The following is a 72,089-nucleotide window of genomic DNA, read 5'->3' on the forward strand; positions in this document are numbered from 1 at the left end:
AAAATACAAATAGGAAATTTGATACCGTCATTCAAAACTCGGACCCTAACCATCTTGAAATCATATATAGCCTATTAAATGGAGTTATAAGTATGGAGTATTAACAATATTATCATCCAAACTAGTCACAAATCTTGGACGTTAATATTGAAAGAATCAAAGTTTAAAACTTTAAACTTGTAACCTCTATTTCAAAAGTCAAAATTAATCACAGTTCGACAACATCTTCCGAGTATGGACTAAAAAGAATAAAATTATTATGGAGTAAGTTTTTAGTTTTTACTAATAACATTAATAAAATCACTTGGGTCAGGCCCATTTTACCGTCGAACATGGTATATCTTTAATTTAAACTTAACTCGAATTAATAATCTTAATCCAAACAACCCGATTATCAACTCGATCGTAACTATACAAACCTTGGGAAAAGAATAGAAAAGAACGGTCTAAGGTTAGATTTGTCCAATTCATAGAAAGATACAACCGTATAGCAGTAGTGCCCGTAGTGGGCACCGAAGCAGTCATTAGGAGAGATTAGAACGGTACACAGACAGACAGACACACAGGAAACTGAAAAGGAAACTCCAAACCAAAAAATTAAAGAGAGTTCTTCTTTTTTATCAACTTATTATAAACACATCTCAACTCTTTTTTTTTTTCTTTTCTTTTCTTTCTTATATTTAAGTTACTAATCACATTCTTATATTTTCTGGAATTATAATGTCAGAAATTTAGCACCCATTACTATTTTTCTTTGTTGCAAGATTAATTTTTTGGTAACTTCAAAAAACTGCTTTTAATTTGACTTGCAGAGCACCATGTCTTCAAAGTCCAAGTAAGTAAACTTGTTTTCTATATTTTTCCTGTCATTTAGATCTGATTTGGTTTATTTTGTTTGATCTTTGAGTTGTTTTTTTTTTTTTTTTTTTTTTTTTTTTTTTTTTTTTTTTTTGGTATTTGGATGAAATGGGTTATCTTTAATTTCTGCTAATTTTATTTAATTACCATGAAAAAAACTCAATATCATGATTTAATTAAAAAAATGAGAAAATTTAAAATGGGTAATTACTGTTACTATAAAATATTGTGATTAGTTGGGTTTTTTTCCAATGAAATTTGATGAGATTGTGACATACCAATTCTGATTTTACTGTAAAAAAATGGGAATTTTTGTGTTGGATCTAACTAAAATTTGGACCTTTTCTAAGTTTTCTGTAACATGGAAACTAGTAATGTTATATTTATGCTTACTGTTTTTGGTAAATTGATCTGCAATTGCAATGTGTAATGATCACATTATGAACTATGGGCAGATCTGATACTCCCAGCAGCAAGTCTGCAACAACTACACCTAGAGTTGCCAAATTAGGTAAGGCAGGATCACTAAAATCAGATGCTGATTCACCTTCTCCTGCTCCGAATTCGCGGCTTTCGATTGATCGGTCTTCACCACGGTCTGTTACTTCAAAGCCATCCATTACTCGATCCACCACTCGAGTTTCGACACCAGAAGTATGTTTAACTGATTCCCTGATGTCTCATTTTGAATTATGGTTTTTGTTGTTGTTTTATCAGTGTTGGGTGTACTTAGATGCTGCTGGTATATTCTGATAAACCCATCTGTATAGTGAAAATAGTAGTAAAGTGGATAAAATTGTGACTGGATATCGAAATTAATTGGTGGAATTGTAAGCTTTTAGGTGATACTGCTTTTTCTTTTGTATATATAGGTGTATTTGCAAGTTTATGTGATGATTTTTAGGTTGGTATATGTTGTGAGAATAGTAGTTTCAGCTACTTAAAACCGAATGTGATTGGTAGGAATGCGATATTCTTTTATGGGAATTGAATAGGATTGCCAGGAATGCAATATTCTTTTGTGGGAATTGAATGGGATTGGTTGGACTGTAATATTCTTTGATGGGAATCAGTATAATTTTGTAATATTCTGATGTAAATTTCTGTTTTTGTTCATTCAGAAGCCACTGCCGCGTATTTTTAAGCCATCAGAGTTGCAGGCCCAGTTATCAGCTGCGCAAGATGATCTGAAAAAGGCAAAAGATAAGCTACATTTGGCTGAGAAAGAGAAGAATCATGCGCTCAATGAGTTGAAAGAGGCAAAGAAACAAGCAGATGAAGCTAATAAGAAGCTTGAGGAGTCTTTGGTGGCTCAAAAGCAAGCCGAGGAGAGTTCAGAGATTGAAAAATTCCGAGCTGTTGAATTGGAGCAAGCAGGAATTGATACTGCACAGAAGAAAGAAGAGGAATGGAAAAAAGAGTTAGAAGCAGTGAGGAGTCAACATGCTTTAGATATGACTGCTCTTCTCACAGCTACTGAGGAGCTTCAAAGGATTAAGCAGGAGTTGGCAATGGTTACTGATACTAAAAATCAGGCTCTTAGCCATGCTGATGATGCCACCAAGATTGCTGAGATTCATGCTGAAAAGGCCGAACACCTCTCAGCTGAGCTTGCAAAGCTGAAGGGTTTGCTTGAGTCAAAGGATGACAGTGGAGATTCTGAGAATGGGTTAGTTGCAGAATTGAGATCAGAATTGGATTCCTTGAGAAAAGAACTTGAAAGGGCTAAGAACTTTGAACAAGAACTCCATGAGAAAGATAAATCTTATGAGAAGGTTGTGGAAGATTTGAATTCAGAGCTGAAAATCCTTCGGGAAGAGCTTGACAAGGCAAAGGCATGTGAGCAGGGCTTGATTGATAAGGAAAAGTCCTACGAAGTAACGGTGGCAGAATTGAAATCAGAAATGGCTTCTTTGGAAGAAGAGCTCAAGAAGGCAAAGTGTAGTGAGCTTGACTTTATAGAGAAGGAGAACTCTTATGAAAATGTTGTAGATGAACTTAAATCAGAGTTAAATTCTCTACAACAAGAGTTTGAGATAGCAAAGGCCTTCAAGGTAGAGTTGATTGAAAAAGAAGAGTCCCATAAGACGGTTGTTACTCAGCTACAGTTGGAAATTGATTCCTTAAAGAAAGAGCTTGAAAAGGCCAAGTATTTCGAGGAAGAGTTGGCTGAGAAGAAGGTATCCTTTGACGTGACTGTTATGGAGCTCAAGTCAGAGATAGATTTCCTGAAACAACAGCTTGAAAAGGCCAAGGATCTTGAAGAGGATTTGGTCGAGAGAGAGAAATCAAATGAAAAAATTGTAAGGGACTTGGAATCAGATATGCAGTCTCTACAGCAAGAGCTACAAGTGGCAAAGGGCTTCCAGGAGAAGTTGGTTCAGAAGGAAGAGGCTTATGAGCAGCTAAATGTAGAGTTGGAAGCTGCAAGGATGGCTGAATCGTATGCCTTGAATTTACTAGATGAATGGAAAAGCAGAGCTGAGGAACTGGAATTGAAGGTGACAGAATCAAATAAATTGGAGAAATCAGCGTCAGAATCAGTTGAGTCAATTTTGAAGCAGCTTGAAGGAAATAGTGACTTGCTACATGATGCAGAATGTGAAATTGCAGCCCTTAAGGAGAAGGTTTCACTGTTGGAAATCTCGCTTGAAAACAAGAAAGTAGATTTGGAAGAATCAGAGTGCCATCTTGAGAAAGCAAATGAAGAATCTAGGGATGCAGCTAAGAAGATTGAATCTCTTAGGTCTGAGCTTGAAACCGTGATGGAAGAGAAAGCCCAGGCTCTGGAGAATGAGAGGCTTGCAGCTTCTAGTGTTCAGGACCTTTTAGAAGAGAAAAATAAACTGATTAATGAAATGGAAACATTGAAAGAAGAAGAGGAGAAGAGCAAGAAAGCCATGGAAAGCTTAGCTTCAGCTTTGCATGAAGTTTCTGCTGAAGCAAGGGAAGCCAAAGAGAGTTTGTTATCAAGTCAAGTAGAGCATGAAAACTTTGAAACACAAATTGAGCATCTGCAGCTGGTTCTTAAAGCAACAAGTGAGAAGTATGAGGCCATTATTGAAGATTCAAAGCGAGAGATCGATCACCTTACAAACACAGTGGAACAATCGAAGATAGATTTTGATATTGAAATGGAAGATCTGAAGGAGGTTTTGAAGGCATCGAATGAGAGGTATGAAAGCATGCTTGATGAGTCCAAGCAGGAGATTAACCATCTTACAGAAATGATGGAGCAATCAAGATTAGAGCACCAAAACCAAAAGACCGAGTGGGAGGTGAAAGAGCTGGAGCTGAATAACTGCATAAAGAGGCTAGAAGAAGAGAAATCACTAGTTGAACAGTCGGGGCTGTGTTATGAGGACACTAAGGCTGAGTGGGAGCAAAAGGAGCTGCAGCTTGTGAATAATGTAAAAAAATCTGAAGAAGAAAAGTCCTCAATGGAGAAAGAAATAATGAGGCTGGTGCACTTGCTTAGGGAAGCAGAAGATAAAGCTGATGCAGCACAGGAGGAAGGATCTCAGTTAAGGAGTTCGCTCAGGGAAGCAATGTCTGAGACAGCTTCCTTAAACGAAGCCCGTGATGGAGCTGAGGCTGAGAGTTTGAAGTTGAAGGACAGCCTGCGTGCTAAAGAAAATGAAATGCAAAATATGATTAGAGAGATTGAACAGCTTCGGGCTGCAGAAGATGCAAATGTCTGGAAGATAGACGAATTGACCAAATTGCTTGAAGAAGCCAAGGCCTACCAAAGAACCCGAGAAAATGGTGAGCTCTCAGACAGTGACAAAGAGTATGATATGCTCCCAAAAGTGGTAGAGTTTTCCGAAGAAAATGGACATTGTGGCGAGAATATGCCATCAGTAGAGCTTCTACCTCAGCAAACAGAAGCAAGTGAGAAGCATTTGCCTGTTGAACTGAGCAATGGTGTGAGCAAGGGAGTCGAAACTGTTGATCTTTCAGTTGACCTTGAGAATAAAGATAATGGTAAACCCACTGTAGTAGCAGAGAATAAAGAGATGCCAAGAAATGAAACCCCAGAATTTGAAACAAAGATGTGGGAAAGCTACAAGGTCGACAGAGATGTCTCGACTGAGATGGAAACAGAACAAGGTTCATTGGACGACGAAGTTGATTCCAAGACCGAACCTGCTGAGACCATTGATCAGATGAACGAGCTTCCGTCAGATAATGGTGCAAACTCTGACTCCAAGAAGAAGAAAAAACCTTTATACCGGAAGTTCGGAAATCTACTGAAGAAGGGGATTAGCCCCCAAAAGTAGGCCGTTTTTTAGGAGCTGCAAGATAGCAAGCAGGTAAGAATATGTTTGTTCTTTTCGCTCCCTTTCAAATGAGGAAGTATGAAGGACTGAAGAAGCTTGTATTATGTCTAGATTCTTTATTTCTTTTTTCTTAAGCATGTAGTATGTGATTTCTTTTTTTTTATCCCTTCGTTTTACCCTTTGGCTTTGTATTTGAAGAAAGGGATTATAAATTTGTTTTACATCTATACGTTTATTGCTGGTAAAACGTAAAAGTGATGATGAGTTTTTGTCATTACACTTGTAGGCTGATTCTTTATATATATGATCATTTGCTACGACGAGGAGTTGGCTGTTTTTTTTTTTTTTTTTTTTTGAAACACGAGGAGTTGGCTGTTTGTGCTGTTGTATTGTAATGATATTGTGTACATATGATTACATGTGGTAGTACACTAGTACCTTAATTAGTTAACTGTACGAGTATATCGTTCTGATGGATACTGGCGATTATGCAATATATAAGTATTACAGATTATGATTTTGTATATAGCATATGTTTTTGACAGTCTGATTGTAGCAGTACTGTGTCTTAGCTGACTTTATAACCAGACGAAGATGGACCAGGATGTTGGCTGACTGAGGGTTTGCCCAGAAATGAGTAGCACAACAGTTCAAACAAGATGTGTGGCCGTGTGCGGACTGATGCTGGTGGTTCTGTTGTGTACTTCAGAATGCTTTTCGCCTATTTGTTATATCGATTTCATCCTGTTGTAGTGTTAACGGAATTGCCACGAGTGATAAGGAGTTTAGGGGGATTGTGTTCCTGGTTGGTTTTAAGTAATATGACCAATTCATCCAACTTATCCAAATGAAATATAGGAATTGGTTGCAAAGGTTTGTTGTTGCCATGATGTTTCTCATACAAGTGGTTTTGACTTGAAGGGCCAACTCACGGGCAATTTAGTTATGTTTTTTTTGCTCAAAGACCTGGTAAATTACCTTAAAAAAGAGTCAAATAGGGGGATAGTACATTGAATGGGAAACTTGTTTACTTTCTAATTTTTTGAGATGTCTAAGTTAATTTATTTGTCACATTAATCTCTTACACAAAGTATATGGTTAGCCTAATAAGTGTATAAAGAGTCCTAAGCACTTGTCAAAAATTTCAATAATATAATTGTCGGTGAACCTGTGATCAAAATTAATAGGTGCATCCGGGTATACAATGCTCATTGTGAACCTGACATCTCCATAAACTAATGATGATTACTACGAAGTATATTTCTAATAGTCCTAATGGGTGTGACACAAGCCCAAGTGTAATGATCAAAACCGGCCCTATATCCATAGAGTAGGTCCAAGCCGTGCAACATGGTGCCAAAAATGAAACATGGATCTTTAGATTCAAAACAATTTAATTTGAGTTATATCAAGATTGGAGAAACACTTGAAGCCCCTTATGGTCATATCAAGATTGACACTGGCAAAGAGTTAGCTACCTTAAATCCAACAAAACTATGCATAACTATACTCAAATCAAAAGTGACTAACAAGTTTTAGGGCCTGTTCTCTTACGTTGAAATTCAGTTCAGTTCAGCTCAGCTTAGCTTAGCTCAGCTCAGTTCAGTTCAGTTCAGTTCAGTTCAACTCAGCTCAGTTCAGTTCTGCTCAGCTCCTAATTTCCTTCTGTTATAAAATATTCATTTCAGTTCTGTTCAGCTAAGTTCAGTTCAGTTAATTCAGTTCAGTTCAGTTCAGTTCAGCTCAGCTGAGTTCAGTCAATGAGAACATGCCCTTAGTCATTACTTGAATGGTGTTTAGGTTCAAAACAATTTAATTTGAGTTATATCTATGTGATGAGTCACATAATTTGAATTCAAATTAGTTTACAACATATACAAGTTAATTTTTTTAGGGAAATAATTAAGTTAATCTTAGCTTGATAAGTTGATAATTAATTAATTCAATAAAATGTAGAGTAACAACAATATTTTAATTCAATGAGTTGGTGCTGTGAGCAAAATTCAATTCTAATTTGGGTTTTAGTTGGTCTAAGGGGTTTTTTTTTTATTATTTTATTTTTATCTTTTCTTTTTAAAAAAATATATATATTGCGAGTTTTAGTGGTCATTGGGTTGAACATGAGGTATATAATAACAAAGAAAGAAGCTTTTCCCAAGTATATCTAAAGAGGTGGGAAATGTGTTTTGGTTGAACGAACTACTCCCATGGTATACCATGGGAGTAGTTCGTATATTTTAAGGATAGATAGATAGTGAAACTTCTTTAGTAGTGTAACTTTTAATGTTTTTGTCTATCAAACAATATCACAATCTTCAATCAATACTCCCTCCATCCCTAAGTTACATTTATATTTCTAGCATTTATTCCTCACATAATAAAGAGAAGTATGAATGTAATTTAGGAAAGGATGGAGTAACTTTCTAAAAGTCTACTTTCTGTGACAACAAACAAGCACATATTTCATTATTCAATTTAGTACTCTTACATCTTTGTGGATTTAGTTTGCTCATTTATCTTTTTTATATACTTCTCAAATTCGAGATTTGTGCCTCTTATTCATCAATAAATATACACTCCCTTCTTTTAGAATCTCAATATGACTTCTGCACTATTAACACACATTACTTTAATCAATGTTTGTACTTATACATATACTTGTAACAATTGTCTTAATGTATATTCTGTACTTTTTTATTATCAAATTTTCAAATAGTATATTTATTCATAATTACTCCTTATTAGTTAAACTAACTTTTTGGCTTGTTCAATGCACGAGTTGTTACTTGGGTTAATTATACGAAAAAAAGAGCGAGGGTAAAAATGTGAAAGAAGATGAAGGAATTTAGTCAGATATATACATACATGAAGATTGTGGGATATGAAATGACATATTAGTTTAAATTATATTTAAAGTTTAGGAGATGAAAAGACAATTTTTGTTATAATTCATATGTTTATGTAATGTGTATTAATTAATTGAACTTTATTTTATTATGGCGGAAATGAAATATTTCAATTTCTTACTTGAATTTGCAAGTTGTAAAATGCATAAAGAATTAAATATAAATATTAGGGGAGGTGACATGTGGCATATAGGGGTAATGAGTGACTTGTGATGCTATGTGTCATATAAAAAATTTGTGATTTGTGTTTTTAAATACTTATATAGATATAGATATAGATAGATTTTTAATTTGTTATGTGTGCATGAATGTGCCAGTCAAACAGGAACACTTATAAATGACATAGGGAGAGAGTGATAAAAAGCCCGAGTGGTTAAAGCTTTTTCCCAATTTCAGAGACTCCGAAATTGATTCTCATCATTCGTACTTATGGCTCTCTAAACACAAAAAAAAATAGTCCGTATAACAAAGGGATAAATATGGAACCCAACCCGCTCGATTTGAGATGCAATTGTTGTGGACCAAGTGTCAACGAGGTCGGTTCACAGGACAAAGTTTACAACGTGATTTTGCTTTATATTTGTGAGGCACACAAAGTAAATTATCAAGATAAGAGAAACTTTGTAGTCCACAACCCAAAAATCCAAGATAAAACAAATTTTTGTTATAGATATAACAATTTGGTACGTACACTTCATAATTGGGCAAATTCCAAACAATATCACAACTTCAATTCCTCTATTTCCTCTTATCTCAATCAATCAAAGATGACTACCCCTAGCTCAGGAGAAAAGAAGGATGTTCCAGTCAAACAAGCTGCTATTGTTGTTGGTGTGCTTGCACTTGGTGGTTTAGCCGTTCAGTTGGTCATCAAGACCTTCTTTAACAAGGATTCGGACAAGCCCGATGATGCCGCCCCGGCTGCTCCTGCTGAGCCCACTGCCTAACCGGGTGGAACGTTAGAAGAAAGTTTTATATGCACCCGGGAGCACCTGTTTTTAGGTTTATTTGTTCGCGGTTTATTTCTTTGTTTATGGTTTTTATTTGTTGGGTCTTTTGTTGCTTATTATGTTAATGTGAACAATTTTTTTCTATGAATAAATAAAAATAATAGAGTGATGTTTGATTGTGTTGTTGTCAAATATTTTTTTTGCTCGAGTTAGGAGTCGTTGCATTTTACGAGTAACAAATTATTGGAGATATTACTTCTCTTCCTATGATTTTTTTTATATGGGTAATGCTATCATTGGAAATTGTATAAAATTAGGGATTCATGACAAAAATACGCGTAGATCAATGTAATTAGCGTGAATTTGTCATGATTTTCTAAATTTAAACAGTTTTCAAGAGTATTTTTAATACTTATATGTAGCCCTAAGGAATATGTTGCCTATATATAGCATTTTCCTCTTTATATTGCTTAACTTCGTTCTCTAATTACAGCATTGTAGAAATAAATGTAGTGGCTAACCATGTACGGATGTACCTCCATTTTGTAGGTAAGTTAATAAAATTGAAGTAGTAGTTAAAATTAAGGTTTTTAGAGTATGTATTATCAATTAAATATTGTACTTTATTTTAGCATTAAGTTAATCTATTTTTTTGAGCATTAAGTTCCAAAAGATTAACCATTTTTAATGTTTTTTTGCAAGGTCAAGGATTATTTATTTATTTATTTATTTGACAAAGGATACAAACAATTACATTAGGATTTGGTTATTGTATTACCTCTTTGTCCTATAATAATGCAATGTTATTTTTCTTTAATTTCAGAAAATTTCAAAATGATTAAATATATCCATTTTTGGAAAATATACCAGATATACAATCAACAAAAGTACCATGTCGCCGGTTACAACCTTTAAGTTTATTTTGGTAAATACAACATAAAAACACATCTAACATTCAAAACTATTAAATTTTAACCCACTTTATTTGTTCTAGAGTAATTGAGACGTTCAAACTTGCACATGCCAATGCACTAGTTTGACATTTTTTTTTATATAATTAAATATTAAAGAAAATTTAAAAAAAAAAAGTTATATTATGAAACTTTATATCAATACTTATCTAACAACATATTTTATGATAAAAAAATGTTTTTATTTTTATTTTTATTAGGAAAAATTGTCTGGAATATTCCGACCTTTGCCTCATCAGCCTAAAATTATCCCACTTTTCGATTATTTTTTAATAATCCGACCTTTAATACTAATTCGCTTTAAATGGTCCCAACCGGTCAATTAACTTGTTATAGCAAGTTATATGACACGTGTCGACATTTGATTGGTTTACAAAAATTAAAAGAAAAAAATTAAAAATTCTTTATAATTAATAATTAATTAAAAAAACCACTTGTTTCATAAAACTAAAAATTAAAATAATAATAATAATAATAATAATAATAATAATAATAATAATAATAATAATAATAATAATAATAATAATCACCCCCACCACGGCCACCAGCCCACCCACCCTCCACGGTTGTCCACTCTCCCTGTTGAACCGCCGACTCCTATCCCCCCTCCCCCTAAACAACCAACCACCATCGAAAAAACCCTTCCTCCCAATTCCGACCTTCATTCCCTCTTTCCCCTATCCCTTTTCCAGCCCTTTCCCCTTCCCCTCACCCTGATTTCGGCCCCCTCCCTTTTCCCACGCCTCAGTTTCGATTTCGACCACCCTCTCCTTCTTACGCACGCCTTGGTTTCGACGTTTGGTGGTTTAGAACTGACGAAAGGAGCCGGGTAGGGGCGTCGACCGGCGCTGGGCTGACGACTGATCTGGGCGCCGGAGCTAGGGTCTGGAACGATGATGGGGCAGGGAGGTTTCTGGCTCGGGCTGGTGGCGGTGTTAGATTTTAATTTTTAAATTTGTTAATTAAAATTAATTAGTAATAATCTTTTCTTAAACAAAATTAAAATTAAAAGTTATTATTTTAACCAATCACGTTGTGACAAGTGTAAATTAAACTTAATAACAAAAAAAATTACCTAGTCAACCGGTTGCAGGTCATTTGGGACCATTTGAAGCGGATTAGTATTAAAGGTCGGATTATTAAAAAATAATCGAAAGGTGGGATTATTTTGGGCGCATGAGGCAAAGGTCGGATTATTCTAGGCAACTTTTCCTTTTTATTATGTTAAAAAAAAAAAAAAAAAAAAAAAAAAAAAAAAAAAAAAAAACCCATAGTCAAATTAATATATGAATAATGTAAAAAGTCATCGTGCCAATCATTCTGGGATGGAGGGAGTAGTTTTTTGCTAAAATTAAATTATTAATGTGAACTGAAATTAATGTTATGGATTAAACTTATTTTTAAGGGTTCATTTTTGTTTTTGTTCTTTAAAAGACTAATTTTTACTAATTAAACCTTATTTTTGCTAAACTGAACTTAGGCCATGTTTTCATCAGATTATTTACAGTTCAGTTCAGTTAAGCTCTAATAAGTTTAGTTCAGTTCAGTTCAGTTCAACTCCTAATTTTCTTCTCTCATAAAATATTTAGTTCAGTTCATTTCAATTCAGCTCTAATAAGTTCAGTTCAGTCAATGAGAACAGACCCTTAATTTAACTGAAGTGAAATTATATTTAACTAAATTGAAGTTATCTTCATTGAACATTATTTGAATAAGTACACTTGAAAAGAATATGGCCATACTATACTATACTATACTTGGTATACCATTTAAATTAAAGATGGCTATGGATCACACTAGGTTGTGTCACATGTTAAACCCAAGTCCATGTGCCTTTCTAGAACTGACCCACTACTAAGCACACTTGCTAAATGTCGTGCTAAAATTTTAAAAATGACGACAAATATGTTATATAACACGTGACACTTTTGGCCGATTTAGCCGATCATAATAAGTTGGGGACTTTTCTAAAAAAGACCCCCGGGGTTAGGACCACCATGAGTTAATCGATAGTTAGGATCGTGTAAAAAAGAAGATCCATAATTAGGGTTGGTAGCATCAATTTTCTTAAATTTAAATCTTGAGAGATATTATTTGATTCATCTCTATGTGACAATTATGATCCTTCATCAAAATGATTTCTAAGTGTAGGAGGGTGGTTATGGAAGTGGTTGAGTGGTTTATAAAGAGTTAGGGTTGTGGAATTTTGGTGAGGCGTGATGAATTTCGGAAGTTTTTAAGTGGTTTTGACGGAATTGAGTGGATTTTGGAGATGTTTGGGGGGTCGGTGGTGGTGTTTGATCGTGTAGTTGAAATGTATGTGTGTTTAGTGGTCATGTGCATGAAAAATGGTTGGTTAACTTTCGATGATTATACTTGTTCTTAATGATAATTAAACATAAGATAGTTCTAGGACATTTTTTTCAAAATAGAGAGAGTATCTAATATTATTGCCTCCGTCCCATAATACAATTCTAGATTTCCTTTTGGGTTGTTCCAAAATCTTGTTTTTTTAGACACCATGAAATATCGAAAAAAATCCTTATTATTATTGTCTTTATTCATTGCACTACCCTTACATTTCTTCTTATTATTTGTGCCCTCACCTACTTTCATGTACTTTTCTCTCTTTTTTTTTTATGTCCTGTTATGTGCACGTGATAGGTCACATAGGTGCACTACTAGAAAACAGCTAAATCCGTCGGAAACACCTCGATTTCCGTCGGAAAAGCAGTTTCCGACGGAATTCCATCGGAATAGGTTGTCGGAATAGGTTTTGTAGGAAAATTGATGTTTTCCGACGGAAATTCCGTCAGAACCAGTTTTCCGACGGAATTTTTCTGTCGGACGACAAATTCTGGCCCAGGAAAGTCCGTCGAAAAATATGCCGCTGGAAAATTCCGACGGAAAATCCGTCGGGAATTTCAATCAAAAAAACAAAAAAAAAATGCCCCAGCCATCACCTTATAACCACCAGCCCCAGCCACCGGCCCACACCTTATAACCACCAGCCCACACCCAGAACCACCAGCCCCGACCTTATAACCAGCAGCCCCAGCCAGAACCACCAGCCCCCACCGCAGAACCTCCAGCCCCCACCGCAGAACCACCAGCCCCAACCACAACCGACACTATCACACCAAAAATGAACCCCAAAAACCGAAAATCAATCCCGAAAACAACAAAAAAACGAAAATTAAACACCAAAACACGAAATCAACCCCAACGAAACGAAATCCCAACACCAAAAAACGAAAATTAAACACCAAAACACGAAATCAACCCCAACGAAACGAAACGAAATCCCCCCAAAAAAACGAAAATTAAACACCAAAACACGAAATCAACCCCAACAAAACGAAATCCCCCCCAAAAAATCGAAAATTAACACCAAAAAACGAAAATTAGCCCAAGCATCTTAAAATCGACAACGAAATCGAAAAAATCCACACAAAATAAAATCAAAACCTGTAGATCTACAAATTTAAACAGAATTTCGTTTTAAAAAATGATAATTTTATTACATGAAATATATAAATATACAATTATCCAATAAAATTCAAAAATTAATATAACAATTACAAAAAAATTAACTAGATCTACAATTACAATTATTGTTGCGTCGTTGTTGTTGCTGTTGCGTGGTTGTTGTTGTGTTGTTGCGTGGTTGCAAGATAAAGATGAGAGGAAAGGGAAGAGGAGAAGATGGAGAAAACTAAAGGGAGGAAAGGAAAGGAGAAGAGAAGGAGAGGAGAGGAGAGGAGAGGAGAAAGGAAATGAGACAGGGGAAAGTGAAAAGAGGTGGAGAGGAGAGGGGATAGTTTGATATTTAGGGTTTTTTTTTTAAAACAAGTGATTTAAAAAAAAAAAATTTAATTACGACGGAAATTCCGTCGGAAATTTACAAATTTTGTCGGAAAATTAAATTTCCGACGAAATAACCCATCGGAAAGTACATATTTTTCGACGGAATAATTTTCCGTCGGAAATTTCCGACGAAATTGTTTATTTCGTCGGAAATATACGACGAAATATAATTCCGTCGGAAATATTGGTATTTCCGATGGAATTTCATGTCCGTCGGAACTGTTCCGTCGGAATTCCACATGATTCTTGTAGTGGTGTGTGGTTGATGTATTGAAGAATATTTTTATAAATTTTGACCTATGACCTTAAAAAACATTTTATTAAGTGTATCTAGTGTAAAAAGCAAAGTAAAAAAAAATGTAAGGGAAACATCATTGAAAATAAAATGGAAAATAAAAAAATGATTTGGAGTTAAATGTTAACGGCGAGAGATTGATGTACGCAATTTCTTGAACCCCTGGAATGCCATGCACAAGGTATTTCTGTAGGTTAATAAAATTCATGTTATTTTGATATGAATTCTTATATATATATATATATATGTTATTTTTGAATAAGTACATGTTATTTTATACATGCATGCTTTTTTTTTTTTATATATATTTTTTTTTATATTCAACATCGTGTATAAAGCTCTTGTGTTATTTTAAAAAATTCCATACTCTTAACAATAATTTTCATGTGATATTTAATTCTCTCAAAGGAGTGAGAATACACATAAGTTCGTTTTTAAAAAATAATATTCAATAAAAATAATTTCAGTTTAGTAAAAATAAGTTCAGTTTAGTAAAAATATTTTCAGTTTAGTAAAATTAATTTCAGTTCATTAAAGATAATTTTAATTTAATAAAAATCAGTAACTTTAAAGAAGAAATATAATAGAAATTCATTAAAATAAAAACTATCCAGCAAAATAATTTCACTTCAGTAAAATTAATTTTAGTTTAGTTAAAATGTTTTAAGTTTAGCAAACAATAATTTCAGTTCAGTAAAAATAAGGAAATTTTGCAAAATAACACCACAAAAAAAGCTGAAAAATTGATTTTAACACCAAAAAAAAAAAAAAAAAAAAATCAAAATTTGCTTTCACCACCACTTAACGGATTCTTGGATGGAATCCGTTAGTGGGACCCCTAACAGACACGTGTCTCATGTCAATTGGTTTAAAAAAGATAAATAAATAAATAAAAAAGAAAAAGATAAAAAAACCTAAAACCCAAACTAGCTACCACCCACCAGGCTTCCTACGCGCCACCGCCGGCCAGCCTCAGTGCCGTAAGCCCAACCACAACAACATCATCACCGTCATCGCCCTCCCTTTCCGTACCCAAAATGTCGCCGAACTCCTTTCCCCTACCAAAACTGTCGTCGAAACCTCTTTCTCTCTCCTTGGAAACCACCCTAACGTACAAACCACCACGAATTATACCACTTTGGGGTTTGAAGGTCAATTTCAACCTTACCCTCCGCCCTCAAAACGGCCGAAAAGCCGAATTCGACCTTCGAAGTCCCAGAAACTTCGATTTCTTCGGTGAAGGGTAAGGGTTGTTTTCGAGGAGGGGTAGAATGGGATAAGTGGTTTGAATGTGTTGGGATGGTTTTTAGGGAGGAGGGGGAAAGGGGGAGTCGCCGGTTTAAGAGGTGGTGATTGGACTGATTTCGGCGGTCAAGGTGGGGGTACGATATCGGTGATGGGGTTGGCTGGGGTTAGTCGATTAGGGTTTTTTTATGTTTTAGTTTTAAAATTAGTTAAATTTTAAAACGAATAGCCTATTGACACGTGTCTGTTACGAGTCACATTAACGGATTCCATCCAAGAATCCGTTAAGTGGTGGTTTCGGTGTTATTTTATGGTGTTATAATCAAAGGTTATTTATTTATTTATTTATTTATTATTATTATTATTTATTTTTTGTGTTATAATCAATTTTTCAGCTTTATTATGGTGTTATTTTTGAATTTGCTTGACTCAATAAAGTCATCCAAATTTGATAATCACCCTCTAGTCTAGTCCTCGACTCCTCGACCCTCTTGCCCAGGTGACTAGCTAGGCGAGACAGTCGCAACAACCAAAGTGATGGAGGCTTCACGGACTCCGAGACGACTGAAGGGTCACACTGCCACCGCCACTTCCTGCATCTCCTCTCGTCAACGCCCTTCTGTCGTTTTCACTGCCGCCGAGGTTCTTTTCCCTCTTTTCTTCCTCCAATTGCTTTAACATACTTACCCTTTACTTGTTTTTTTTGATGTTTTATTTTGATTAATTACTTTAATCATCATTGTTTTGGATTCAGTAATAATCCCATTTCCCAAAATTTGATTTTTCATTGCCCCTTTTCTTCATTTTTCTTGAGTATATGTTACTTGTTGTAACGTTTACATCTTTCTTGATTTTGGGAAGTTAGGAGTATGATCATTGATTATTATGTTTGATTGTTGCTGGGTTATGAATTTAGATTTCTAGGAGTAGGGTTAATTTATTGGAATGAAGGATGTTTATTTTTGGGGGATTGATGCTTCTTATGTAGGATTGTGGATTGAATGTTTGGATTTGGAAAGTTGTATTTTTATAAAAAAGATTATAAACAAGAAAACACGGATGATGCTTCTGGCACCCATTTGAACAATTGATTGTTATTTTACAGGATAAATTGAATAATAGGATAAACAACCTGGGTGAATTTTGTAACTTGTGGGCTTTGGAGCACTGTGGAGTACCTTGGGAAGTTCTTGCCCTTGGGAAATAAGATTACCAACTCGAATTTATCGACAAAATCTTTGTGAAATTCAGTCTCAGAGATATCCTTGGAACTAGGTTGGCAGTTGTGAAATTAAGTTTCTTTGTAGGTTTGGCAAGGTATTAAGTCTGTAACAGCACCTATAAGCTTTGGAGTTTTTTTCGGGAAAATGTTGGAGTATGGCCTTGCACAATGTGATTTTTCACTTTCTTTCCATCCGCTACGAATTAAGTAAACCTCATCAATGGCTTTCCAACATTAAACAGCTGGAAGTCATTTTTGGATTCTCTAGGGATTGAGTATACCTTATCAATGACTGCATTCTAAGTTGTAGTTCATCAATTTAGATAGACCAAATTGAATAAAAAAAGTTGTGATTGAAATATATTAATGATGTTCACCTATCATGCCTTGTCTCATATTACACCTTACAAGTTAGTCCGTTGTTGCTAAAATTATTACTTTCTAGGGTGAATTATGACATTGGTATTGAGAGACTTAGTTTGGCCACCTCAGTCTATGGGGTCAGGTGAGCAGCCTTTTCCATATACTTTCCTTTGCCTAATTAAATTATTTTTACAATACCTTTATTCTCTTAGCCCACCTCTTTGTTTCACATAATGCCTAATAGTATTAGATTTCCTACTAGAGAGAATAATCTACAGCCTTTAAGTCTTCTAAAAAAAAATGTAATGTTCTATAGTTCCATCTTTTAGAATAAAAATAAAGACTGTCTTTAATTTCATAAAGGATATTTTATAATTTGCCCATGAAAAGATAATTGATCAAATTATTTTATGTTGATCTTGGATGGAGGCTCAATACTATATTTACCTTAGACCTTGTTATGTCGGTAAGCAAATAAATTCATCAGCTTAAATTGATATATAATCATTACTCTTTCCGTCCAAATTTGATTGTCATCTTACCGAGTTTTGTGCAGAGTTTTATGCATTAAGTTGTTAGTTTTATCTCTTATTCTCTCCATCATTACTGGATAAATTGTTGAGATGATATCAATTACTCCTTTTGTTCTTCTTTTTAAGAATCAAGGGAGAATATGAAAGCACTATAGAAGGGCAAAATTCTCCATGCCGTAATAAAAAAGAAAAAAAAAAAAAAAAGAGAGATTCCCGCTTCAAATATTGATAAAGTAAAAATTGCATTAAAACATAAATAGTTATGCATTTTAGAATAGTGGAAAACATAACTAATTGTGCATTTAATACAATTTTGGATAGTGAAAAACATAAATACTCGATAAGAGGTTATTACCCAGTTTTTGCTGACTTGTGTGTGTTTGTATCATTGTGCTATTTGTTTTAGCGATCATGTCTTTTTGTTATAGACCTTATGGTGGCCTTGTAAAGTTGTAATGATCCATTTGACTTAAGCAAACTGACTGTGTTTTTTTTACTTGTCCTCATTACTTGTTTCTTCATGATGCATTCACGAATCTTTTTATAGATCAATGCTAGCTTCGGTATTGTTGTTTCAGTGTTGTCCTTATCAATGGCTTGATTGCTTGAATATCTACATGAACTGTGATTTGTGTGTTATGGTGGTGCTTTACGCTCTATTTTTAACGTCTCGATTGCATGTTGTCATGCTTTCATGTCATCAGGATGGTTGCTTGTGTTTGTTTGACTTGAGATGCAAAGATGTTCAACAAGTTATGAAGTTAGGCAATGATGCTATTTCGTCTTTGTGTTTCAAAGAAGGTGAGTTATCCTTACCTTAGTCTGTTATAATAGAATTGTTCTACATAAGCCTCCCTTCTTGACCTACAACTACATACTCTCGTGTACTCAACAAAGGAAATCAATAATTATTGTGACATGTATAGGTCTTTTGTTTCACAAACTCTCTCCTCCTCTTAACTAGCTAGCTCATACTAATTGTAGACATAATTCTTTTACTTCATTATTTATTTATATATTCTTCTTTTAATTAAAACCAAACCAAAACATTCATTTTTCAATGTAAAATGTATGTTCATAAGTGTTTAATTTTTTAAAAAAATTATTTTCACTATAAAAATTATTAATAATTCTATGTTACAATGGTTCATCTCTATCACCAGTCTTAAACTTAATTTTAATGATGGAGATGCTATGTTACTTAGACTTTGGTATTAATGAAAATCTCTAGTATTGTACTTGCTTACATTCTCCCATTAATCATCAGTGTTGTTCACTTGAGAAGAAGCAAATAAGTTTTGTTTACTTGAGAAGAAGCAAATAATTGCTAATGATCCCTTATGTTTTCTCTCAATGATGCAGGGAATGAAAATATGATATACATTTCTTCTGGGACAGACATCAGTTGCTTTGATGTTCAAATGGTATAAGATATACGGTGTGTTTCAGTGTTTTTGGCTGGAACTTATTTGTATTCTTTTGTCTTTGTATTCCATATAACGTGGTTGGCTTTGATCTTTTAGGCTACTTTTGAGAAGCCCATGGAGAGCTACAAATACAACAAAGAGGAAATTAACCAGGTATTCTAGTGTCTTGTGAAAAATTTCATTACATTGGAGGGCTTGCTTTATAATTAATTTTTTGGTGCATAACTGTTTTATTGGCTTGAGAACAAGCTATTGATGATTTATCGTGTATGATTGGCAATAATGTTGCTAGGGGGATTTTGCTTGTGAGTATTATAATAAATGCCTGTTTTTTTAGTCATTTCTTTGAATTTATGCTTGATTTTGGTGAGTATGACTTCCCTTAAAAAAAATGATGATTACCAGTCTTGAATTTTTTCTTGAGGTCACAAATTATTGCATTATACAAGATCCAATCATGGCACCATAACACCTCAGATCTGTTTATGTACAGATATCATGTAACTTGAAGTCATCTTTTCTTGCTGCCGCAGATGATAGCGGTGATGTGAAGGTACTTACTATTTCATATTATATTTGATGAAAATTGCAGTTCTGGCATTGGCTGAAGAATGTTTGTTTGTTTATTATTCAACCCTTAATTGGTTTCTCTTTCTTTATTATATACTTCCTCTGTTCTTTTTTACTTGACCTGTTTCTTTTATCACGCTTGCCAATGCAAAACTTTAACGGTCAATAACTTTAATTCTCAATAATTAAAAAATATAAAAGTTATATATTATGATAGTACTTATTGAGAAGAATTTAAAATGATCCAACATAAATATTTTTTTCCTTACATATTATTCACAAAACACGGTCAAAGGAGGGGTGGTGAATAGGAGTAAAGGTAAAATACAGTCCCTAATCTTTTGTATTTGTGCACTTTTAGTCCCTCTGAACTATTTTGTGCACTTTTAGTCCCTCTGCCACCAAGGTTGGTGTTATCCAATTAAAAGTTGAGGGATTTAGCCTAGTCAACATTAGTTTAGGGACCATGACTCATTTTTATTTTTTTATTTTTTTTGTCAAAATTTATTAAAAAACTTTTTATTAGTTTAGGGACCAAGCTACTCCAACATCTTTCTCTCTCCTCAGTATTCAGATTTGGTTTTTTCCCTCTTCTCTCTTTGCTTTCCCTCTTTGAACCTTAATTTCTACTCCTTTTCATTTCAAATCTTTAGCCAAAATTAATTTTTTTACCAACAAAAAATCAGATTAAATATCAAGAAACATTGATTAATTAAAGCCCTAAAAAATTCACTTTTTTTGAAAATTCGTTGCTCTACAGTAGCAACACCAAAGACGATTTTTTTTTTTTTTTGAAAGCAGCCAACGTTTTTGGGAACGATGTAGTCGAATTTCAGGGGATGAAAATGTTGGGGAAAATGGTCGATTTTTTTTGGACAAATTAATTTGAATTTTGGAGAAGTAGTCTAAATTTATAAAATTTGGGGAAAACAGTCAATTTTGGGGAAATTTATCGGAAACTGTGTAAAAATGGTACTCCTTCTACTCGTATTAGTGTGGAGAAGGCTGATCTTCACTTTTTTTTAACAAAAAATTGATTATTTGTTGAAGAAATTGAAGATAGAGAATGAGGTTTTTCTTTGGAAAACAAGAGAAAGAAAGAGCTGAGCAAACGGATGATAGAGAATGTTTAGCAAAAAAAAAAAAAAGGAAAATAATAAAGTAAGGGGGACATGAATTATTTGGCAACATATGAGGGTACAATAGGAAATTAGGATGACTTAAGTGTAAAATATGGGGGTGTTTTGGGAATTTTAAATAACATTCTGACAAAAAAAAAAAAGAAAACAAAAAAATAATGAGTCATAGTCCCTCAACTTTTGTTGACTAGGCTTAGTCCCTCAACTTTTGGATGTAAAACACCAAGTGTGGTGGGTAAGGGACTAAAAGTGCACAAAAAAGTTGACAGGGACTAAAAGTGCACAAATACAAAAGTTTAGGGACTGTATTTTACCTTTACTCGTGGTAAATAGTGTATAAGTCAAAGCGGGTCAAGTAAAAAAGAACGGAGGAAGTATAACACATCTCTTTGTTCATCTTTAGTACAAGTGATTGCCTTAGATTATACTGGATAAGAGCCAAAAGAGTTCATTTAGGTCATTTTATTGTTTTGTATGGATTTTATGTGTAATGATATCTGCACTAGCTTATGTTATCACATGGGTTCATTCGCTGATCGCTTTGCTTTGCTCATGGGCAATCATACTCATATACCCATGTCTGACATAGGTATGTATACAAGTGTCCAACTCCTCTATTTTGTGGGAACATTTTGTGTTTTTGAAATGAAGGGTCGAAATGTTTATCCTGTCTAAGTGCTGAGGATTTAACACGGGTAAAATGAAGAGTCCAAGTAATATTGTCATGATTGTTGATGGATTGGTCACTTTGTATCCAAATATTCATTTGGCAGTTGGAGTGCTAAAAGTATTTGTAATCTTGGAGAGTGTGTTTGCTTATTGAGGCCATGGACAGTGAAGATTTCAAACCAATTACTGCAGTGCTGGAAGTTTATGATAACTTTCATGAAAGACATGAGTGACACTAGGAAATAACTAGAAAAAAAATGAATTTTGCATGATCATATGCCGGAAAGTAATGTTAGTTGGCATTATTAATAACTATTTAAGCCATAATGCTTAAAGTTGATTCACTTGATTGCCATGCCCATCTAACAATTTAAATTTTAATAAATGTGATTTTATTTGCTCATTACCTTCAATGGCTTCAATGGTGGTATAATTTCAAGTAGTTATGTAGCTTTAAGTCCCCTTGTACGTTAAGAAGCCACAATTCTTGTATTTTATTTGTCTCTGCCTGTTATTCAGATTCTGACTATACTAACTTTGGCAGATAATTGATATCCAACGGCAATGCCCTTTCAAAACATTGAGATCTGGTCATGATAGTGTATCCTTCCACTTTTATCTTGAAAACTTTGGGTTCCTTAGTTGTATGCTTTTTATTAGATATTTATGAGCATTCAGCTAAATGTTACCCTTTGTCTTGTTGAAGAATTTGGGATGATGTTTATATAATCATTTTAATTGCACCGTTTGGATCCTTTTGACCATGTTTTGTAATTTATATGAAGTACATAACAAAAACTATATATATGGGGTCTTGTTAGATTCGTTTTGATATATACTTTCAAAATATCAAATTTTTGTACTTCCTCCGATTTATTTTTATGTTCTTGTTTTATTGTGGACCATTATTATCCCTAATTACGCATCGTTAAAAATTGATATTCTTAAAGCACTTATCAAGACGTATCAAACAAGATCCCACATGATTTTGATTTTTCTCATATGTTGATAATAATTTAGAAGATTTTCTCAAATTATGAATAGTTGCAAGTTTTAAAATTGGAACATCAAAAAGGAATGGTGGGAGTAACTATACTAAAGGATAATTACAGATATCATGACCAAAGTTGTGCACTGGCAAGTGTTGATTGACAAACAGTGCTATTAAAAAAAAATGGAGGAAGTATCTTTGACGAATTGATACTTCTTGTATATAACTTGAGTTTCTATTCCTGTATAATTTTGATGCCTCTCTTCACTTGCATTGCAAATATTAGTGGCACTATGAGTACGCTGTGAATTTCTGTGACCTTGACCCTGCATGTCTAGATATGTAGCAGTGTACAGTTTGTTCCGTGGAAGCCTTGGGAAGGTACATGCTGATGTTTTCACAATCTTAAATTTGTAATTGGTGATGAATTGGCTAAGAAACACCCGATTTCATTATCAGATATAAAGCTATGATTTTCGTTATAATTATTGAGAAATGAAAATGTATACACTTACCAAGGCTGCTATGATTATGTTAATTCGTGGTCCTAGATTCTCCCCCTAGTTTGGTAAAGTAAAATAATGAGAATGTTGCTAGTCCTTAGGCAGTTAGGCCTATATAATATCAACTATCAGATCATTCTATGACAATATTAACAGGTATTTTTGTCCAGGTTATTGGGTGCTCAGGAAGCTAATTTATGATATTTTAGAAAGAGATAAGTTGCTTTCTGAAATGGTGTGGCAGAAGATAAGTATCAGCAATGAACCAAGCCATTTGGTGACACAGAAACATTGGCTATTCAAGTCTAAAAGTTAAAATACATGTTATGGAGGTTAAGCATTTCCCATAGATTGTGTACATGGATAGAGAAGAAGAGAGGGGGGGGGGGGGGGGGGGGGGTTGAAGGAGGAGGGTGGTTAAGGTCCCAGGTTTTGTTTGTAGCCATTGTAGGCCTTAGGAGGGTGATTTTGGTCTCAGAAATATTTTGTCTTGTTGGATGGGAATATGGGATTATGTTTTAAGGCTTAGGGATGAGGGTGATCTAGGTCTGTGGATTTGTGTCCAACTGTCCATGAACAATTTTTTTGGTAAGAAAACGATTAAACCATTCTCATGGACTTGGATTCTGTTAGTGCTGGGACTTTAGAGGAATGGATGAGATGCACTTGCAGGAACCCATGGCTTTTACTCCAGCCCTCGAAGTTATCTCCTAGATATACTCGTTTTCTTTCCTTAAACAACTTGGGACTCATGAAAATTTAAATTTTGAGGGAAACTTTTGGCTGGGGAGGTGTCATTTCTGCTTCTTATCTTTTGTTTTTATCACTTTCTCTTCTTTACATGATGCTTCATATTCTGATATTTTGGGGAGCAAGGTCTAGGGGTATTATGAAGTTAATATTGTCAGTGTAATTCTGAACTTGGAAGTTGTAATAGACTGCATTTCAGACTTAGTATATCTGATTTAACAAGGAAAATGAATACAGATGAAAGCTTGATGTTTGATTGATAATGGCAAAGAGGCTACAAATGGTAGGTTAATAGCTTTAGGCTATTAATCTCTTTGATAACTTGAGGTTACCATTCTCTCTCATTCCACAATACAAATCTCATGCCTTCTACTGCTATACTACTACTCCTTGTATAATCAAACAAGCTACACTAGATAACAAAGATAACCTAATATTAATTTTGTCACTATTGGACAGAGTATCAAACCAGCAGGCTTTTGTTACTCCTCCCCTTTGTGTTTCATTGATGAGTTTTGTTCAATAGTGCCTCGCTGTCCTCTGCTTCCCATTACACTTAGGTGGCAGCCCCATTGAGTCTGTCACAGAAGTCTGATTAGCTGCTGAGATCACAATCAGATTGAAGAAATTGGTTTCCTTGCTTATGAAATCTTTATTCCTTATTCACCATGTCTTCAATTTTAATTTCTAAGATGCAATCCTTCAAGCTGCAATGTTATTTTACCTGCGTATTAGTTATTCAAATTTCTGAATTAGCATTTTGTGTAAATAATTTCATAGTACCTGGGGGAGTGGTTTTGTTTGTTGATGTTCCTTGTGATGCAAGTTGCCAATCAGCCCTTTTTATGTATGACATTATCATCTTCTGGTGTCTAATGTTTTGATAGTTATTCTGTTCTTGGTTATTAAAAGACAATAACATGTTTTTTATTGCTTCTTGTTTATATCAGACATCTTCCTACTTAATATTTTGATAATTTTCTTACTTGCTGCTTTGCAGTTATTACTGGAGGTCTGGATTCTAAGATGATCATGTGGGATTTTTCCAAGGGACGGCCATTCCTTGTTGTGGATTTTGGTACTATTTCTCTTAGCATGATTTTACATACTTATCTTTTGAAATTTACCATGGCTGCAAACTGCGTTTCCAATGTATGATTGTTGATTCTCTGTGTGTTCCAAGTATGGATGATGAACATTGTTCGAGCTTGACTAGGCTTTTAGATTTCTTGTTTAAGTATGGCTCCTTAAACTTTTGGCTTGCTCATTTTCACTTTGAGCTCAAATTCAAGCTCGAATGAGGCTAGAACTAACAAATGAGTTTTTGTGATTAAGGTACTCCCTCCATTTCTAAAGTATGTTCTTGTTTAGTATATCACGTTAAAGAGCCAAAAGTTTGATGAGTATTCACCAATATATTAGAAAAACATGCCAATGTGGGATTTGCTTAGATACATCCCAATGTGGCATTTCAAAATATTTACTTTTCGTAATTTTGATACACAAATATATGCATTGGAAACTATGAAAATAAAAGCAGGAGCATCTGTTTGAAACAGAGATGTTGAATATCATATTAGTGGTCTGTTGTAATTAGGGGCTGACCTGAGTGATGTTTATGTAACAAAAATGATGTTTTGGCTTTCTGAAAATGTAGGTAACATTGCAGGACATTTAAAGGTTGATCATCATATTAATCTATGCATTTTTTGAGCCAAGTTATATAATTACAGGACATTTTAGTCATTCAATAGGGCTTTTAATCTTGCCACAAAAACGCCACTAATCACTATTGTGTTATGCAGGTTAATGCCAATGTCATGCCTTCTGGCTTTGCTTTTGTACCTTACAGCAGTTACACACGCCCTCGTTATCACTATTTTTAAAATGAAACGTATTTAGATTGTCAAACTGATGAGCTCTCAGCTATCACCCTAATATGCAATGTATTTCTGTAGCAAACCAGCCTTTAAAATCCTTGTATTCTGTTTGTGTTTAGTCAGGCCGACTCTCATGCTTGGAAGATGGAATGTCTTCTATCTGTCCTTATACCTGCTTGAACACATAAGTGATGCTGCTGTTGTTTGTACCAGGGAATCTGGAGGAAAGCACTAAAAACACCGGACAGTTTTACAACCCAGCTTTCATCCATGCTATAGCTGTTCCTGAAATGGACATGTTGGATAAGTTAGGAAAGGCATGTGCCGTTGCAAGAGGAGATGGGATTGTCAGCCTGATCAATATAGAAGCAGAACTTGCTGCTGTTAAGTCAAAAGGGTTTTCCAAAAATGATAAATGTCCCCAAGGCAGGTCAAGTAATGCTGCTGCAGTCTCAGATGTTAAACGAAATGAGATGAAAAGGTTGCATTTGGATTATACACTTGGAGGCCATTCTGCAGCTGCTTCTTGTGTGTAAGTACTTTACCTTTATCTTGCAAATGTACCATGCTTTTAGGATGCAACAATCGCTCCCTAGTATAATCCCACTAATGTTAGGGTTCAGGGAGATCCGAATGATGGGGCCTCTTTGAGTCAATAACTGGCAATATAATCTTGTAGGCTGGTGACTTTTATTTAACTTGACATTTCAGGACATTTTCAACATTTGGAGAGAGAGGGAAGTTCATAATATCTGGAGGAAATGATAAATCAGTTAAGGTCTGGGATTGGTCTCGGTATCTTGATGAGGCTCAAACAAGTGCGGACTCAACTTCTGTAATTAGCATTGATTTGCCAAAAAAAGTAATGCATCTTCCTTTTTGTGGTTATTTTCTGGTCGAATTAACATTTTTCATATAAAGGAGAATAGCTCAACAAGTTCAGGCCAAGAGATAACGGAAAAGAATTATATTGGTCTGTATGACCTTTCCTTTGTCAGATTTTTAAAGCTTGCTGTTCTTGGCAGGTTAACTGGCTGTGCACTACCCCAACTGATTCAGACAACCTTGTTGTTTGTGATACATCCAAAGTGGTAAAGGTTTATACTCTTGCTTAAGTTCAGCAGATAAAATCAGTGACAGCGGGACCCTAGAACAGAATTCAGTGCACCGTTCGAACAACATTGTTTTAAAAAGTTTTCCCCGCTTGAGTTTGAGGATGTAAATAAATCACCAAGCTCATAGCTATTGTTGGAGCAAATATTTGAATTGTTGTTCATTACCCTGAAAGGAGAAATAGATATTTTTGGTAAGGGCTATTGCATTTGTGAATTTTTGAGATTGTAAAAGAATCATTTTAGCAGCTATCTTGTATGTAAATTTTGAGTCTAGGCTTCTGATAGTTTACTAGTTTAAGTTGGTTTTGGGCTTGAATGAGCTACTTGTGTAAAATAAAATATATAGTAGTTGAACTTTGTAAGATGTAACATTAACTTGATATGATCTGTCATTCTGTCTACTGATTAAACTTTTTTTTTTTTTTTTTTTTTTCTATTGTGAAGCCATATTAGTGGCGGTGCAAGAAATTTTGAACCTGACACATGGACAACAACATATAATTGTTATAAAAAACTACTCGATGCAAAGATCTCTATTATACTTTCTACCAAAAGAAAAAGAAAAAATTGAAAAGAATAATCCCACCTTTCCTCAATCTGCTCAAAACAAGCCCACCTTTGAGTATTCTGGGAACGAGCCTACCTTTGCCCTCTATTTTCTCAAAACAAGCCTTTGACTGATTTTTCAAGTTAGTAACCGGTTTTAGAAGGTGATTGCCACATGTCACCTTCTAATTGGTCCAATTTTTTTAAAACAAAAAAAATTTTAAAAAAAATCTTCTCTCTCCTCCTGACCTCCTCTGTATCCCAACCACTGCCACTACCGTCCCCCCCCCCCTCCGGCCGCCGCCCCTATCCTTCCCCCTAGCCAATGCCACTGCCGCCTTTCCCCCCTTCGCCTGCTTCCCCTGCCCTCTCCCCATCAACAACCACCTTCATTCACCCTAAACCCGCAACCTTCATTCCCTTATTCACTCTGAAATTCACCCGTAAAAACCTTTACCCACCCATTTCACACTACCTCGCTGGCCAAGCTCACCCAAAAAACCACCAACCCACCCCCTTAACTTTACCTCCACCACTCAAAAGCCCCACCCAAACAACCCGACCCACTCAATTGGAGCATTAATTCTGCTAATTGCCGCTTGTGCGCCAAATTGGTGATTTGAGGGTTGATTTAATTTGAGGGTTACGTTCGTAAATTGCTTGCAGGTGAATTGTGGTGCTGCTGTTATTGCGGCTTGTGGTATTGGCAGAGGTGGTGTGTGCGGTTCGGTGGTGGTGCTAGGCGAGTGCAACTGGTGGGTTGTGGGTGTGAAGTTGCTTTGATTAATTGAGGTTGATGGTGGTCGGAGATGAGAGGTGACGGTGGTGGTTGATGCTGTTAATTAGTGGTGTATTGTAAGAAGGTGGTGCGGTGGCTTTGGTTACGGTGAGGAGTGGTGCGAGGAGCGGGGGATGGTAGTGTTGGTGGTGGCAGCTTGGAATGCAGGTGGGAAGAGGGTGGTAAGGTGGAGGAAAAAGAATTTTTTTTTAAAAGTAAAAAAAAAAAAAAAATTAACTTGCTCAATAGGTAATAGGTAAAAAGGCTTGTTTTGAGAAAATAGAGTGCAAAGGTGGGCTCGTTCCCAGAATACGTAAAGGTGGGTTTGTTTTGAGCAGATTGAGCAAAGGTGGGATTATTTATTTCAATTTTTCCAAAAAAAAAAAAAAAAAAAAGATCTCTATTATACTTGTGTAAGCCAAGGGGGGAGGGAGAGAAAAAAACAAATGGTGTTCACGTTTTAATTTTAGCACTATTTACACACTTGTCTTTGACCATATTTTATGATTTATATATATGTAATGAAAAATATAGTGATGTGACATCTTATTAGAATCGTCACGATATATATTTTTTAAATATCAACTTTTTATAATTTTTGTTTATCAGAAATTAAAAATATTAATGGTTGTATTTGTGCATTGGCAAACGTGACTAAAGAAACGTGTCAACTAAAAAGAAATGGAAGAAATGTATTACCCCTTAAAGTTAAATATTTTTATGTAATACTACTTCCATTTTATAACAATCACAACTTTATGGGTGCACATAGTTTAAGAAAAATATAGAGTAGGCTTGTAGGCTTTAATAATAATTTGAAGTGGGATTTTTTTTAATTTTTTATATTAGTATTATAAAGTATAGTTAGTATGAGAGAGAAATAATAATAATAATTTTTTAAAAGAAGTAATCTAAGGCTCCATTCTCTTCACCTTATTTTTGCTGAAATGAAATTATATTTGCTGAACTTAAATTAATTTTACTGAACTGAAATTATTTTTGCTGAACTAAAATTATTTTTACTATTTTTTTTTTTATAATTCTTCTTTAAGAAAACTGAATTTTATTGAACTGAACTTATTTTTGCTGAACTGAAATTATTTTTACTGAACTGGAATTAATTTTACAGAACTAAAATTATTTTACTCAATATTATTTTTCTAAGTTGGGTTGTAGGAGAAAGAAATAATAAATTATTTATGCAAATAGTGGGAGAGAGAAATAATAAATAGTGATAGATCCTTACAAAAGTAGAAAGTGTTGTAATTATTTATAAGGATAGGAGAATATGTGATTGAATATTTTATTTTAGGATATATTTTATAGAATATCTTAATTTAGGATATATTTTGATGTGGTTAGATCTTAGATGGTTTAGTCGTAAAGTGTATGTTCTGGTAGGTTTAGTTTGTAGGGATAAAATTCAACACTTAACAATTCCAGATTTCCAGTATCATTGCAATATTTTAATACTTGAGTATATTTTTTTTGACAAAGATAATCAAGGATTAATTGAATAAAAAATTCACCTGTATTGATAACCAATAGCTAACGGTTTTTTTTTTTTTATTCATTTATTATTTTTTTTTTTATTACAAATTTTTTTCTGCTACGATTCTTTATTATTTTTTCTTTTATTTTAAAAAATAAAATTGTATTTGTTTTGGCCAATTAGTTTTTTATTAGTTGACATAATTAAGGATTTTTTTTTTGGGTTAAAATCCCAAAATATATATAAAGCTCACTAGTCACTACATTTTTTAGGAAAGTTTTATTTTTAGTGAAGGAAAGTTATGTACGAAGTATATTTTATGGTTTTTTTTTTTAGAAATTCCTAAGTTATATGAAATATATAAATATATGGTAAGTTTTATTTGGTAGTATGTTTTATCTTATTTAGCCTATAATAATTCTATAAATATTGAAGAGGGAAGAGGTATTTTATTCATTACTTAAAAGGTTTTTTTTAAAAAAAAAAAATACAATGTCTGTATTATTAGTGACGAGTCTAGGTGATATTGTGATCGATCTTTTCACCGATGACTGCCTTTTGACCTGCAAGAATTTCTTAAAACTTGCCATGATTAATTATTACAATGGCTGTTTGTTTCATAATGTGCAACAGGATTTTATTGCCCAGACTGGCGATCCAACCGGAACCGGGACCGGTGGCGATTCTATGTACAAGTTTCTATACGGTGATCAGGCTCGTTTTTTTGAAGATGAGATACACCCTCATCTCAAACACTCCAAGAAGGGTACTGTCGCAATGGCTAGCGCTGGCAAGAATCTCAATGCATCACAATTCTATATAACTTAAGGGATGACATTCGCTACCTTGATGGCAAACATACTGTTTTTGGGAATGTTGCAGAAGGTCTCGATGTCCTAGAGAAAATAAATCAAGCTTATGTTGATGAAAAGGGTAGACCACTGCAAAACATAAGAATTAAGAATGTTTATGTACTTTTTGACCCTTTTGAAGACTTGCCGTGTTTGGTGACTCCTCAAGGCAAGCAGAAACAAGAGGTATGTGATGATGATGTTAGGCTCGAGGATGATTGGGTGCCTATGGATGAAAGGCTTGCACCACATGAACTCGATCGAGTTATTCGAGCAAAGGAAGCACGCTCCAGAGCTGTTGTTCTTGAGTGTATAGGTGATATCCCTGATGCAGATACTAAGCCTCCTGAAAATCAGTTGTTTGTGTGTAGGCTAAATCCGATCACAGAGGAGGACGATTTGCAAACAATATTCTCACGCTTTGGGGCTATTAATTCGGTTACTATTGTTCGTGACAAGAATGGAGATAGTTTGGGATTTGGTTTCATTGAATTTCAGAGTAAAGTAGCATGTGAACAAGCTTACTACGCCATGGATGGCACATTGATTGATGATAGGAGGATACGCGTTGATTTTAGTCAAAGTGCTTACAAAGAATGGCATAAATTTAGGCTGAAGAGGGCGCGAACCAATGATTCTTCAAATGATCAGATGACCCGATCAAGATCCCTTCGACCAAAGAGGAATCATAGATCCTTTGTGCACAAGCCTACAATGGGTGGGCGAAGAGTGTGGACGAAGAGTGAGTTCTCACGGATGAACAAAGGGTCAAAGCAGAATTGAAGCATAGATCTTGCAAGAAAATCTATTGTAAACTCTCTAATATTGCTGCATTATTTGTTCAGAAATTTTTATTTTAACAGGATGTTTGATTTTATTCTCTGATGCGGTTGTAATTTTCAAATATTGTGTCTGACTTGTAGAATTGATACCTTTTTATTATTCAATCAACAATTGAATGCATATGAAACAAATGAATTGTTTTAGGTCTATATAAATATAATAGAGTGATGTAATCGTGCTGGTGAAATCATATTGATTTTAACATGTACAGTTGTCATGATATATTGTGTTTTGATTTGCCTTCAACTGAGAAGTTATACATTGGCATCTTTTCTGTTGTCCTAAGCATCAGCAACTGTAAGACATTATGCGGATTAAGGAAATCCAAATCCTTCGTCGTTTTACTGTCTGAAATCGATTTCTCTCATTAGGCCAGTCAGCTGTGTAACCGTCTGTCAGATTAGCCTGCTTACTGTATCAATTATTTCTGACTGAAATCTGTTCCTCTCAATTAAGCTGTTTTTTTTATGTTTATTTTGTTAGACATTGACTTGATCACTCCAACTGAGTCTGAACTTTGATGCTCCTCCACAGAGGATAAGGTTATTTGCACCCGGTTAATATCCTGACCCAACATACATGTCACTAGTAGTGTCTCCGCTCTGCTTGTATCTTGGTGTGCTACTGACTCCGCAGTAGATAGAGATAAATGGCTGTTTCATCTCATTGCTCTGCTTGGGGTAAGAAAAAAACAGAAAGAAATTTAGTTTAGGTTGTATGTCCTTCATAAAGTTAAGTGGTTAACTGACTGCGCGCTACCCCCTACCCCTACTGATTCAGGAATCCAGAGTGCAGCAGATGACATCAGTAGCAGTGAAGTCTAGAATACATTTTCAGATGTAAACCATTCTAATAACGTTATTCTTAAGAGTTTTCCTTCCTTGACATCGTGGATCTCAATAATAGTAGCTGTATAGCTGAATTGTGATGATATGCAGCCATTGAATTTGGAGATCGCGAAACAACCATTTTCAATTCAAGCATCCCAGCAGCAGCTAATATCATGTATGTAGAACTTGAGTCTAGGCTCTAATAAGTGTTAATCTTTGGTTCCCCTTTTATAAGACCTTAAAATATACTTTGAAAATGAGTTGCTGTGACATTGGAGTGGAGTGAGATATAAAATCTTAGGTTAGCAGTTGAATATCATTAGATGTGACACCTACTTTGATGTATGATGGTTTACTAGCTTATATGTTTGCACAAGTTTCAGTTTGACATATTGTGCTTTTTACCTAACATATCAGCTTTTAAATTGCTTCACCTCATTTAAAACAAAAACAGTATTGTAAAATATGGAGTATAAAATAATTTAATTAGACCACACTGCATAATAAATTACACTTGCGATGAATTTGATGATTTCTGAATAATACTAGTATAAGAAACAATGAAATTGCTAATAATTGATAGAAAATATTTTTATTCGTATAGTGTATGATATGTGTATGGTTCAAACAACACAATTAAGTGTGAAAATTGAAAAAGTATAGCGTATTTTAGATTAAAAAGTGTGAATAAAATGCCGTAAAAGTAGTAGAGTAAATAAATTAAGACGTCAAAAAAGATGAGACGAGTACCTTAAGACGCATAAATTGCACTTCGTATTTAAGCTCACTTCTCAAGCTACAAAATTAAGTTCTGATTCATCGTTTGTTCGATTCATCGTCTGCTCAGCGTATCCTTTCGCTTGAAAGGCCCCATTGTGTCATGGACGATTTTGTTTACTGGAAATTTACTAGGGATGGTCGGTTTTCTACCAAGACGGCTTACGCCCTTTTGGTTCGTCGTTCCCTGGCCTCTGTGGTCAGCTCTCCGGCTCCAGATTTATGGTGGAAACAGTTTTGGGGAATTTCTATTCTCCCTCGGCTGAAAATTTTTGTTTGGAAGCTGTTGCACGATGCTTTACCTCTAACGAGTCATCTTAGTCAGCGGGGCATTCCTGTAGCTCCTGTTTGTGTTTTCTGTCATCAAAATTGCGAAACGACTGCTCACTTATTCCGGGATTGCGGCTTTACTTCAGGATTGCTGGTTCAGGGTCCGCTGTCCTTCACCCAGGCTACTTTGCAAGATACTCCCTTTCATGCTTGGTTCACTGACATAGTCACTTCATTCAAAGAGACTAAGCGATGGGATGATCTGTCATATTTCATCTCCTTAATGTGGGCCGTCTGGTTGTCTCGTAATCACAAAGTCTTTCGCCACGCAGTTATTTCTCCATCTTTGGTCCTTAGTTCGGCTGAAGAATGGGTTTCTAGGGGTTCGGAGGCATTGGCCTGCCTTCAACGTCTGCTTCCTACCAGTCAAGATCATAGAGTTAATCGTACCCCTCTGAGTTCAGGTTGGATACGGGGTTCTGACTCGGATACTCTGGATTGTTGTCTTATCCTGGATGGGGCCTGGAATGCTCAGGATAATACTGCTGGCATAGGTTGGGTTTTCCGAGATCTCTTCTCAGATCAGGTGTTGGGAGGTGGTCTTCGTGCCCTGAGAACGGCTTCTGCTCTTCAAGCGGAACTTCACGCTTGTTTATGGGCGTTTCGGTCTGCTAAGCATAGAGGGTTTGTTCGACTTCAGATATTTACCGATTGTGCCCAGATGGTCTCTCTTCTTACCCAAGCTAGTTCGGATGATATTTCCTGTTTTTGGTTACTAAGGTCAATTCGGGAGGAAGTTCAGGATCTTACAGCTTGCAGGATTCGGAAGGTTCCTCGTTCTTGGGTTTCATCGGCTCACTGGCTTGCAACTCAAGCTCGCAGCCGTAATTTTATTTCTTGGTCTTTTTAGTTGTCTTGTTTCTTTGTTAGGTATCTTTGTCAAAAAAAAAAAAAAAAAAATAAAAAAAATAAATAAGTTCTGATGTCACAATCAAAGTTCAAATAAAATCAAAAGGGACTATCAATGCCCCTATTGATATCATTCCTGTAATACTCATCTAGATATTTTTAATTCCAAACTATAGTAGTATAGTGACCTCATTAATGCTCATCAATACTGACATAAATTTGATTATAACTAAATAGCTAAAATTGAATAAAGTGTTTAGTACTCCCTCCGTCCCCAAAAGTTCGATCCTTTTGGCCTAATTTTAGTTTCAAAATGATCGACCCATTTGCATTAAAATACCTACCAATTTACAACAATATTTGTGCAAAATTAGTTTTTCCATATAAAATTTTGTTTTTTCATGTACTTTTAATACATTCTTTCTCTACTTTTTTTACAAACCCCATACTTTTACTTTTTCCAATATACTTTTACTTTTTTTTTTTTATTTAACTTTCTTAATACCCGAAAATCAACCCAAAAGGATCGTTCTTTCGGGGACACAAGGAGTAGTATAATACACAAATCCCATAAAACTTTTGTTTTTTTTTTTTTTTTTTTTTGAGGAACCATAAAACTTTATTGGTTGTACTATATTAGTGCTTAGAATTAAATGATTTATATGATAGTAATTTTATATAGGAATTTATGACAAAATCATGCATTGATCGTGTGATAGATGTTATCATCAATATTTGATACAAAGTAATTTTAAATCCTTTTATTTTCATCTTTGGAGTATTATTTTCCAAAGAAATGACAATAATATTTACTTAAAATCAATTAATCAGAATAGTTTATACATTAATTAGGTAAGAAATTATATGAAAAAATAATAAGATATAGCTGAGTTGTGCCTTTTCAAAAAGTAGTTGATTAGTTAAAAGATGTACACTTGACAACAGAAACATCTTCCTTAAAACTCCCGCAATTTTTCAAACTTACTAAGACGTTGCTTCTCATCTCTCTTTCCTCTTTTATTCACTTAAGAAATTGGCACCAAACTAACTCTCCTACCAAACTCTCCCATACAAAATCCACTCTACACCGCCTTAGCTTCTGAACAATGAGTGATGAGCATCTTCATCTAATATAAAGACTTAGCTAAACTCGGGTTTATTGGTAGAGAAAGAAAGAAAAGTAGCCAAAGATGATGCAATCTGGCCTTCCACAGTGCAACACTTGCGGCGAGCCAGTAGGACTTGATTCGAATGGAAATGTGTTTGTGGCTTGCCTTGAATGCAATTACCCTGTTTGTAAGGCTTGTGTTGAGTATGAGATTAAGGAAGGTAAAAAGGCTTGCTTTCGATGTGCTGCTCCCTATGAAGGTGTGTCACATGATCTCTTTATTTCTCATTAGTCCTAATCATTTTTTTTTTCGTGTTGAATCATAATAATTTTATGCAAATATGTGTGAAGTTCAATTTGTGTAGTATTGCTAGATTCTAACTTGTGTCGAATGAATCATTAGATAATGTGACATATGATGAGGCCGGTGTTGAGGCATCTGGTAGTCACAAGAACAAGACAAGCCATCTTACTAATGAGCAGGTATTAAAATGGTTAGCCAAAGTTGTAAATTTCAAGATAAAGTTTATTAAACTTATCTTATGTTATGTATTGATTGATTTATCTTGGTTGAATTGGTAACAGGATCATGGCCTACATGCTCGAAACATGAGCACCATCTCCACAGTTGATAGTGGTGAGCATTTCTAACCTCGTATGAAGTTTATTTCCAACTTTTTTTGTGTTAGTGGTTGCATAACTAATAAATCAATTATGTGTTATGTCTACTTTATCAGAATTGAATAGTGAATCTGGAAGCTCGATATGGAAGCATCGAGTGGAGAGTTGGAGAGAAAGGAAAGACAAGAAGAAAAAGAATGTTAAAGAGTCTAAAGCTTCAAAAGAAGTTGAACAAATTCCACCTGAACAACAGATGGAGGAACAGCAGTAAGTTTTTCAGATAAGAATTGAGAATAACATTTTGCAAATTTATTGGACCAAATTAACTTAAATTTGTTGAATTACATCCCTTACAAATTTCTTAATGAAATGTTTTTGGACCAAGTATACGAAAACCAGGAAAATGATACTGTAGGCATGTTGAATTGAGATAAAGGAATCCATTATTCTTAGACATGTGCTGCTTTTACAGGTTTTCAGAGGCTGCTGCACAACCACTTTCAAGAATTATTCCGATCCCAAGAACCAAGATCACCTCATACAGGATCATGATCATTGTGCGGTTGATCATTCTTGCACTATTTTTCCACTACAGATTAACTAATCCTGTGGATAGCGCCTTTGGTCTATGGCTTACTTCTGTTATCTGTGAGATCTGGTTTGCTTTTTCCTGGATTTTGGATCAGTTTCCTAAATGGCAGCCCATCAATAGGGAGACATTCATCGATCAGTTGTCCTTGAGGTAACCTTTTATGTTAACAATATCGTGATGATTTTGTTGTATAATACGTAGTCTTTAGGCTATTTGATGCATCATTTGAAACCATAACCCAGCTGTTTGTCTATGATATGGACTTTTCATATGAATACATTGACAAACTCACTTTTTTGCATCCTTGAAACCAATCATTCAATCATTACTTTTGTATTGAAGTAAAATTATATAATGATAATCTTATGAAGTTATATTAATGATACATTTGCTATAATATCAATGTGCCTTTTTGCATATTAATTACTTGTACTACTGTAACATGTTTGGATAAAAGTTTAAAGAAAATGATTATTATGGAGCAGAGGAATATGCAAAGAATCCTTGTAGTTGTAACGAGTCATGAGTTCATACTTTGTATAATTTTCATATTAGTCTAGTTGCTAATGTATGGAAAGACAATTAAGATATGAAGGAAAATCAATGTAATTTGAGTATAATAATAATTTTTAATTTGTTCAGGTACGAAAGAGAAGGAGAACCTTCACAGCTTGCAGCTGTGGACTTCTTTGTGAGTACGGTGGATCCATTGAAAGAACCGCCTATAATCACAGCAAATACTGTACTTTCCATCCTTGCAGTGGACTATCCTGTTGATAAAGTCTCCTGCTATGTATCTGATGATGGTGCTGCAATGCTTACCTTTGAATCACTTGCTGAGACTTCTGAATTCGCGAGGAAGTGGGTTCCTTTTTGTAAGAAATATGAGATTGAACCGCGAGCTCCTGAGTTTTACTTCTCACAGAAGATTGACTACCTTAGGGACAAAGTGCAGCCTTCTTTTGTGAAGGAACGCAGAGCAATGAAAGTATGCAGCTCATGTGACTAATTTATGTAATGTTTGTTTTTATAATGATTTGTAAAGGCGATCTTATGATGTTTAATTTTTTATATAACAGAGAGATTATGAGGAATACAAGGTGAAGATGAATGCTTTAGTTGCCAAGGCACAAAAAACCCCAGATGAAGGCTGGACTATGGCAGATGGAACACCTTGGCCAGGAAACAATACTCGTGATCATCCAGGAATGATCCAGGTGTGTATTATTTCATCTTTGTTTTTGTCTTTAAGATGTAACTAGAGTTGATCACATGTTTCAGGCAAACTGTAAATTTGAGCCTAAATTTCTGCCTCATGTCATGTCTAATGTTGTGGCTAAAAAATCTGCCCGGACTTAGGATATCAGGGCGGACCTGGCCATTTAGATCAGCTCTGTATGAAACAAGAAACTTGTAATCTTACATATGTTAGTGGATCAACTCAACCAAAAAGCTTAAGCTGATGGTTGAGGCCCATGAATATGTTTTATACTCTATCAGTAATTCTGTGGCAGTCTGAAGCAATATTCATTTATCTGCAAATTCTAGTCTGATTTTATATATATATCTTACATATTCATTTACCAATTCGGAATTTTGTAGGTTTTCCTTGGAAATACTGGTTCTCCTGACATAGAAGGTAACGAACTTCCAAGGCTCGTATATGTTTCAAGAGAAAAGAGGCCAGGATTTCAACACCACAAGAAAGCCGGTGCTGAGAATGCTTTGGTAACTATCCTCAACCTAATCAAACAAGAATCAACTTAAATTCCACCTTTAAGATACTACTTCTGACATTTCACATAAACTGTTTTTCTATCACAGATCAGAGTATCTGCAGTCCTCACAAATGCTCCCTACATTCTGAACCTTGATTGTGATCATTATGTCAACAACAGCAAGGCAGTTCGCGAGGCAATGTGCTTCCTGATGGACCCTGTAGTCGGTCAGGATGTTTGTTATGTTCAGTTCCCTCAAAGATTTGATGGTATTGACAAGAGTGATAGATATGCCAACCGAAATGTTGTCTTCTTTGATGTAAGCTACAATTTTTGTAAAAAAATTACTATTACAAAATTTTAAATATACTTTATGCATATTATGGAAGTAATTTGCACTACTCAATGGCATTGTGAAAAATAAGATATGTAGGGAATTCATAATTACGAAAAAGTTGATGTTACTCTCTTCGTTTTCCTGTCCTTGATTCCTTGAACTCGTTCAGGTTAACATGAAAGGACTTGATGGGATTCAAGGGCCAGTTTATGTCGGAACTGGTTGTGTGTTCAATAGACAAGCACTATATGGCTATGGACCACCATCACTACCTAGTTTATCCAAATCATCCTCGTCTTCCTGTTGTTGCTGCCCTTCCAAGAAGAAGGAAGAAAAAGATGTCTCAGAGCTTAACCGTGATTCAAAACGTGAAGATCTAGAATCTGCCATATTTAACCTCAAGGAGCTCAACAGTAAGCTTACTTATACCTGTAGTTATTTATATATCAAGAATGTCAGGAAAAAAATAACTAACAGTATTAACACTAATTATTCTAAATAATACTACAGATTATGATGAATATGATAGATCAATGTTAATCTCTCAAACAAGCTTTGAGAAGACATTTGGATTATCCACTGTGTTCATCGAGTCTACATTGATGGAGAATGGAGGTGTTCCAGACTCTGCTAACTCGCCAACATTGATCAAGGAAGCGATACATGTCATTAGCTGTGGGTATGAAGAAAAGACAGCCTGGGGAAAAGAGGTAAAAGAACTTGTAACAACATTATACAAACTAATAAAAACTTCAACCTTTTAGCAGTCTTTTGAATCTATTAAAAATACCATGAAGTATACCATGGTTTACTAGACCTTTCTCATTGACCGTCTTTTCTTTCCATTTTGACAGATTGGATGGATATATGGATCTATTACAGAAGATATCTTGACAGGGTTCAAGATGCAATGCCGAGGATGGAGATCAATATACTGTATGCCCTTAAGGCCTTGCTTTAAAGGGTCTGCACCAATTAACTTGTCTGATAGACTGCACCAGGTCCTTCGTTGGGCTCTTGGATCAGTGGAAATTTTCTTTAGTAGACATTGTCCTCTTTGGTATGGATTTGGAGCTGGCCGCCTTAAGTTGCTTCAGAGATTGGCATACATTAATACCATTGTTTACCCCTTTACTTCCCTGCCTCTTGTTGCCTACTGTACATTGCCTGCTATCTGCCTCCTCACCGGAAAGTTCATCATTCCTACTGTAAGTTTCCTTTACATCATCAGATAATGCAGTACTATTTTTGGAATTTCAGCAACTAGCTTAATTCATTCTTGTGAAAATTGGCTAAGAAACTAAGAAAGTTACAGCACTGATGAATTACATTATCAGTATGTAAACTTGACATTGTTCTTCTGATTTACAGCTATCAAACCTGGCAAGTGTGCTCTTCTTAGGCCTCTTCACGTCCATCATACTCGTCAGTGTGTTAGAACTAAGATGGAGTGGAGTAGGCATCGAGGACTTGTGGAGGAACGAGCAGTTCTGGGTCATCGGAGGAGTCTCAGCTCACTTGTTTGCTGTCTTCCAAGGACTGCTGAAGATGCTTGCAGGACTAGACACCAACTTTACTGTCACGTCGAAATCATCTGATGACACTGAATTTGGAGAACTCTATGTTTTCAAGTGGACTACCCTTCTTATCCCTCCCACCACCCTCATCATCCTCAACATCGTCGGGGTGGTGGCAGGGTTTTCTGATGCCTTGAACAACGGCTATGATTCGTGGGGACCACTCTTCGGAAAGGTCTTCTTTTCCTTCTGGGTGATCCTGCATCTGTACCCCTTCCTTAAGGGTCTCATGGGAAAGCAAAACAGGACACCTACTATTGTGGTGTTGTGGTCTGTGCTGTTGGCCTCAGTTTTCTCCCTTGTTTGGGTCAAAATCGACCCGTTCGTCAGCAAGGTGGACAGTAAGAGTATTGCTCAGAGCTGCATTTCCATTGATTGTTGAAAAAAAAAACAAGCAAAACCTTAGCATATAATTTTTGTTATCTTTGTAGAATAATTTTGGTTTATTTTTTGATATATGTATGAATTGATCATAAGCTGTTGGAGTAAATTTTAAGCAAATTCCACTTATGGCATTAGTTGGGTGTCTTTCTTTTTTAAGAAGTTACTCTTTAGCTAGTAGAGAGTGTTTGGCATTGTAGAGCAAAAGGGTGTGATGCATTACATACTTTTACGTACAAACGTGAACGTTAACTACGTGTTATTGGTTAAAAGTCTTGGAGGTGAGGATCAAATCTCGTTTACATCTATACCAGTTTGTTGGAGGGACCTAATAATGCAAACCATTTCAACAATTTGACTGGTCATTACCATAAAATAATCATACACTATTAACTTTCCTCATGTTAAAACTGGTTAGAATTTCAATTTTGAGTATAATAAAATTAATAGTAAAAGAAACACCATCATGAATAATTTAATAGTGAACTTTTAAAGTGTGGGATCCTCCTACATTCCAACATTATTATGGATTAGTCTCAAGCTAAATAGTCATGCTAATTATGATTTGATACTAATACATTCAAAGTGGCCATTGAACACTTGACCATTGAAATAAAATACTTCCTCCGTTTTTTTATTATTGGCCATTGAAATAAAACACTTGACCATTCAAAGTGGCCATTGAACACTTGACCATTGAAATAAAGTGGCCATAAGGGTTTCATACAAATATTTTGGTAGTGGAAAAAAGTGAGAGAGAGAAAGGTAAAAATACAAAATTGCCCATGTGACATATTGATAAACTAAAAAGTAAGTGTGAAAAAACAAGGGTATGTTGGGTATTTGTAATGTGAACACAAATAATTTTTTTCCTAAAGAGGAAATGGTGCAATATTTGTGAAACTTCCTAAAAAGGCAAGTGGTGCAATAATAAAAGAACGGAGGAAGTATGATAGATTAATTAGTAACATTATTGCTCAATACATGAAAACGTTAGTTAAATTTAATACTTGTATAATTTGTAAAAAAATTATGAGATATCAAGTTCTTACCTATCACATAATAACGCTAATTTTCCTCCCCTGACAAAATTTTTTTATATTGAATGATAATATTTAAATATAATTTATTTTTCAAAACCTTTTGTGTGCCCCGGGTGTACAGTAATTTATTGTATATCAGCAATTCTCACACGTGTGCCACTAATAAATTCATTATCCCCAATACTCTGTATTATTCTCTCTCCTCTCTCTCTTCCAACAAACTACCAAATTTACGACCACATTCAACCTCAAATTACAATAAGGTTGTTGTTAGGATGATCTCTCATAGAGTTTCGCTTCCTTTGATCTATATTTCTCAGTCTGCAATTGATTTTTCGTTTTATCAAATTTCGAACCCTAACATTCTTAAATTTTTTTTTTTTTTTTTTTTTTTTTTTTTTTTTTTTTTTTTTTTTGCGCTACATTCTTAAATTGTGATATTTCGCTCTCAAATTTTTCTGATTTAGGTTTCTAATTGATATTCCGATCAAATTTCCGAGCCTTCATAACTTTGGATTTAGAGAACGAGGGAAGTATCAGTCGAAAAATCAGGTATTTTTTTCCATTTTAAAATCAAATTTTCATTTTTATGTATAAAAATTACCCTTTTTACCCACAAAAGTTACCCTTTTTATGTATAAAAGTTACCCTTTTTATCCACAAAAGTTACCCTTTTCGTGCATAAAAGTTACCTTTTCTACCCACAAAAGTTACCCTTTTTACCCACAAAAGTTACCCTTTTTATCTATAAAAGTTACCCTTTTTACCCACAAAAGTTACCCTTTTTATGTATAAAAGTTACCCTTTTTATCTATAAAAGTTACCCTTTTTACCCACAAAAGTTACCCTTTTCGTGCATAAAAGTTACCTTTTCTACCCACAAAAGGTACCCTTTTTAAACATAAAAGTTACCCTTTTACCCATGGAAGGTACCCTTTTCATGCATAAAAGTTACCCTTTTTTTCTTCTTCTGCTTCCTTTGCAACGTTTCTTCTTTCCTCAGCATCTTTCTTTTTCTTCTTTTTCTTTGCAATTGCAGCTTTTTTTCAATTGCATTAACATAATCAACATTTTGAAAAAATCATGAAAAAATTAATAAAACACACCTTCATCTTCTGACGACTTCTTTATACTCTTCTTCTTCACCATTGTAGAATCAAATAAAAAACAAAGAACAAAAACAAAATAAAAAAACCTAAAAATCGAAGAATCAAAACAACTAAATTAAGACACATTTTCACTTTAACTTTTTTCTTCTTCAAAGATTTTTTTTAACCAATTTAGTTGATTCTACTAAAAAAATTAACACGAGAAAGGAAAAACAAAAGGAGAAGAGGTAAGATGAAAATGCAATGAAGAGGAGAGAGAGAGAGAGAGGAAAAGGAGATTATAATTGTATAAAGACCAAAATATAGAAAAGAAAAGAGGAGAGAGAAAAAAATCAGAGAGTGTCTCAGGAGGAGAGGACAAAATCAGAAAGAGGTAAATAAAAAAGTATAAAAAAAAAAAAAAAAAAAACTGGCACGTGAGAAGACTAGAAGAGGGCAATAATTCCTCAAATTGGGCCGCGCGCCATACACTAAATATTGTACACCGGCCTTTATAAAAAATTTGTGTTTATTTTTAGTGATAAGTATTTTCTTCTAAATTATGGAGTACAATCAACCTTATTTTAGCTTCTTATTGATTGAGTTTCTTTGACCAAATTTGTAAACCCAATTTTATTTTCAATATCTTATACTGTATTATGCGTTGTTAAATATAAAGTGTAAAATTTCAAGTAGGTGTTGATATTATTCCTTCAGAATTATTTGTAATTAAGTTTTTTTAATGTTCTTAAAAGTTAGGAATTAATAGATATTAGGTTGTTAGTGCTTTAGGGCCGCATTAATCTCCTCAAATAAAGTACGTATTAGATTTTTAAGAAGTATTAGAAATCAATTTATTTTGGTGGAGTAAATCATGGCTCATGTTTATCCACTAAGGGCCTGTTCTCATACGTTGAAATTCAGTTCAGTTCAGTTCAGCTCAGTTTAATTCAGTTCAGTTCAGCTCCTAATTTCCTTCTCTTATAAAATATTCAATTCATTTCATCTCAGTTCAGTTCAGCTCAGTTCAGTTCAGTACAGTTCAGTTTAGCTGAGTTCAGTCAACGAGAACAGGCCCTAAGTACTAGCATTATCCATTTTTTTGTTTAAGTTTCTTATTGTTGGGTAAGAAGCATCTATGTATTTCATAATTGAATGACAGAGGTTTTTCAGTGTGGTTGGCCACATGGTGCGGCAGCGGTTATACTTGTATGGTATTATTAGTTTTGTCAAAGGTTACTTGTAGGTGTTACTTGTATTTTGGGTTTACTTGTAGGTGTTACTTGTATTCTGAGTAACCCCTACAAGTAACCCCAGACCAAACCCACATACCAAACCAGTAACACCCGACCAAAACCAGTAAAACCATATAAGTAACCCCAGAATACACTATACAAGTAATATCTACAAGTAACATCCTGACCAGAACCAGTAACACCCTACAAGTAACCCCATATAATACAAGTAACACCTGCAAGTAACACATGGTGTGGCAGGGGTTACTTGTATTTTGAGATTACTTGTATTTTGGGATTACTTGTAGGGGTCATTCTGAATACAAGTAACACCTACAAGTAATTTCATACCAAACACCCATATCAAACCAGTAACACCTGACCAAAACAAGTAAGACCATACAAGTAACCCCAGAGTACAATGACCAAAAGTAACACTAGAATACAAATAGCACCTTATAAGTAACCCCTGCCACATCATGTGGAAAGCCACATATAAAAATTTGTTATTGAATGAAGTATGTAAGTATCAGTATTATTTTCTATTCAACAATAAAATATCAGTATTATTTTCAACGTTTATTTATGTTCTCTTTTACTTCTTATTCCAACAGTAGGATGATTGATAGTTATGAAATTTTGACTTAGTATTTTGATGTGGAAGTAGAAATGAAGTTTTGAGATGCATTAGCAAATGCATCTCCAACAGAACGGCGGTTTGAGGAAACGGAGTAGGACCCACTGTCAGTGTAAAGTGATGTTAGGCAAAAAAAAAAGGAAAAGCTTGTATACGGGTATATGGTATAATACAACAATGTAATACTAAATTTCTTTTTACTTTATATTATACTCCAATGTCCTCATTTTATTTTTTTTACTTTTCACAGTCAACCCATTTTTCTTAGTTTACCATTTTTACTCCATTTTTTTTTGCTTGAGAGGAGGTAAGTTCAGAGAGGGCGCGCAAGACTTCATGGTCGAAAATGGCAAGGAAGATGCTAGTGATGGAGGATCCGGTGTTAACAGACCGTACGGAGGACTGTGATGAGCTCTTCGGTGGTGGTAGCGGCCGCATTTTTGGTGACGATGTCGACAACAACGCTACCATTGAAGACCAAGTGGAGCACGATAGAGCCGAGGAAGATGAATTGGAGTTTGCTTTAGACGCATTGCTGAAGGAGGTAATTGTTAACCCATTAATTCGTAGTTTTAGGGTTTGTTGATAATTTAATTGATAATTTATGAAAAACCTAAAGTATATCAACATTAATATTATTAAGAGGAACAGGGGAGTGACCATTATTAAGAGGAACAGGGGAGTGAGGGAGTAGATAATTTAAGCACGAATAAATGATAATTGTTTACATGGATCAATTAATTGTGCTTGAATTAAGTGTAGCTTTCTGAAACCCAATTATACGAGTGCTGTGAAGTGTTGGCATAATCATATATTAGTAGAACAAACTCCATTCTCTAATTATCAATAAGTTGGAGCCTTTAGGGGCTTTCTTCTCTTACTCTTATTGAATACAAAACTTTCTTCTCTTACTCTTATTGAAAACAATGATAGTAATCTTTTAATATATGAACACAAGATATAGAATTGAGTTATTTATTACTCTGTATTTGTTCCATATATTTGATTTTTATTGGAGTCAATGCTTTGCTTAAAGTGTGTATTTGTTTTAAGTATGTAGCATACCAATATGTGCAGCAAGGATTATTGAACAGTTTGTCTGTTAAAAGTAGAATTATCCTTCGATGTTTGGTGTTAATGTATAGATTATTGGTTTGGTGGAATAGGTAAATGTTGGAGAAGAGTCCTACAAGACTCCTACGAAAGGGAAGAGTACGGTGGCCATTAGTTTTGAGATTGAGGAGTTTGCAAATGTAGAGGTTTCTCTTCCCCCTCCTAATGTTGGAATGGTATTTGATAGTTGGAAAAAAATAGATGAATACTTTCGGAATTACGGGAAGCAAGAAGGTTTTGGGGTGGTTCGATCAAGTGGAACCTTTGTAGGTAAAGGTGTTAATGCCAAGGAGAAGAAGAGTGTCACATGGACATGTGAGTGTTTTGGTATGCCCGGTAGGAAGAGCAAGAAAACCGGTCCCGCCTTTGTCTCGGATTCACAAATAAGTGAGGAACTTGTTGTTAAAAGGAAGAGTAAAAAAGTTCAATGCCCGGTCAAATTATATGCAAAGGTGAACGAGGGTGGTGATTGGGTAATTGATAAAGTCGAGCTAGAGCATAAAGGTCACGCACCTACACCGGGCAAGTCCAAGAACATCACCAAGTTTATGAAGAAATTCTTGATGGACAACCCGCATATACTTCAACAAGTGTTTAATGATCGGAAGGCGGGTGTTCCGGTTGCAAAGATATACAATTGTATGGCCCGGCAACGAAATGGGAGGGAAGAGATGCAATTCACCCAAAAAGATTTGCATGATGAAGTAGCGAAGCAAAGGAGAATTATTTTTGAAGAAGGAGATGCGAAGGCAATGTTTGCCTACTTGAAGAGGATGACGGATGACAATGATAATTTTTTTTACACTCATCGTGTCGATGAGTCTAATAGGCTCCAAGATGTTTTATGGGTTGATGCTAGGAGCCGGGCCACATATGAGGAGTTTGGAGATGTCGTATGTTTTGATTCGACGTACTTGACCAACGAATATAAGCTTCCCTTTTGTAATTTTGTGGGTGTGAATCATCACGGCCAAACCATTTTGTTTGGGTGCGCTTTAGTTTCCCGCGAGACCGCGGAAACTTTTGAGTGGGTGTTCTCTAATTGGTTGCGGTGTATGGGTGAAAAGCGACCAATTAGTATTCTAACGGATCAAGATCCGGCAATGAAGAAAGCTTTGAAGGTGACTATGAAAGGAACCACTCATCGATGGTGCATTTGGCACATAACCTCAAAATTTGGTAAGAAACTCGGGAAGCATTCCAATTACGCCCAACTTCATGATGATCTTGAGAATGTAATATATGATAGCCTTGATGTTGAAGAGTTTGAGGCTAATTGGCCCGAAGTTATGAACAAACATGATGTTGAAGGAGATGAATGGCTAGAAGGTGTGTGTCCTTTCTGTCCTTTATGCATTAGTGTGTGTCCTTTCTGTCCTTTATGCATTAGTATGTTAAAGTATAATCACTTTAAATGAAGTATTAAGTGCTAATTGACAGTGATTAGAGACTTTGTTACAAAAATAGACAATATCATTTTCATTTCCCTATTTATATCATTTTAAGTTCTGGTCAGTTTCATGTTAATGTACAGGGTCTGGAGCACTTGCCCACTCTGCATATGTTTGTTTGTGTTTCTTTATGTTTTAATTTTTTTTTTTTTTTTTGCCAAATGTAACACCATACTGTGTTTGTTTGTGTTTGTTTGTGAAATATTAGTTTTAAGGGTAGTATGGAGTTAGTTAATAATTTGCTGTGTGGTGCAATTAGTTTTTGTTACTCACTTCAACTTATGAATGATATATTTTTGTTGCTAAAGGGTTGTATAAGGAACGTCATATGTGGGTTCTCGCTTTTTTGAAGCATTTGTTTTGGGCTGGGATGAAAACAACTCAACGGGTTGAGAGTATTCACAGGTTTTTTGATGGTTATTTAAGTATGCATACTTTATTGTCCGAGTTTGTCGAGAGGTATTGTGATGCTTTGGAGGTTAGATGCCTTAGTGAGAAAAGGGCGGATGACAACAATGACAGGTTTTTGCGTCATACATACTCTGATTTTCCGGCTGAGTTGATATTTCAGAAGATTTACACGGATGCCAAATTTAAGGAGGTTCAGCATGAATGCAATCGTACTATGTATGTGAGTGAGATTCATAGGACACATGTTTCAGACAATGTAACTGAGCATTTTGTGGAGGACCGAGTTTGGTTTAAGCCAAAAAAAAGCAACAAAGAAATACCGTCAAAGAGGAAAAGACAGTATAAGCTTGTGTTTGACAGGTCAACGAAGGATGTATCTTGTGAGTGCCGATATTTTGAATGCCATGGGATTATTTGCCGCCATATCATTAAGGTGTTCGAGAGGAACAACTTCTATGAAATACCAGACAAGTACATTCTTCGGAGGTGGAGAAAAGACGTGATACGAAAACACACTCGGGTTAAGGTATGCTACCATGACCCGGATAAAACTGAAGAAGTGTGTAGGTACGACAAAATGATGGTGCGGTTTGGTCCTTTGTGTTCGAAAGCATCGGCTCATCTAGAAACTACTTCTCTTGTGATGCAAGCTATGCAATTAATTGAAATGCAAGTAGAGGAAAAGATTACCATGCTTGCAAAGAAGAAGAAAGGTGAAGGTGTGTTGGGAACACCTTCTTCTGTGTGTGCTGAAAAGCAAGCAACCCCCTCCACTCAAAGACATGGGAGCTGCGAAGGAGGTGAAGAAGTTCCTGCTGTTCATGTGAGAGATCCTCCTATACCAAAGAGGCCTGCACATCGACCCACGGATTCTAGGTACAAGTCATGCCTTGAGAAACCAAAGAAAGCGAAGACAACAAAGGACAATCAGGGGAAGAACAAGAAGAACAACAAGAATGGTTCTCAATCCCAAGTTACCCCACCTCCACCAGTGCAGGTTAATGTTTATTTATTTCGTTACTTAGAATGTTTGTATAATGTCTGTATTTTATCTAATCTCCTTTTAAACTAACAGGGTGTTCCTGCGCAAAATATGCAACATATGGTTCCATACATTCCTCACTGTGTTGGTGGGATTCAAATGTTGGATGGGGATGGATCAATTGGGTACTTTACAACAGTTGAAGGTAGAGGTCAGCAGTACTTTGGCTCCCAAATTTCTCCTCGACATGGTTATTACGTTCCGTATCATCAATTTCCTCATGGTCAGATTCCTGTAGGAGGTTGGCAGACCCCTACATCTCAACAGTCAGCTGCATCAACACAACGCGGCTACATTCCCATACTACCCCGACCGCAGCCTCCTGTGACTCCTGTGACTCCTCCGCCACATTCATCACAGAGGACCATGTAGGATGTATTTGTATCTTGGGTCTTGGACTTTTGGACAATGTATGCAAAGTCACCAGAAATGTATGATCTTATTTGGTAGATTAATATTCTTTTGTAGCAAAAATGTTGTAAGCATTTGATGGGAAGCATTTATTCAGGTGTAAGCATTTGATGAAGCATTCTGACCTTAGAAAATTTGCTAAGCTTATTTCAAGTCGAAAACTTACATAGATGTCAGCTAACTCTTACATCATTTCAGTGCGATTTTTTAACTCTCTGATGAACTTTAGCTTCTAAATAATGGTACTACTGTTTAAGTTTTTGTTCCACTACGACAATTACAGGTACAACTGAGTAATGAAGTGATCCATTTCTGTTTATAATTGAGATGCAGAAGGGGGGGTACGACTAAAACATCCAAATGTACCACTAAAACATCTTAATGTACCACTGTATGTACATTATGTTGAGTTGTTACTGATACCCGGTGAGGTGCAGCTGAATACTAGGAAGCTATCACTTAATGAATATAAGTTACCAGTTCATGGAATGTACTTATTAATGAGGACAATAACAGTTACAATAAGGTACGTTTGTGTTTCACTGATTGTTCAAAAATGGTGAAGCTGTGCTCTTTTTAGGGTACTTTAGTTTCCTAAACATTTATTGTTGTGGCTTTGGGTTGGGTTTGGACTTTGGGTTGGGTTTGGACTTTGGGCTTTGGTTTTGATTCATATAAACATTGTTTTTCAAATTACACCTAAGAGTCCATACAATTTGCATTGTTGAAATTTTATTTTAACAACAACAACCTAACCTCCAAGTTTTCAATTTTATTTTAGCACGTAAGTACAAAAAACAACCTAACCTCCAAGTTGTAAATTTTAGTTTAGCAAATACAGATTCCCTTTAGAAAAGCATTTATAGATGCATTGTTGAATTTTGAGTCCGAATAAGTATGTCTCACAAGGTTAAACGTAAGTACAAATAAGATTAGAAAAGCATAGTATGACATTATAATAACTCACTAAAAATAACAATTCACATTACGGATAAACTTTAATTAACATAATATATGGGTAATTTTACCATAAACAGTAGTTACCATACATAATCAAATCCTAATTCCAGTACTAACCATAAAGAGTAGTTACCATACATAATCAAACCCCACTAATTCATTTCTTAAGATACACCATAAACAGTACAATGGCTGCTGTTATGCCGACCTTGATACACAAGGCAATGATTTTTTCTAACTCTTCCATCCTTTGCCATATCATACGAAAGCCAGCCGCATTCGTCGTTCGAACGAGGTCCTCTTCCTTCGCCCACTGCCAATAGTTGCAAGCTCTACACTTGTAGTAAGGCCTACGGGGATTGGCTTCCGAAAGAGATATCCGGAATTCCCCTATTGACTGACCACCACAATTACAGTTCTTTGCCGCCACCCATGATATCCCGGTTTCGGAGTTGTTAAAGTTGGTTCCCCTTGCTTGGCAAGACCTTCCGGTTGTACTTATAGACATACTTTCACCTTGTTGAGAGTATGATGTTTTGGATGTCTTCTTTTGTTAGGTTGCTGCCTATTTATAGGAACAACATTGGCGGTAAAATGTTGGGGGAAAATTTTCATTTTCCCGCATTGAATTTCCATGACTTGGGCCCATTATTTTACTTTACTTTGGACGGTTCCTATTCCACAATGTTTCATTTTGATCCTCTTTAACAAGGTTAGATATCATTGACACCAAATGTTTCCAAAATATTTAAGTCAATGGTACGTTATGTGTAACCAGTGGCTGTTATTGTAGTTCTAGTTGTACGTTAGTTGAGTGTAAATATGTGTTACAAAGATTGTGTTACTAAAATTTTTAAAACCTATATTATCTTCCTCTATTACCTAAAACTAATAAAATAACCACAAATGAAGATCTACAATACTAAGGGTTTCAGCTTTAACACTTCTAGTACCAATAAAAGTCATATAAATTATCAAATTGAATTATAATAATAATCTGTGTAAATCGTTATTTGAAATGAATGTAATGTCACTAGTTTATCAAGTACTGTTATTTATTTATTAAGTACTGCAATTTACCTTAAGATTTAAATTTAAAAAAAAAAAAAAAAAGTGTCGTCACTTGGTATTGGGCGACAAGCGACCTGTACCGGGTAGCGGTCCATCATTCCTCAGAAATCCCATGAATTTCCACTTTCTATAAAATGGGGGAAGTTCATTACTTACAATTTCCTAGGAAGTTCAATTTCGTGGAAGATCAATTTTCCAATCTATACTTGTTTTTTGGTCCTCAAATACGATTCGATGTCTAATAGTTATTTCCAATCTATACTTCTAGGGTATGCGAATGGTACCCTATGAAGGGATTGCCAAACTGAAGTGGTACATTCCTTTTAGTGTTATTTTCATTATTGTCCATCGTACCTTTCAGCATATCAGTGGAAGTAATCACTACTTCAGTTAAATTAAAAACAAAAAATTTATGTCCAGTTGTACCCTAGTTTCGTTAGTGGTACCCTAGCAGTTCATTGAGGTTATAACCATAAAAGAGAATTAACAAACAAACATTCCAGCTAATATTTCATAAGATCAAGTAATATAGCACAACTAAACAATTACGGTTTTCAAATTATTTTCCTTGTCTCTCTTATCACGAGAAGATTAAACTCACTACTACTATTACAAATGACATTAAATATACTTTGGGATTCATTCCATTCATCTATTTGTTGTGATAAAATACACTAGCTCAAATTCAATCCAATTTACCAATATGTTGTTATCTAAAACTCCAAATTATGACTTGCTAAGTTTAGAATCTTGAGATACTCAGCATTGATTCTCAACTGACAAAAAAATCACTTCATAGTATTTCAATACATTCCATGCTATGTCGAGTAATCCAAAAAGATTTGGTTAGATGAATAGATCCAGTGGTACCCTATAGTGTATGAGTGGTACCCTAGAGTATATGAATGGTACCCTTAACGAAGGGTTTGGCATCTACAAGTTTTATTAGTGGTGCATTCCATTTAGTGTTATCCTTGTCATTGTAATTCGTACCTTCCAAAACATTAGTGGAACAAAACAATGTTTTGATGTGAATGTATTAAAACATAAAGAAAGTGGTACCCTGAACTGTCTTAGTCGTACCCTTTGATATGTTGGTCGAACCATCCATGTAAGTTCGTACAATTGTGAACTCTTAATGCGGTTGTTTGCTTTGGAAATTGGTGTATCTTTCATTTTGTCTTTTCCTCTACCTCTCTTTTAAGTTGTTGTGTGTTGTCCCATCGAAGTACTCCTATGTCAGTCATAGGTTATCCTATGTCAGTAGGTTCTTCTGGAGCCAAAGATTTTTTTGTTGATTTGAAGAGTTTATTTTAATTTCTTTTACTTGGAATTTATTATTATAGGATTATTTAAAGGTCATGCCAAAAGTGTCTTTTCTTTTCATATATCCTAGCCAAGCAATATCTTTAAAAAAACCTTATTTTGCTTCTTACAAAAAAAAAATGGCAGAGCAAAGTGCAACATCCACCCAACAACCCACCCGCCTCCGTAGCATTGGCGGATTACCCATGCTCCCCCACCCTTCTGAACCTGTTTTTTATTTTCTTCCTTTTATTGCTACTATAGATCCCGAGCTTGATTTCAATAACACCCCCTACTACTCTAATCCCATGGACTACATGATGATGTGTGACCCTATACCCGTTAAAGAACTTCGGGACCAATTAATTGAGTCGCTTGATTACCGCACCACCACTTTCATACGACAGAGTGTCATGGAGGTTGGTGACAACCTTTGTCGCCCGGCTTACTTCCCCTTGCTCTCTGATTTGGAAGGCTACCAACGCAAGGGGACTGGAGCCTTTGCAAAGTGGCTTTGTGAACATGATAGGGGGGAAGATGAAACTTTCATCCCCTCTGATCTGGTACCAATGTTCGATCGGAAGCCCTTCTTCCGCGCTGAGTCTATGCAAGTGTTTACCCTCCCCCTCAAAGAGAGACACCTCTTTTTTTGTCACAAGAGCGCTGCTGTCCACATCATGGAGGTTCAAGAGCCGGTGAAAACGGTTAGGGTAAATGTGTTCTCTTGTATCACGAATGAGAAGAAGATATGTTATCATCGTGTGTCAATCTATGGTGATCAAACCGGTGACGGGCCTCATACTACCCCTTTTCCCATAGGTTCATCAATTATAGTTTTAAATGCCCGTAGTGTTCATCGTCCATCATTTTTAGAAACTATTACCAAACTATTCAATGCTTTTACCCCTGATGTTTTCATTGTTACTGAAGCTCGGGCAGACAACACCATGCTAGAAAGGCTTATTCGAGATTTGAATGGAGTGTACGACGTTGATACTTTCGGTACCTACAACGGGTACAACGGTGTCCTTCTTATCTGGGCCAAACAAGACGTGTACCCGAAGGTCAAGCACAGAGGTATGCATGGTTACGGCCACCAAATGGGTGTTGCTATTGAGGTATAAATTCTTATTCCCTCCTACTTCACTGTTTCTCAAGTTTTGGATATGCTTGTCCTTATAAATTCATTTAACACTTCGATTTTGGTCAATCGACCGATGCATTTATATATTAATCAAATTTTCATGAATGGAATTTGAAAGAAAGAATTAGGATATTAAGAGTTAGGATATTAAGAATTAGGAATTTGAAAGAAAGAATTAGGATATTAAGAGTTAGGGATGCATTTAGATTTGAGTCAAAGTTTAAAGAGTTATGATATTAATAATTAGGATATTAAGAGTTAGAATTAGGATATTAAGACTTATGGATGCATTTATATTTGAGTCAAAGTTTAAAGAGTTGAAGTTGAAGAAGAAATTGTACGGTTACTTTCCTAGTCTTAAAGTCAAAGTCTCATCTCAAATGTTCCTAGTCTTACAAGACATATGAGCGACATATTACATATATTATGGTTATGTTATACCCTTGGTTTATATGTTACAAGTAGTGCATTGAGTTACTTAATTGTTTATAACAACTTGTAGGCTGGTGCGAAGAACTGGGCCACACAAGACCCTACTCCTAGCTCGCCAACATACTCCGACATAGGACTTGATGAGGAAAGCTCGTCTCATGACTGGAATGAGGACTTATCCGATGGTGCCTAAGGAGATTATGTGAAGCGTGGCAGCTCCTATTTTATATATAAACTATACGGAGTTGCGAATCATTATATGTTAGGAATTTTTTGGAAAGATACGGACCTTTAACCGTAACGTATTAGTAAGGCTTAATATTTTGTACCTTTTCTCGTTCAATCCCGATCTAGTAATGTGTAACCCTTTATTTTGATGCTTAAATGTGTGTCATTACAAATAAATTTGTAACCCTTTATTTTGATGCATACTTTGTTCGTTTACATATAATTAAAACGCTCGATTGTGAAGGGCGTTAAATAGAAATATATTACCACACCAACTGTGGGAAAAATGACAAGTACAAACATTAATGACCTTTACCAAAATATTAGAAGATACCTCTACGATATAATATTGTTCCATCTGAATTTGGAAGAGTACAACTGTATACAAAAGGGTTCAATTCGCTATATACACTACAATCCAACTACAAGGGCTAAGTGTACCATTTAAATACAAAAGATACAACTAATTCATACAACATAGACTGGCAACACCAACTAAAAGGTCGGAAAGTACCATTGAAATGCAACTATACACTATTGAGGTTTAATATGGTCGCACTGAAGGAGAAAATAGTCGCACTAGAATATATGTAAAATTTTACATACGAATACAATAACGTGTTACTATTATATGAATATTTGCCTTATACAACTACAAGGGTTAATTGTACCATTTAACTGCATCAAGATACAAGTCATTCATAAAACATAGACTACCAACATCAAGTGGAAGTCTGAAGGTACCATTAAAACGCAACTATGCACTATTGACGTTTAACATGGTCGCACTGAAGGAGAAAATAGTCTCCGCAGTCGTTTACTTTTTTTCCTTATTATCTAATTAGGAATATATGTAAAATTTTAGATACGAACACAATAATGTGATGGTATATATGTTGTAGGCATACGTTTTGAAATGAAATATTTGCCTCTCGCAATAAGGAACATGAACAATAACTTAACTTAGTTAATATTACATAATAAAATGTTTGGCTACCCATAGCAACATAATCATAACATGATAAAATAGCAACATAATCATAACATGATAAAATAGCAAGCAAAATAGAAATAAGTCCAAATTACAATCCGTCTACAAAATGCGGTAGTTCAATACATGACTCTCACTTGATCAAGGGGTAAGATGGTCGTTTTAGTCGTCAATAGTTGGGTCATCACATGGCTTGCGGGGCGCATCATCACTTGAGGCAGAGAAAGGCGACGGGGTGAGGTGATCATTGTAATCATGAATTGTGGGGTCATCATCAGGCTCACCTCCGCGATAGGGCGAATACGGGGAGGAAGGCTCCGAAAATGGCGACTTCAGAGACTACTACAATCAAATTAGATAACGAAACATAACCCAAAAATGAACTATGGACAATACATTAAATTTTTCAAAAACATTTAGATTAAGGTCTTTAATTGTTGCATATATGATCTCAATTCACATTAGAATTAAGTTGTATACATGTTGAAGTTACTAATTTACTGGAATAGTGCATATATAACTAAATGAACACTAAGTAGCATTGTCCGTACTAAATCAATTGATTTTAAATTTTTATAAGAACAAGTACCTAAAGGTCTTTAATTATTGGCTAATTTTAATTATTGGCTATATATCATTTATCATTAAAATGAAATTTAACCATAGAGTTGTAGGAATTATAATTACTAAATTAAAACATGTATACTTAATATATTAATACGGAATTAAAATTAAGTAGGATTTATAATTACTAAATTAAAATTAATTACAAAACGTGGAAACAAATACCTCTAGATCGACGCCAAGCTGATGGCCAAAATACGATTTGCCCCTCTTGATGATCCATGGAGCCAAATCTTTGACATTCCATATAAGTAGCACCTCACTGTATCCGTTTTGCCCTCCAAATCCTTGTACATTGTACGTCGCCCTTAGCTCGTACTTAACAAATTCAATCGTGCTCTCGTCAAAGCGGGCCTCGGTTATGACAACAGCACTAGGAGAGTACGCATTGAACAACTGGTAGAACGTCTCCACAAACGATGGTCGGTGAACATTCCTTGCATTCCACAATATGACATGTGACCCCATTGGTAAGAATTTAGGAGATGGCTCATGAACATCAGCCTCAGACCCATACAAAGATACCCGATGGTACTTCACCTTCAGCTTGGTGGTAACACAAGAGAAAACATTGATACGAATGATTTCGACAAGGTTGCGCACCTCCATCACATGAAAGGTTGCCGTGGTAGCGCCAATGAAAATGTGTGTTTCTTGTAAAGGCAGGGTGTACAGAGGAAGTCTGTCGGGGTCGAATTCGGGCTTCAAATAAAAAATTGGAACAATTTCTCTTGGGATGAAATCAGCAAAGGTTGTATTTTTGCACAACCACTTGGCAAAAGAACCAACCCCCTTGTGGAGATAGCCATTTAAATCACTTAGATCTGGATAATAAGCTGGCCGAATGTTTCCAATCGACTCTTCCATCAAACTTTTTCGGATGTAGGTGGTTGTCCTAAAGTCAATAGAGTCGGACAATTGATCACGAAGAAAGGTAGGCTCCATGTAAAGCCCTTCGTCGCAGTCATATTTGCTCGCAAAATAAGCCGTGGTGTTGAAATCAATTTCAGGGGTGTTACTAGGCTTGAAGGGGCTGAAGTAGAGTAGTGGGGTGATTGGATGAGGGAATATGCGCCTTCCCCAAGAACCCACAATAGTTTTTTGAGGGTTGGACATGGTGAAGCCAAAGAAAGGAGTTTAGTTTTTGGGTAGCTGGTGGAAAGTGGAAATGGTGAGGTCTTTGGGTACGTGGAAATGGAAGATAGTAATAAGAACTAACTTTAACTAGAGTAGCTAAAGTAAATATTTTTGTTTTATTCATATTTTAAGCTTTGGAAAAGAAGACTAAAAATCCCAGGAAATCCGAAGAATGCAGAGTTCCTTTACTAAAGTCAGACATGAAGGTCAGACAGAAGGACAACTTTAAGTCCAGCTGAACTGAGAAAGTATTAAGTTGAGCTGAACAAGCAATGTCAGTCAGCTTTGGAAATGGTGAGGTCTTTGGATACTCAGACAGTACAAGTTTGTGCTGGGCTCTATGCACCTGTGACAGCATTTTCATCAACTATGAACAAAAGATGGGAGTTGAAGGAACTAATGTAACACTTAAATGAACCAAACTAATTCGTACGTCTACCATTTATAATGTTCTACTTGTTCAAGGCACACTATATACCAGTTGTACGAGTTTGCTGTTCAATTGGATTATGTTGCCTTTTACTTTGAACCACTTTAGGTAGTACAACCAATAATTAAGTACGAAACATGTTGTACTTGTATATTCAGTTGGAGTTCTTTGATGTTCAATCGGAGCAATTTGCCTTTGAATCCTTTACAGTAGTATTCTTTGATGTTCAGCTTTTAATGCCTTTTATTATTGCTAAATTAATTTAAAAAAAAAAAAAGGAACCACTTGATACCAGGGGCAAAAAATACAAGAAGTTAATGATTATATGTTGTGTGTGGTCCATTATAAATTGAAAAAAATCCATTAATTGAAAAAAATCCAATGTGTGGGTAAAAAATACAAGAAGTTAATTAGGAAACATGTTCTATTTGTATGTAAAATTGCACTTCTTTGATGTTCAGTTGGACCATATTGCCTTCTAGTGTTGCTACTGTGGATACAAATTTTACACAACTGAGTAATGAAAATGTCCCATTTTAACTGTTTGACCAGAAAGGAGACGGGATGAAAGAAGGCGCAGAAAGCTGTTAAGGAAGGTTACGAAGTTAAAAAGCAATATAGTGGGATCATACGACCCAAATGCAATCATAAGGGATCTGTACATGCAACGAGAAATCAATATGTTTGAGAACAAGACGGGTTCCGACTCAGCTTCTGGCCTTAATTGGACATCCGAATCTAGCTTCGAATATTAGATTAATATGTTATTTAGTTATAAGTGTAGTACGAAACAAACCCTGATTAATGATTGTGTTATCCTAAAGATTGTTGGTACAACTACAAAATAGTAATGGGTATGTAACCTGAATTAAAATTCTAATTGTAGCATTAAAATTAACTACAATGTTAAGAGCATCATAATTAGTTATCCACAAAATTAGCTAGCTAGCTGACTTGTTCAACTGGGCCGAATTATCCTAAAAGTAACTATTTAATCCCCTAATTAACCAGACCGATGTTAACAGCCTCATAATTAGTTTTCCACAAAATTGGGTTATGCACCCCATTGCTGATGAAGAGAATATCAGTATTAGTTTCAAAAACAACAACCACAAACCCCTATCAACTCATCTGAGAACCTGTCCTTCTACCGCCACGTCTTTCCTTTGGGAGGATCTTCTCCAAATTTGCATGCAGCTCGTTGAATTCGTTGTTCACATCTTCAAGAAACAGATTGTTCCTCAAGGAGGAGGTGTGTTTCTCCTGCAAAAAAATTATGTCAAAACACATGACAATGATACAAACTTTTCTTCTGCCCTTAGTAAAGAATTCATCTACATCTATCCATTCATTTAATCGCGTTCCATTCATTTAATCGCGTAGGACAAATAAAGGACCATAATCTCACCATGTGATAGGGAGCTTCGAAAGAACGTGCACAATGCTTTATGCTTGATAGCATGATTGCGCCGCACGAGCAACTGTTAAAGCAACACATCGACAGCCAGATAGATAAGCATTAGAAAACAAAATACGCATGTACTTCACTTGAAATTAATCACACAAATAGGAAACTAATAAAGCATGCACTTCACATGACAGTAGCATCCTCTGCCTAGAGCAAATTCTATGACTTAAGGTAATGTCATATCCTAGTTAGCAATTGATTAAATTACATCCTTAATTAATTTAACCAAACAGAGATACATTTGCTCACAACAAAAAACTTGAAACACACATGCAATCTAGAGACCTTTCAATTGCCCAGATACAGGAAAATCCAACCAACCAACCATGTAAATGAAGAGTTGCATAAAAAACTTAGATAACCCACAGAACATGAGCATGCTACCCATGACAAAGATCATTATAGTTAACAAAACAAAGGAATAGTGGCAACAATAAAGAGAAATTGTTTAGTTAGATTTACTCTATGCAAGCTTACTGCAAACTTGACCTCTTGCAAGCACTAGTAGAACATAAAAAGGAAAAAAGGGCGACAGTAATGATTAACATATAAACAACATCCAAATTAAATGGATATCAATCAATCAAGGTAACCAATTGGCAAAGAATAAGCAAACCAACAACAAAATACACTGAAATTGGTAAGTGAAATCCACATATTAAGCGAAAAGAGCTCTAATCTAACCAGCCAACATATCATATATATAATCAATACTTAACCAGCCAACATCCACCATAAAGCCAATAACATTCAAATCAATCAAAACATACTTACTTGTCAGCCTGTCGTACCGGGAAGGTCCTCCTCAACCATGTTGAAGTTGTACCCACCTCCCATGTGGGTTCACTCAGGTGTAGCAACTCCTCCAAAGCCACCATCTAAAGGAAGAAATTGGGCATGTCACAACTTTACTTCGCGAAGAAAAGGAGAAAATAACATAAAAGTAAGGAAGGACAGAGTTGAGCTCCCTACTAGTTGCTGATGACACTTGTCATGCTTTAAGTACGGATCTTCGTACAGAGAATCAATCATCCAAACCACATGCGCCTTTAAATCCATAGCCAAGCAATACCAATGTTCTGCATTCTTAACAGATGCATCAAGGACGGGGACAAAAACCTGTATCAACCATAATCAACTTTAATTATAAAAGGCTTAATTACAAACAAATGAACCTGTTGAAATACAAAGTAGACACCAGGGGATTGGGGACCTAAGGCTACAGAGTTATAGAAAGTGTACCCCTCTATTAACTATAAAAGGCTTAATTATAAACAAATGAATAGTTTGAGAAACTTAACACTTACACTTTGTATTTGGTCAAGAGAATAGCTAAGGAAATTCTTCCCGTACTTTTGCCCCAACTCTTTAGGGTCATCTTTACCGACCATAACGAAGTTCTAAAAACAATATAAAATGAATTAGTAAAATACTACAAACAAAATAAAAATGTTGATGCAGAAACTCTATAACCAAATACAGTGGTTGCAAAAAACTCACCGCATACGAAGGATCCATCATAATCCTTTTCCTTGTATGTTGTGATGCCCAACTCTTCGTATACAGAACAGAGGCCACCCTGACGTAATGATCTCCAACACGAGCCCTCGGGGACACAACACGATAACAGTCCCTTTGAGATGCATCCACACCATCACATAAAATTAAGTTTGGATCGGGCCTGCACACATGGCATAAAAGATCACATATACAATAATGTATATCCAATTTTTAAGAACAAAATGCATCAATTACTCTTTCTAAGTGAAGCACCAAACATTTGCTAAAGATTAAACAATGATTTTCACGCGTAGATTCAAATATAGAGCTCTATATTCACAAAAACCTTAGCAACTAGTAACACAATATGGAGATCATTATCATATAATATGTCAAAAATGAAATTTATCTACTACTTACTCTGTATCACTCTTCAACTCCTTCCAACCGCGGACGAAGCACAGAATCCTCTTGTCAAAGGGACTGAGCTTATTTGGCCTAGGTCCTTCCTCCAAATTGGGCGATGACCTGTCAGCAGAGTTATCATCAGCACCATCCTTTTTGGGGGAAGGAATCACTTCAGCCCTATGTCCATTAATCCAACCATTTCCACCCCTTCTTGATCCGGTACTCACGGCTTTTTCATTCTTAGGTCTGGTACTTCCTGCATTTTCATCCCTTCTAGCCACATTTTGAAAACCCACATTTTGCAAACCCACAAATTGATCAACAAGTGTTCCAGTCATCTTACTGACAAAGTTAGTTAGGGCTGTCCCAATCAAACCCTCAACAATGGTTTCGAGCTTTGATTCCAAATGACCTAATACCTACACATACAAATACAAAGGGACACATATTAGGAGCTAAGGATTGAGATAAATGAAGCACAATTATCAGAAGTTACTACATTATAATATGCATCAAAACGAGGTAGTACAGTCATAGTAGAATACACTTTGCACACTCACCCGGTCCACAACAACATCTACGGAAACCTCTTTTCCTGAAACCACCGCCTTGTTACCATCATCCTCCCTTGGTACTAGGGGATGTTCCTCTCCATAAGCAATATCAACGCCCTATCAGTTGGGAAAAATTGGTTACATGTAAAGTTATAATCCCACAAGACATATAAAAATAATGTTGGTGTTTTACCTCAAGCTTGTCGTACTCATTCGTCGAAACCTTATCTTCAAGAAGAGCTGTCTTCACCTCAACAGAGTTCCATACCATCACCCTCGGGTATACGCCCCACTGAACAGGAACTCGATGCAAGTGATCGAGATAATAAATCTACAAAAAAAAAAAATAATGAGTATAAAATATAAAACAAATTTATAAATATGACAAGTAAATAATACTTTGAACACCAAAATATGCATCTGTATGACTGAGGCTCACCATAATGAACAGAAAACTACCCCCACATCCAGACCTAAAACCATCTTTCTGGAACTTCCTATGAAATCTGTTAGCCGTGTCACATAGCCACTCAAAAGTCAGCGAGCACCAGTCATACTTGACAGCCTCAGTGGCCACTGTCAATGCTGGTAGGAGTGACTTCGCAAAGTTTGAATTATTAGTGGTTGTACAAACCACTTTACCAAGAGCAACAAGTAGAAAGGCTACCATGAAATCCTCCTCGTCAACTTCATCAGCAAGGGGAATTGGTTGACCCGATTCATCCAACGGACATAATGCATCTGAAGCTTTTTTCAAGGAAATGGTTTCTTTATTCGAACCGACACCATACAGATCAAAAATCCTTCTCATCTTCTCCACCTTCTCCTCATCATCTTCACCAACATCAAAAGGCACTTTTTCAGCACCCATGGGTAAGCCAAGTACAGACCTCACTTGAGCGGGACCTAAGGGTAACACCTCACTCTGCCCAAACACCATCGTGCCATCAGGAAGCACTCTTGTCATCAACCAATAGCAAAATTGCCTTGGTATATTTTTCATGTCAATCTCTAACAGACCTTGAAACCCCATTTGTGTCACTAATGCGCGTCTTCGGGAATCAAAATGTTTGACAGCTTGGCAGAAAGACTCGACTCTGCATACAATGTTGGGGTACTGCCATGACACAACAACAGGGAATATGCATTAGTAGCCAACAAATAAAGTCAAGTAAAGTACAAATAAAATACTCATTTACATGCCCAATTTCAAATTAGTTAGGGACTAAAACATCATACCTTTCCGACGTTCTCATGATGGGTCTTCAGCACTGCCCCTTCCTTCAAAACTTTTTGCCCTTCGCTTATTTCACCCTAAACACATGCAAAGCATAAACCAATGTTATATACAATTCTTAGAATATTAATTTGGTACAAATATACTCTGTCTTTCGTAATTACATATTCACTATACCTTTGACCTTTTCCTCTTCCGACTACTCTTACTCTTCATGAACTGCATCATCATCTTCATGAATTCAGAGGGAGAGCAGGAGTCATCTTCACTGTATTCATCACTTTGCTCATCACCACCATTGTCTTCTTCACTATCCTCAACAACATTTGTTGACTTCTTGGGTACCTTTGCACTCTTGTTAGGTTTCTGCTTCCCTTTCACTTCAGACACCCCTTTCATAGGGGCCTTACCAGGGGCAGGGCCCTTAGAAGTTGAAGGATCCTAAATGACATCCAATGGAGAAAAAATTTCAGTCTTCCCCCAATCACATTCAACTAATATATTAACACAAACATTGAACACTCACCATCACATGATTCCAGTTCTTCGATCGTACAACTGTCTTCGATCTCATAATTTTTGCAAGGAATAATATAAACCTAGCTTATACAGACATATCATTAAGAAGTCAGAAAATGCAGAAACAGGGCCTAAAAAACAGGGCCTAGTCAAGTAAAAGAATCAGCATTCTACCAGAAGGTAACAATAGGATTCATTACACCCTCCATAATTTGATTTGATAAAAGTTGATCAACAGAGACACAAAAAGACATATAGATGCTTATCTACACACTCATCATTTGCCTCAGAACTTTTATTTGCAAAATTCATCGAAAGATAAGAACATAGTTGCCTTATGATAGGAAAACTTATAGCCTTATGGTGCTACAAGTTACACATTCAGCAAAATGATTCAAAAAGCAAAATTATAATTAACATATGAACAAGGTAGCCCCTTCAATTCAGGTCACAAAAGCACCAATGTACCACAACAGCCCTGCTTATAAATAACTTACAACAGACCAAGAGGTCAAGCACTTGTAAACCACACAACATATATACAGCACACATCAGTAGCACCCAAATTAGACAAGATTTTCCATTAAGCATCTTTGTTGAAGATCTCTTACAGATTGAGATTTAAGGTTACATTTCGACATGAAAAAAACCAAACTCACAACAATATAATAATAGCACCCAACAACACACACGGCTATCAATCAAATTTTTTTTATTACTCAACTAATTGATGAATGAATGAATAAGTAATCTTAAAACATACAATATAATCAAACATATATAACCTAACAAAAAAAATCAATTAAATAACAACAAATACCCATATAATAATAAAATCACCCCTCGCCATTTATACACCCAACAACACACACGGCTATCAATCAATTTTTTTTTTTATTACTCACCTAATTGATGAATGAATAATTAAGTAATCTTAAAACACACAATCTAATCAAACAACCAAACCAATTAAAATCACCCCTCGCCAGTACAAACCCTAACAAACAAACAATTTTTTTTTTTTTATTACTCACCTAATTGATGAATGAATAATTAAGTAATCTTAAAACACACAATCTAATCAAACATATATAACCATGAAAAAAAAATCAATTAAATAACAACAAAAAACCAAACCAATTAAAATCACCCCTCGCCAGTACAAACCCTAACAAACAAACAAATTTTTGACAATTGTAATTGGGATTTATGTAATTCTTCAACCCAATTACTGATTTCGCATAACAACAACACTAAAACCCCCTAAAAACCCAGAAAATCCAAAGTTTAAAAACCCTAACTTTTAGGTCAAACGATTAAATTGAAATTCACTTAGACAAATTACTAAAATAAAAACATCAAGCATTACAAATTTCAGAAAAACTAATGAATTTTATAAATAACTCGCTTACTTGGGTCAAATTTCTTCCGCGAATTTGCGTAACACCCTCTTCAGTTCTCCCCGCAGCAAATCCCAGAATGAATTCTTCAACAAACCCACCACGCAAACCACGAATGACGGAGATGGAGGAATACAGAGAGCTAGAGTGACAAAAAGGGTTCGAAATTCAAATTCAAAAGGAGAAAATAAAGGGTTTGTTTTTTCAGCGGGGAGATAGAGAGTGAGAAGAGAGAAGGACGGGTAAATGGGAAGAGAGAGAAAAAATACCCCAACAAGACAAGATGTGAAATACAAAATACGGAGTACTTACCCAAATACATTTACTAAATACAATATACTGTAGAAACGGGCTGACAAAAAGCATAACGGGAACTTATGTGGATTTCCACTCAATCGCGCGAATTTACAAGCTTACCCCTGAAGATGCATTTGCTAATGCATCTCAAAACTCCATTCAGACAAGCTCGTATTTTGATTTTGTAGAGTCTAAACAGCTCCTACATCATAGGGTTTTGGTTATTTATCAATTTAGATGTTGTGTTAATTAATTTAAAGTTGGCTACTAGAGGTCAATTATATAGAAAGCATTATTGAATGTATTATAAGTATATCATTAACAACATAGGCGTATGATTTTATCTATCAATTTATTTTAGTCTTTTAGATACATGTTTGATCATTTAACAAGTTATTTATTTATACATACTTATGACATACAAGTATAAAAATATTTGTTAGGATTTTTACCTTCTAACAATGAATTTATGACAAATTTAAAAAGATTATTTGTATTTGTAGTTCTATACTGCAATTTTTTTTTTTGTTAAAATCGTGCACCTCACGGAACTAATCTAATTTAGTATAAACTTATTAACCGTGCACCTCACGCACGCAGCCTGCAGATACGGATTGCAAGTGGCAAGGAGGTTAGGATTCAACAATGTGCACCTTGAATCTGATGCTGCAAGCGTGGTGAATGCCGTGAAGTCGAAAGCTAAGGGTTTATCTCCTATTTTCCTATTGTATGATGATATTTCTAGTTTGTCGTCTTGTTTTAGTTCTTTTTGTTTCTCTCATATTAAGCGTGCGGGTAATACCTTAGCCCATAGTGTTGCACGATGGGATACTAGGGGATGTATTGAACGTGTTTCTCTTGGTCCTTTCCCCCAAAGTTTGACAACTTTGGCGGAAATTGATCTCCTCTATTGATAATTCGCAGCTTTGTCTCAAAAAAAAAACATAGAGTAAATAAATATAAAAATAAATAATTTAAAATATTGGCATTGAATATTAAGGGCATGTTCACTTCAGCTTAATTTCAGTTTATTTCAGCTCTAATCAGTTCAGTTCAGCTCCTAATTTCCTTCTCTCATAAAATTTTAATTTAAGCTCTATTCACTTCAGTTCAGCTCAGCTCCAATCAGTTCAATTCAGTTCAACTTCAATCAATTCAGTTCAATAAATGTGAACATGCCCTAAGCAAAACAATATTTATACATCAACCCTACACGTTTGCGAAATTGTGATAGGGAATTTCCAAATTCGTAGACTTTGCTTAATTAAACTGGGCTAATGGACTGCGAAGTACAATCTACGAAGTACTTCTTTTGTATCTTGGGTTAGCCCAAAACCAAAAAGACTTAATTTTCAATGTTAGCAGATTTGTTGCCTCTTGAAGTCCAACACTAGTTAAAGAATTGTCTTGTTTACCTTTATAGAGTTAAAAAATCGGAAATTTCACCAAATGCCCCTGAGTTATTTTTTTATTCACCAAATATCCATCAAAACTTTTAAATTCACCAAATACTCCCGAGTTTAAGAAAAATGTCACCAAATGCCCTTAATGACTAACGGCGGTTAACACCGTTACCGTTAGTCATTAATGACTAATATGCCACATGGCAGCCTCTAATTGGTTGTTGTAATTTTAGTTAATTAAATATTAAAAAAAACTTTTAAAATTAAAAAAATTAAAAAATTAAAAAAAAAAAAAAAAAACCGACCACCCCCAACGGCCGACCATCAGCCACCATCCCCAAAACCCACCCCTCCCCCTGTGCCGGTGGTCCATTTTCGCCGGCGAGGGCAGCCCCCCCAGACACCCCCTACCCTACCCCAGCCCCTTCTCCCTGCGTTTCCCCTTAAACCCCTCCCCCACCTCGAAAAACCCCCCCTCCCTTCACAGCCGGCGCCCAAAACCCCCTCCCCGGCGAACCACTTTCGCCCCACCCCCCTGCCATTCCCACCCCCTTTCCCCCCTAAACCACCACCCTAAAAACCGAAAACCCCCCAAATCGAAATCTAGGGTTTCGATTTGGGGGGTTTTCGGTTTTTTTGGTTGATGGTTTAGGGGGGAAATGGGGTGGGAATGGCAGGGGGTGGGGCGAAAGTGGGGGGTTCGCCGGGGAGGGGGTTTGGGCGCCGGCCGTGAAGGGAGGGGGGGTTTTTCGAGGTGGGGGAGGGTGTTTAAGGGGAGGGGAAATGCAGGAGAAGGGGCTGGGGTAGGGGTGTCGGAGGGGTGGGGTTGCCCTCGCCGGCGAAAATGGACCACCGGCGCAGGGGGAGGGGTGGTGGCGCTGGTGGCTGGTGGTCGGCCGTTGGGGTGGGTTCTGGGGGTGGTGGCGTGGTGGTCGGCCGTTGGGGTGGGGTGGGTCTTGGGTGGTTGGGGTTTTTTTTTTTAATTTTTTTTTAAAGTTTTTTTTTTAATTTTTAAAGTTTTTTTAATAATGAATTAATTAATATTGCAACAACCAATTAGAGGTTGCCACGTGGCATATTAGTCATTAATGACTAACGGTGTTAACCGCCGTTAGTCATTAAGGGCATTTGATGACATTTTTCTTAAACTCGGGAGTATTTGGTAAATTTGAAAGTTTTGATGGGTATTTGGTGAATAAAAAAATAACTCAGGGGCATTTGGTGAAATTTTCGGTTAAAAAATATATATACTACGTATATAATAATTGATTTTCTAAGTGATTTGTTTTGTTTTATTGACAAAGAATGGTTTTGTTTACATTACGAAAAGTAACCGAATTTTAACCTCTATCTTTTTTTGTTTGATGGACGTCATGGAACATTTTTTGTTAGTATTTTCAGTTTTGGCTACCTATTTGCTTATTAGTCTGATTTATTCGATTTTTTCAAAATAATCTTTCAATAAGGGGTTTTTATGAACACCCCTATTTACAATGTTTTTATAGGCTTGTAGCTAATTGAGTAAGAGTGTTTTAATCTAAAATTATATTACAAAAATTTTCCTAGAGGATTCATAGATGAAGTTCTTTAAAATTATTGTTATAAGCACTCGTCAAAAAATTATCAACTTCAACAGTTCTTCATAAAACACTCATAACTTTCTCGTTTCTTATTGAAATTAAGCATATGACCTATCGTTGGAAATATCTTGAAACAAACAATCACCTCCAATTAAATTACCTCAAGATTTGATCGTTCACCATTCTACTAAATTTCAAGTCACAAATTAACATTTATCATTTTAACCTTACAATAATTACATCTTTCTACATATTGTTTTATTTTATTCACCATTTTTTCTTGCTTTCGTATATCTTTTTACATCCACTTTTTTTAAAATCATCTTACATACACTTACGTTCTTCAACATCTTGCACTCGTATTACTCTCTTTATTTTTTTTAAGGGAAAAATATAGGTATTACTTGACAAACAATACATGAGTGTAACAGTATGACTGAAAATTTCAGCATCTCAAGTCGAACATTATTTGCACTATAAAAAAATAAAAAATAAAAAAAAAGAAAGAGGAAGAAGCTCAACATTTTCTTAAAAAAGGGTAGGTAAGTTGGTGGTAATTGTCTTAGGGAATTAGGACATAACACAAATTGGGTAATGTAATAAACAAATCTACAGCTAGCGGATAGAGACTCAAAGCCCAAAGGGTTGTTGTCCAAACACCCCAAGTACATAAAGCATTGACTATGAATAGTGGACTCTTTGTATTTTTTTTTTATTTATTTTTTTTTAATTTGTCTTCACCAAAAATTTGTATTAAAATTTAAACCACACAATTACTGTTTTATATTTGGTATGTTATTAGCATATGATAAGACTATAGCACACCCAAACAAACTACGGAGTAATAAATTGAGTAATCTTGTATTTATTCCACAAGGTGTTGAAGGAAAGAAATAAAATAGACCCTCTTCAAGACAAGTTTATTTGATATATCAACAGTTATAAATATATAAAGAAAGAATCTAGGGTTTTAAAATAGGCTAGGGACACTTGTTTTCTTGATTAGATATTCTAATCTAAATTTGAGAAAGTGTAATTAAGTGTATAACAATCTACTATTAGCCTTCATTAATAATGATATCATGTGTACGAAATATGTAGATGTGTGTTAAGGCGTATAGATTATAACAATCATGTTAGTATGTTACAATCTTAGCATTTACAACCGCGTCGAAGTTACTAACTTGGCATATGAAAATGATATCTCGTGTGCAATAAGTTCACTTATTCCCCTTTCATGATGGGATACATCAAAATCATTTACATGGATGTAGTCTAGGTAATTTTAACTAATTAAGTAATGTTTAATAGTCTCTCTTCTCAAAATTTAGTGTTTCAAATAATAAAATAATTTTCCAAAAACATACAAAAGAAGTCAATTGTCCTATTATGATTTATGACTAACTTATTTTTATTGTTTAGGCCTAATAAGCTTTAATGTAGGCTAATAAATTTAAATAAGATAAGTCTAAGAATGATAAATTCTTAAGGGTTAAAAGGGACAACCTAAATATACATTTACCACCATGAATTCATTTTAATAATTTCATACAATAAGGTCAACTGATTTGAGTTTAGTTGAACTTATTAATCCTTATTACTTGATCTAAATTTTTTTCTTTTTTCAAAGGTGAATATAACATGGCCTAGACGACAACATGTATTTTTTTCATTTATTTATTTATTTTGAAAAGTAACGATCCGAATAATAGCTTTTTGAAGAGTAATGATCTTAAAATAGCTTAAGTGTTTTTCACACTTTTTTTTTTTTTTTTTAAATAATCAACCATAAAATGAGTGTCAATTATTTTAAGAGTAGATTGAGTACCAAACTTCCAAAGATCCATCTTCCATGTTAGTTTCACATTAAGTTAACAACGGTCAATCTTTTCTTTATATAACCACCTACTTAGAACTAACCTGAAGACAAACAACAACCATTAATGAAAACACTTGAATAGTCTACTGTCTACTTAACCCAAACTTTTAAACCAAAACTTGTACTTCTAAATACACCTCCAAACTTCCCTCAAAAAAAAAAAAAACAAAAAAAAAAAAAAAAAAAAAAAAAAAAAACACAACACAACACCTCCAAACTCCCCCAAAGGGCATTTTTGGTATTCCACCCTCTAAATCTCCAATCCTCACCACATCACATAAATTCCCTCCTCCAAAAAACCCCACTTTTATTCAATCCAAACCCAAAACTCCCAAAAAAAAAAAAAACTCAAAATTTTTTTTCCTTCCATTTTATTTTCTTCATTCTTCAATGGAGAAAACTCCATTTCTCCTCCTATTCTTCACCCTTTTCCTCCACAATATCCACCCAATAACCACCCTAACTCCGGCCATTTCCCCCTCAAAACCACCCACCTCCGCCCCAACAACCACCGCACACTCAACTCTTGACCCAAAACAACTTAGAGCCCTTCAATCCCTCAACATCCCCACTTCCAAAGACCCTTGCTCTAATCCTCCTTCCCTACACAATGCCATCCGTTGCGACACTGCGAAACCTTTCCGCCATTTACTCTCACTCCACTTAATCAATTGTTCCGATGATATATCACTGTCAATTACCGCCCTCAAATCACTCTCTACCCTGCAAGATCTCGAGTTCATCAACTGCCCTGTTGCGCCTGTCCCCTTCCCTTCCGAGCTCGCCTCGAATTTAAAATCGTTCACTTGTATAAACAGTCTCAAGAAGCTCTCAGGAGTCTGGCTTAGTAAGCTGGAGAATGTCACAGATCTTACTGTCATTGATGTTCCAATCAAGGCGAGCGGTCCTGTTATTGTTGTAGCTCATCTAAGTAAGGTGTACAAAGTCGTAATGTCTCGTGCCAATCTCACCGGAGGTTTGCCGGGTAAATCATGGAATGCGAATGTTTCGCACATTGATTTATCCGGTAATTTGTTGAAGGGTAAGATTCCTACTTCAATTACTGAACTAGAGAACTTGGTACATCTCAATTTATCCTCGAATCAGCTCACTGGGGAGTTACCCTCTACTATGGGTGACCTCATTGAGCTGCGAAACCTCTCAGTTTCATCCAATTCCTTATCTGGGCCGATTCCGGAATCCCTGAAATCAATCCCATCCTTAATTTCCCTTGATCTGGGGTCTAACCAGTTCAACGGGAGTATCCCGAGTTTCCTTGGTAAAATGAAGGGTTTGAAGCATTTGAATCTAGAAAAGAATAATTTCCAAGGGGTTTTACCCTTCAATGAGTCATTTATCAAGAAATTAGTGGTTTTCAAGATTGGGGAAAATACCAATTTGTGTTACAATCGTACCACATTGTCATCGAAATTAAAACTTGGCATTGCTCCTTGTGATAAGAATGGGTTCCCATTGTCGCCTCCGGCGCAATCGCCTTCGAGCGACGATGAAGGTGATGATGATGATAGCACTTCGGAGGATTCTACAAGTGAGAAAGGTGGTGGACATCATGGTCCTAATAAGGTTGTTCTTGGTGTTGCTATTGCTCTTTCTTCTATTGTTTTCTTGATTATTTTCCTAATTCTATTATCAAGGAGGTGTGCATGATTATTTTAGAGATTATATATTTTTTTTTTAGGTTTGTTATTATTATTAGATTAGATTGGATTATTGAAAAATTGTCAAATTGAACAAAGAAAAAAGGGGTCATTTTTTTTTTAGCTCTATACATTGCCAATTAGCAAAAGAAAAAATTGGCAAAATTGGAGTAGGAGAAGCCAGAAGGGTATTTTTCCATTATTTTTTTCAATATTGGTGTGATTATTTTTGTTATTTTGTTGTAATTTTTTTTAAATATTACGGAGTATTATTATGAAATGAAATATTGATATGCCAGCAAAATATTGGCAGTCAATCTTGATTATATACTGGATGTTGAGATTATGGCTGCATAATTATTAATGCATGTTATAGGATGAAGCAAAAAAATATTTATATATTTATGGTTGTTGCCTAGCTGGATTGATCCAATATCACAGGGACCGTAATTATTACTTTTAATTTTATTGGTTAATGTAGATTACAAGTAATCAAGTAAAAAGTACAGTATAGTTAAGCTCAGAAGTTTCTTTTTCCTTCAATCATTTTCATATTTCTTTGCACTCTGGCAAGGTTTTTTCTTTCTTAATTGATAAGTATGTCTTGAAATTTTGGGTTTTGCTATCTCTCGCAACGGGATTTATGATAAAATTATGTGTTGATCGGTGTTACTCTGATTCATATTAATGTTTGTGGGGTTTAATGTTTAGCAATGCTACTGTTTTTCATTTTTATACATAATCTTTATTACTAGATATATTAATTTTCTATAAGGTTAACTATTATGTACGTTACAATTGATTGGAGGATGCAATATTCTTAAAGACCAAAAAAATTGCAGATCTAATAAGAGGATCTTTTTGCAGGAGGTTCATGCACTAAAAGCTAAAAAGCTCTTTAAAAAATCCCTAATTCGATTCTTTTTTCACCTTAGAACTTGTTAATTATTGTTTTTATGTTATTCCCTCCTGGTTTCTGCCCCTTTCTGTTCTGCTCTTTGCTTTGCCTGCCTACAATCCTTTATTCTCTCCTGAAGACTTGCAAGTTGCAAATAGAGCTGTTAAATCGGTGTGTCGATTAGGTTATGTCAACTGTGGTCTGTTCTTCTCGGGTTTAGTCGAGTCATAGTTTTGACAGCTTTGAATGCAAAGATGGTATATGGAACTTTTTATCATTATAATTACAAATTATGTAGAGTCTGTTCTGATTTATTGAGCTGAACTGAGCTGAATAGATTTGAAATAAATTGTTTATGAGAGAAGGAAATT

The 72,089-nt window shown here is 35.3% G+C and overlaps 3 protein-coding genes and 1 pseudogene across 3 annotated transcripts; all 4 read left to right on the forward strand.

Moving 5' to 3' along the window:
- Positions 1-527: 527 nt before the first annotated feature.
- On the forward strand, positions 528-5,458 carry LOC145636200 (WEB family protein At3g02930, chloroplastic-like). The gene is made up of 3 exons (XM_081687692.1): positions 528-835; positions 1,314-1,512; positions 1,980-5,458. The coding sequence occupies exons 1-3, from the start codon at positions 819-821 to the stop codon at positions 5,136-5,138; spliced, it is 3,375 nt and encodes a 1,124-aa protein (XP_081543818.1). The 5' UTR covers positions 528-818; the 3' UTR covers positions 5,139-5,458.
- Positions 5,459-15,782: 10,324 nt separating this feature from the next.
- LOC145637110 (uncharacterized) lies at positions 15,783-40,311 on the forward strand. The gene is made up of 30 exons (XM_081688617.1): positions 15,783-16,014; positions 18,195-18,291; positions 18,853-18,914; positions 19,014-19,070; positions 19,411-19,470; positions 21,840-21,896; positions 22,625-22,667; positions 24,540-24,617; positions 25,633-25,951; positions 26,131-26,281; positions 26,445-26,516; positions 27,747-27,835; positions 27,944-28,040; positions 29,984-30,140; positions 30,233-30,943; positions 31,983-32,049; positions 32,787-33,750; positions 35,015-35,198; positions 35,342-35,421; positions 35,524-35,575; positions 35,676-35,826; positions 36,032-36,301; positions 36,794-37,139; positions 37,231-37,368; positions 37,754-37,879; positions 37,976-38,188; positions 38,376-38,619; positions 38,717-38,916; positions 39,061-39,414; positions 39,578-40,311. Exons 1-30 carry the CDS (start codon positions 15,910-15,912, stop codon positions 40,163-40,165), a joined length of 6,132 nt encoding a protein of 2,043 aa, XP_081544743.1. The 5' UTR covers positions 15,783-15,909; the 3' UTR covers positions 40,166-40,311.
- Positions 40,312-44,513: 4,202 nt separating this feature from the next.
- Positions 44,514-48,556, forward strand: LOC145637111 (protein FAR1-RELATED SEQUENCE 5-like). The gene is made up of 4 exons (XM_081688619.1): positions 44,514-44,711; positions 45,334-46,609; positions 47,040-48,139; positions 48,218-48,556. The coding sequence occupies exons 1-4, from the start codon at positions 44,514-44,516 to the stop codon at positions 48,554-48,556; spliced, it is 2,913 nt and encodes a 970-aa protein (XP_081544745.1).
- Positions 48,557-69,490: 20,934 nt separating this feature from the next.
- On the forward strand, positions 69,491-71,146 carry LOC145635073 (receptor-like protein 51 pseudogene; annotated as a pseudogene).
- Positions 71,147-72,089: the final 943 nt, after the last annotated feature.

The sequence above is a fragment of the Chenopodium album genome, chromosome 6 (genome assembly GCF_948465745.1).
Source record: "Chenopodium album chromosome 6, dcCheAlbu1.1, whole genome shotgun sequence".
NCBI lineage: Eukaryota > Viridiplantae > Streptophyta > Magnoliopsida > Caryophyllales > Amaranthaceae > Chenopodium > Chenopodium album.

Coding starts and splice junctions, on each gene's coding strand:
- LOC145636200 (XM_081687692.1), top strand. Junction 1,513..1,979: donor CTCGAGTTTCGACACCAGAA/GTATGTTTAACT, acceptor TTGTTCATTCAG/AAGCCACTGCCGCGTATTTT.
- LOC145637110 (XM_081688617.1), top strand. CDS start 15,910: ATGGAGGCTTCACGGACTCCGAGACGACTGAAGGGTCACACTGCCACC. Junction 38,189..38,375: donor GAAATGTTGTCTTCTTTGAT/GTAAGCTACAAT, acceptor GAACTCGTTCAG/GTTAACATGAAAGGACTTGA. Junction 38,917..39,060: donor AGACAGCCTGGGGAAAAGAG/GTAAAAGAACTT, acceptor CCATTTTGACAG/ATTGGATGGATATATGGATC.
- LOC145637111 (XM_081688619.1), top strand. CDS start 44,514: ATGGCAAGGAAGATGCTAGTGATGGAGGATCCGGTGTTAACAGACCGT. Junction 46,610..47,039: donor AGGAGATGAATGGCTAGAAG/GTGTGTGTCCTT, acceptor TTGTTGCTAAAG/GGTTGTATAAGGAACGTCAT. Junction 48,140..48,217: donor CCCCACCTCCACCAGTGCAG/GTTAATGTTTAT, acceptor TTAAACTAACAG/GGTGTTCCTGCGCAAAATAT.